The sequence below is a fragment of the Marmota monax genome, unplaced genomic scaffold (assembly GCF_021218885.2).
Source record: "Marmota monax isolate L192 unplaced genomic scaffold, Marmota_monax_Labrador192_F-V1.1 WCK01_AAM20220418_F8-fsc00052, whole genome shotgun sequence".
Lineage (NCBI taxonomy): Eukaryota > Metazoa > Chordata > Mammalia > Rodentia > Sciuridae > Marmota > Marmota monax.
In genome coordinates, this window is record NW_026693473.1 from 7,790,436 (window position 1) to 7,862,524 (window position 72,089).

The window sequence follows — 72,089 nt, forward strand, 5'->3', positions numbered from 1 at the left end:
TCTCTTATTGTCTAATTTTTTGAGTTCTTTGTATACTCTGGATATTAGGGCTCTATCTGAAGTGTGAGGAGTAAAGATTTGTTCCCAGGGTGTAGGCTCCCTATTTACCTCTCTTATTGTTTCTTTTGCTGAGAAAAAAACTTTTTAGTTTGAGTAAGTCCCATTTGTTGATTCTAGTTATTAACTTTTGTGCTATGGGTGTCCTATTGAGGAATTTGGAGCCCGACCCCACCGACTGTAGATCGTAGCCAACTTTTTCTTCTATCAGACGGTGCGTATCTGATTTGATATCAAGCTCCTTGATCCATTTTGAATTACCTTTTGTGCATGCCGAGAGAAAGGGATTCAGTTTCATTTTGTTGCATATGGATTTCCAGTTTTCCCAGCACCATTTGTTGAAGATGCTATCCTTCCTCCATTGCATGCTTTTAGCCCCTTTATCAAATATAAGATAGTTGTAGTTTTGTGGATTGGTTTCTGTGTCCTCTATTCTGTACCATTGGTCCACCCGCCTGTTTTGGTACCAGTACCATGCTGTTTTTGTTACTATTGCTCTGTAGTATAGTTTGAAGTCTGGTATCGCTATACCGCCTGATTCACACTTCCTGCTTAGCATTGTTTTTGCTATTCTGGGTCTTTTATTTTTCCATATGAATTTCATGATTGCTTTCTCTATTTCTACAAGAAATGCCGTTGGGATTTTGATTGGCATTGCATTAAACCTATAGAGAACTTTTGGTAATATCGCCATTTTGATGATGTTAGTTCTGCCTATCCATGAACAGGGTATATTTTTCCATCTTCTAAGATCTTCTTCTATTTCTCTCTTTAGGGTTCTGTAGTTTTCATTGTATAAGTCTTTCACCTCTTTTGTTAGGTTGATTCCCAAGTATTTTATTTTTTTTGAAGATATTTTGAATGGAGTGGTTGTCCTCACTTCCATGTCAGAGGATTTGTCGCTGATATACAGGAATGCCTTTGATTTATGCGTGTTGATTTTATATCCTGCCACTTTGCTGAATTCATTTATTAGCTCTAATAGTTTCTTTGTAGAGCCTTTTGGGTCTGCTAGGTATAGAATCATATCATCTCCAAATAGTGATAATTTAAGTTCTTCTTTTCCTATTTTTATGCCTTTAATTTCTTTCGTCTGTCTAATTGCTCTGGCCAGTGTTTCGAGAACTATGTTGAACAGAAGTGGAGAGAGAGGGCATCCCTGTCTTGTTCCAGATTTTAGAGGGAATGCCTTCAGTTTTTCTCCATTCAGAATGATGCTAGCCTGAGGCTTAGCATAGATTGCTTTTACAATATTGAGGTATGTTCCTGTTATCCCTAGTTTTTCTAGAGTTTTGAACATAAAGGGATGCTGTACTTTGTCGAATGCTTTTTCCGCATCTATCGAGATGATCATATGGTTCTTATTTTTAAGTCTATTGATGTGGTGAATAACATTTATTGATTTCCATATATTGAACCAGCCTTGCATCCCAGGGATGAATCCTACTTGATCATGGTGTACAATTTTTTTGATATGTTTTTGTATCCGATTCGCCAGAATTTTATTGAGGATTTTTGCATCTAGGTTCATTAGAGATATTGGTCTGTAGTTTTCTTTCTTTGAAGTGTCTTTGTCTGGTTTAGGTATCAGGGTGATGTTGGCCTCATAGAATGAATTTGGAAGTTCTCCCTCCTTTTCTATTTCCTGAAGTAGCTTGGAAAGTATTGGTATTAGTTCTTCTTTAAAGGTTTTGTAAAATTCTGCTGTATACCCATCCGGACCTGGGCTTTTCTTAGTTGGTAGTCTTTTTATGGTTTCTTCTATTTCCTCAATTGATATTGGTCTGTTTAGGTTTTCTATATCCTCCTGACTCAATCTGGGCAGATCTTATGACTTAAGAAATTTATCTATGCCTTCACTATCTTCTAATTTATTGGAGTATAAGGATTCAAAATAGTTTTTGATTATCTTCTGTATTTCTGAAGTGTCTGTTGTGATATTGCCTTTTTCATCCCGTATGCTAGTAATTTGAGTTCTCTCTCTTCTTCTCTTCGCTAGCATCGCTAAGGGTCTGTCGATTTTGTTTATTTTTTCAAAGAACCAACTTTTAGTTTTGTCAATTTTTTCAATTGTTTCTTTTGTTTCGATTTCATTAATTTCAGCTCTGATTTTCATTATTTCTTGCCTTCTACTTCTTTTGCCGTTGTTTTGCTCTTCTTTTTCAAGGATTTTGAGATGGAGTATGAGATCATTTATTTGTTGGTTTTTTCTTTTTTTAAGGAATGAACTCCAAGCAATGAATTTTCCTCTTAGAACTGCTTTCAATGTGTCACATAGATTCCGATATGTTGTGTCTGTGTTTTCATTTATCTCTAAGAATTTTTTAATTTCCTTCTTGTCTTCTATAACCCATTGATCATTCAGTAACCTATTGTTCATTCTCCAAGTGATGTATGCTTTTTCCTTCCTTCTTTTATCGTTGATTTTCAGTTTCATTCCATTATGATCAGATAAGATGCATGGTATTATCTCTACTCCTTTATATTGTCTAAGAGTTGCCCTGTGACATAATATATGATCTATTTTTGAGAAGGATCCATGTGCTGCTGAGAAAAAAGTGTAACTGCTTGATGTTGGGTGGTATACTCTATATATGTCAATTAGGTCTAGGTTATTAATAGTGTTATTGAGTTCTATAGTTTCCTTATTCAACTTTTGTTTGGAAGATCTGTCCAGTGGCGAGAGAGGTGTGTTGAAGTCTCCCATGATTATGGTGTGGTGGTCTATTAGACTCTTGAACTTGAGAAGAGTTTGTTTGACGAACATAGCTGCACCATTGTTTGGGGCATAAATATTTATGATTGTTATGTCTTGTTGGTGTATGGTTCCCTTAAGCAGTATGTAGTGTCCCTCTTTATCTCTTTTGATTAACTTTGGCTTGAAATCTATTTTATTTGATATGAGTATGGACACGCCTGCTTGTTTCCGAAGTCCATATGAGTGATATGATTTTTCCCAACCTTTCACCTTCAGCCTATGTATGTCTTTTCCTATCAAATGCGTCTCCTGTAGGCAGCATATTGTTGGGTCTTGTTTTGTGATCCATTCTACTAGCCTGTGTCTCTTAATTGGTGAGTTTAAGCCATTAACATTTAGGGTTATTATTGAGATATGGGTTGTTCTTCCAGCCATATTTGTTTATTTCTGTTACTAAACATGGTTTGTTTTCCTCTTTGATTATTTCCCCCCCCCCTTTAGTGTCCTACCTCCCACTGTTGGTTTTCATTGTTATTTTCCATTTCCTCTTCCTGTAATGCTTTGGCGAGGATGTTTTGAAGAGATGGTTTTCTAGCTGCGAATTCTTTAAACTTTTGTTTATCGTGGAAGGTTTTAATTTCATCCTCCATCCTGAAGCTTAATTTCGCTGGATACACAATTCTTGGTTGGAACCCATTTTCTTTCAGTGTTTGAAATATGTTATTCCAGGATCTTCTAGCTTTCAGAGTCTGTGTTGAAAGATCAGCTGTTATCCTGATTGGCTTACCCCTAAATGTAATCTGCTTCCTTTCTCTTGTAGCTTTTAAAATTCTCTCCTTATTCTGTATGTTGGGCATCTTCATTATAATGTGTCTAGGTGTGGATCTCTTATGATTTTGCACATTCGGGGTCCTGTAGGCTTCTAGGATTTGGGATTCTGTCTCATTCTTCAAGTCTGGGAAGTTTTCTTGTATTATTTCATTGAATAGACTGCTCATTCCTTTGGTTTGGAGCTCTGTACCTTCCTGTATCCCAGTGACTCTTAAGTTTGGTCTCTTAATGTTATCCCATATTTCTTGGATGTTCTGCTCATGGTTTCTTAACAGTCTTGCTGAGCTGTCTATGTTCTTTTCCAGTTGAAATACTTTGTCTTCATTGTCTGATGTTCTATCTTCTAAGTGTTCTACTCTGCTGGTAGTATTCTCCATTGAGTTTTTAAGTTGGTTTATTGCTTCCTGCATTTCTAGGATTTCTGATTGCTTGTTTTTTATAACCTCTATCTCTCTGTATAGTTGATCCTTTGCTTCCTGGATTTGTTTGCGTAATTCGTTGTCGAAGTGATCTTTCATTGTCTGATTTTGCTGTTTAATGTCTTCCTTGATACTCCAGATCATCTGAAGCATGTATATCCTGAATTCTTTATCTGACATTCCATCTGCTGCAGCTGTTACCTCTTCTAAAGTTGCGTTGACCTGCATTGCTTGTGGTCCTTTCTTTCCTTGTCTTCATACTGCTTGCGTATCTTTCCTGCAGGTGCGGGCGGCGGCTCTGCTCTCTCCTTATTCCAATTGGGGTGTCGTGGCTACCACGCCGGCAGGTCACTGGGCCTGTTCTGGGAGCTGGCAGCGGCTCTGTTCTGCCCCTACTCCAATTGGGGTGACGAGTGTACCACGCGGGCAGGCCACCGGGCCTGATCCGCCGGTCGGTTGCAGGTTTGCCTACCCTGCAGGCGCGGGCGGCAGCTCTATTCTGGCCCTACTCCAAATGGGGTGACGTGTCTGTCGTACCGGCAGGCCACTGGGCCTGTCCTGCTGGTCGGTCACAGATCTGCCCACCTTTCGGGCACGGGTGGAGGCTCTGCTCTGCCCGTACTCCAATTGGGGTATCGTGACTACCCCGCCTGCAGGACGCTGGGCCTGTTCCTGGCACAGGAGGCGACTCTGCTCTGTCACTACTCCAATTAGGGTGGTGTTTGTACCACGCCGGCAGGCTCCTGGGCCTGATCCGCCGGTCTGTTGTAGGTCTGCCTACCTTGGAGACGCGGGCGGCGGATCTGCCCTGCCCCTCCTACCACGCCTGCGGACCCCTGGGCCTGATCTGCAGGTTGATCACTGGTCTGCTCACCCTGCGGGCACGGGTGGCGGTTCCGCTCCGCCCCCACTCCAATTGGGGTCACGTGACCACTACACCGGCAGGGCCTGATCCGGGCGTGGGAGAAGGATCTGCTCTGCCCCTACTCCAGTTGGGGTGACGTGTGTACCACACTGGCAGGCCACTGGGCCTGACCCGCCAAGCTGTCACAGGTCTGTTTACCTTGCAAGCGCGAAGGGCGGCTCTGCCCTCCCCCTCCTACCACGCCCATGTACCACTGGGTCGCGGGTCTGCCCACCTGGCGGGTGTGGGTGGCAGCTCCGCTCCGCCCCCTCTCCAATTGGGGTCACACGGTCACTACGCTGGCGAGCCGCTGGGCCTGCTCCGGGCGCTGGTGGCGGCCCGGCTCCTCCCCTCTGGCTCGAGGACAAATTGAGGAGACTCGGGTGACTGTGCCTCACCCCCCCTACCAGGAGACCAACTGCTTATGTCACCACTGGTATTGATGAAGATCTCTCCTCCGCCGCTTTCTGATGACATCAGATCTCTGCCATGTTGGTATCCTATGCGAATGGCAGCATTTCGTTCCCCTTGCCGGGCAACCAAAGCAACGGGTGAGTCCTGACCGGCCCTCAGCAGGACCCGGACCGAGACGCAGTTTCCGCGGGCTCCTAGCCCCGGTCCAGGGAAGTTCCGGGAGCCGGAACTCGGCCGCTCCGTGCTCGGTGTAAGCTCCTATAAGTGTAAGCTCCAAGAAGCAGTCCCCGCGGGCTCAGTTCCGGGAGCCGGAATTCGGCTGCTTAGTGCTTGGTGTATGCTCTGATAGTAGCAGGGTCCAAGAAGCAGCCTCCGCAGGCTCCGCAGCCCTGAGCCAGGGCGGTTCCGGGACAGTTCCGGGAGCCAGAACTCGGCCACCCCGCGCTCGGTGTTCGCTCCGATAAGATCAGATTCTAAGAAGCACCCAGGCGCTGAACCCTAGCAATCTGTCTGCAAGCCGCAGGCGAATTGCAGCCTGAAATTACCTGTTCTATGGCTGAATGAGCTGCAGTCAGTAGAAAACAGGGAAGGTGACGTCAGTTTACCAACATGGTGGCTGCTGGCCTCCTCTGTGGTCTGACCGGTGTGGAGAACCGAGATGGACCACTTCCTTCCCCCATCTCGAACCCAGAATTCAGCCCTGAGTACGGTGCTTGCGCGGCTGGCAGAAACTGCAGCACTGTAACCCTGCGTCTCTATCCCAGCGCGCGCAGCAGACTCTAGCCGCGGGGCGATTTGCTGAATAAGCAGTGTTACCTTCCGTGCGACAAACCTCTCGCATTTGAGTCCCCGTAGCCGATCCTCATGCGATGGAAATCCTTCCTCCAGGTTCCGGAGCACCCCACTATTGCTGGAAATTCCTAACAAGATATCCTTTAGCCGTCCTGACTTGTCATACTCCCACACAGTGAAGCAGCACACGGGGGTAATGCACTCCCCTCGCCGCCATCTTCCTTCGGGACACTCTCGAAACTGCACTTTTAATGCAAGCAACCTTTTTACAAAATCATTTTGAGATATAATTTAAAAATAAAATTCAATAATTCAGTAATTTAAAAACTACAACTTGATGAGTTTTGGAAAATGTTTATAGTCACATAACTACCCACAATCATGATGATCACAGAACATCCCCATTTCCCTAAAAAATTCCCTTGTGCTTCCACCAGACTTGGTCACACATACCTGCAACATTTGGGAGGCTATATGATACTATTTATATGACATTCCAGAAAAGGCAAAGCAGAAAAAAGATGAGCAGATGAGTGCAGTGGGTGTAGCTCAGTATTGCTAAGTGCTCATCTAGTATGTGCAAGGCCCTAGGTTGGATCTGCAGCACGGCAAAAAGAAAAAATAAAAATAAAAAGAGATCAGTGGTCACTAGGAGGCAGAAGTGGGTTACAAGATTGATTTCCAAGAAGCACAAAGTTTTTTTTTTGGTGGAGGTGGCAGTACTAAGAATTAAACCCAGGGAATGGGAGGGTTACTTCTGATCTACATACCAGCCCTTATTTTTTCTTTTTTGGTATTAGGGATTGAACTCAGGGGGGCTTAACCCCTGAGCCACATCCCCAACCCTTTTTCATATTTTATTTAGAGATACGGTCTCACTGAATTGCTTAGGACCTCCATAAATTGCTGAGGCTGGCTTTGAATTGGCGATCCTCCTGCCTCAGCCTCCTGAGCTGCTGGGATTACAAGCGTGTGCCACAGCATCCAGCTTTTGTGAATATAATTTTTATTTCTCTTGAGGAAAATAAGTGGGAGTGAAATTGCTGGGTCATAGAGTAAGCATACATTTAACTATAGAAACTGCCAAACTATTTTCTAAAGTGGCTGTATCATTTTGCATTTGTACCAACAATGTGAGTTTCAGCACCACATCCTCATCAACATTGTCATACCTTTGTAATTTTAGCCATTTTAATGGAGAGGTGATTTTACATTGTGCTATTTATTTATTTATTTTAGTTATAGATGGACACAATATCTTTATTTTATTTATTTTTTTGTGTGGTGCTGTGGATCAAACCCAGTGTGTCATGCATGCTCAACCACTAAGCTACACCCCCAGCTCTACATTGTGTTTTTTTTTAATATTTTAAAATTATATATATATATATATATATATATATATATATATATATATATATTTTAGTTGTAGTTGGACACAATATCTTTATTCGTTTTACCTCAGAGCCTCAACCCCTGCCATACATTATGTTTTTAATTTGCATTTACCTAATGACTATTAATGTCAGGCACTTTTTCATGTACATTTTGGCCATTTACGAATCCACTTTGGTGAGTTTCTGTTTAAATCTCTTGCTCACTTTCATTTTATTTTTAATTTTTTTTCCATCTCCTCAGAGTTACTTTTCCTCACAGAGCTCAATATAGGTTTGTGAAAGGGTCTTAAAGTTTATGTTGGTTGTGGGGTGGACAAGTACCAGGACAAGCCACACCAATATACTCTTTTTTTTTTAAGGATTTTTTTTTTTAAGAGAGAGAGAGAGAGGGAGGAGAGAGAGAATTTTTAATATTTATTTTTTAATTTTCGGCTGACACAACATCTTTGTTTGTATGTGGTGCTAAGGATCGAACCTGGGCTGCACACATACCAGACGAGAGCGCTACTGCTTGAGCCACATCCCCAGCCCCACCAATATACTCTTAAGAGAAATAAGGCAGTCCTTACCCTTAAGCATCTTACACCCCAATAAAAAGAAAAATAGACAAACATGATTATAGTTTTTTTTTAGGGGGGTACCAGTGATGGAACTCAGCGGCACTTGACCACTGAGCTACATCCCCATCCCTGTTTGTTTGTTTTTTAATATTTTTATTAGTTTTTGATGGAACTTTTTTTTTAAAATATGCGGTTTTGCGATGCTGAGAATCAAATCCAGTGCCTCACACATGCTAGGCAAGCGCTTTACCACTCAGCCACAAACCCAGCCCCTCCCCATCCCTATTTTATTTAGACAGAGTCTCATTGAGTTGCTTAGTGCCTTGCTTTTTGCTGAGGCTGGCTGTGGGAGGCAATCCTCGGAGGTGATTTGAGTTACCTCCTTGTCTAGGTGAGAGGCACTTAGGCACATCCTGTGTCCAGAGTTTTCCCCACCCTTCTCAGGTCTGAGGGCTTGTCCGTGTGGAGGCGTGTCTGACCACTACCCCGAAGACCTTGGGATGCTGCCCCCCTTAATTTTCACTGGATGGGATTTTCCCCAGAATTTTTTGTTCTCCCATAAAAGTCCACTCCCTGGCATGTTCTCTCTCTCTTTCTCTCTCTCTCTCCCCTCAATAAACTTTGCTACCACAATAGGTGGCTGGAGGCTGGCACAAGGAGGAACCCTCCTGGAGCTGGTTTAAAGGTAATTAGAGTCTTGTCTCTTTAATTCAAAACTCCCTAGCGGTTTCTCATGTTTGGAACCTTGATTCATGAAGCCGGTGCTGGTCGCTGGCTTTGAACTTGCAATCCTTCTCCTGCCTCAGCCTCCCAAGCTGCTGGGATTACAGGTATGTGCCATCACACCTAGCTATGATTATAATTTTTTAACATAAGACTCATAACTTAATCACCTCTACAAATATCACCAAATAAGGTAATATTTAAAGGTTTCAGTGATTAGAACCTGATTATCTTTGGGGGCATATTTCTCAGCCTACTAAAAATGGTGGGGCCGGGGGCGGTTGTCACTGAAAGTCTACTTCTGAGGGAGCAATCACTGAAGTTCCTACTTGTTACCTGAGCGGTCAGCAGACTTACCAGAGATAAACCATAGTCAAAAATGATATTCTGGTTCTCTGTAAGCTCAGACAGAGATGCTTTCTTTTGCTTACTTTAGCTTCACATTTCTTCAAAGTCTCATTACTCAATCAAGACATCTCTCTTCCTTACACTCAAACTGTAGCAAAACCTTTGGCACTCATAATAGTTCATTTTGTTTATAATTTTCACAATGAATATTTACTACCAAAGTATCAATAGTTGGTTGTAAATCTTTGGGGTCAAGTTCCTATTTATCCTGAATGGTAGCTGACTCCCAGAGCTAAGCTTGTTTTGGAAATATCTCCTCATATGGGAGTGGGCCCCTTTGGCAATAATCATGTATGTGATATCACCTCTTAACCAGAGATGACTGGATCAGGGATAAGCACCTAAGAGGGACCAATCTGATTTTCTCAGGAAGTTGGAACTTGGACCTGGGACACTGTTCCACTTGGTTTCTGGCTTTGAAAGAGTTGCTGATGTAACCCCCAAAAGCCATCTTTTTTTTTTAAAGCCACTAGGTAGAAAGAAACAGAGCCAAGTGACTACAGGGACTCAAGAGACAGAAAGTACGGCGGTCTTCGTTCTTAATGGTTTCCCTGGAAAGAGACTGAAGAGAAGGGAAGGTCCATTTCACCTCTGGGTTAAGAGAGAATTTTACTCCCTCCTCCTCTCTTGTCCTGATGGTAAAAAGTAAAATTTCCCTTTTTGTTTGGGCAGTCTGAGTTGGTGTCTGATATTCAAAATCAGTAGCTAAAATGATGTTGTACTTGGGTAAATTTCAAAAGATCTTCCTATAATCTCCAGAAGTTATTCATGATTATTACTGCTTGCTGACATTTAACATAATGTTATAAACATTGGATAAGCATGTAAGCACAATATTATGATGGTGTTGTTTTTCACCCCATAAAATAGCACAGAAGACACCTTAGGGAAGTCTAAATCAACCCCTTCATATAAAAAATAAATAAATCAAATAAAAAAGGCTCCATGAACACATTTTGAAAATGGCTGGTTTCTGGCTCAAAATTGCTGAGGCTTCTCTTGCCATCTCTAGGAAAGGGCTTTCAAAAGGTGGGGTGCTTACAGACTCATGTCCCATCAGCATAACCCCAGCAGTACATACTTCACTGTTCTTGGCTTTCTCAATTATTTGAGTCAATAAATTGATTTTTATTCCCTTAAGTCAACATTTGTTTATTTATTCATGATGCTGGAGATTGAACCCAGGGCATTGCACGTTAGGCAAGTGCTCCACCCCTGAGCTATATCCCTAATTCCCTTAAGAGAATTAAAATTTGGTTTTCGTCCCTTACAACTAGAGTCCTGAGCAATGTAGTGAAACCCTGTCTCAAAATAAAAAACAAAAATGGCTGGGGATGTAGCTTGTGATAGAACACCCCTGGATTTAATCCCTAGTACTACTAACAACAAACAAAACAAACAAAAACACTCCAAGGGGTAGGCAGTGTGAGGAAAAGCTTAAAGAACATTTAGAAAAAGAAAGTGTCTTGCTAAATTGCTGAGGCTGGCTTTGAACTTGTGATCCTCTTGCCTCACCCTCTCAAGCCACTGGGATTACAGGCACTCACCACCACACCCAACTGAAATTCTCATTATTTATAACTTCAATATATTCTTGCTCCCTCCAGCATCATAGCCTGAATTGCTGTATAATATTTTAAACTGACTTGACCCTGGAATTCTTTTCTTATAAACACAGGATAGGTGATTGGTAAGGCCTCTGTGCCTTACCAAGAACAAAAGATTTTTTTCTTACAACCTGGTAAGGCTCCTCAAGACCTTTGAGATCAGGGCTGCAGTTATAGCTCAGTGGTAGCGCACTTGCCTAGCATGTGTGAGGCACTGGATTAGAACCTCAGCACTACATTAAAAAAATAAATAAAAGTATTGTGTCCATCTACAGAAAAAAAAATGTCTGGGATCAGAAATAACTAAGGTTGCTGGGCTTGGTGGTGCATGCCTATTATCCCAGTCACTCCAGAGGCTAAGACAGGTGGATCACAAGCAACTTAGTGAGGCCCTGAGCAATTTAGTGGGACCCTATCTCAAAATTAAAAATAAATTAATCAAAAAGGACTAAATATGTAATTGAGTGGTAAAGTGCCCCTGGGTTCAATCCCCAGTATCAAAAATAAAAAGGAAATAACGAATGTCACAACTAATGTGGTAACCACTTTTGGATAGGGATGTGGGCTTCCCTAAGTCAGAAGGCTTGACAAGACAACCAAAGGCCTTTCCATGCAACTAACTGTGCCCAAAATTTTCCTGGGTCCTCAAGTTACTTAACTTAGCTATTGATTCCTGTACCAGTAAAATGGGAGAAATCACTCATTTCATTGAGTTGAAATAAAATATATGTAATATATATAAGAAATGAAATATATGCAAAATGACTGGTACACAGTCAATACTCAATGAATATTAGTTCTCTTTCTCCAAATTTTAATGTCATTACTATATGAAATATTATCCAATTATCTTCTTCTGTTCAAATGACTTAAAAATTTATACAATGAGGGCTGGGGACGTGGCTCAAGCATTGCCTGGCATGCGCGTGGCGCTGGGTTCGATCCTCAGCACCACATACAAATAAAGATGTTGTGTCCGCGGAAAACTAAAAAATAAATTTAAAAAAAATTCTCTTTTAAAAAAAATTTATACAATGAAATGGTATGATTTTACATGATAAAGTGTAAGATTTACAGATTTACAGATAAGTGAAGCAGAATTTTTAAAAAATCTGAATCGGTTTTTCCACAGTTTTAAAAATAAAGTTCAAATAATGGTACAGCAGCAGTAGTTACCCCTGATCAAACTTTTACATTTTTAGTACCCAAACAATCAGCTCAAAAGGTAGAGCTTAATGCAGTTTTACAAGCTTTTGTGATGTTTAAAGATTCTGTATTTAATTTATTTTCTGATAGTCAGTATGTAGTTAATGCTATAGTATCTCTTGAAGATGCTGGTAGGATTTCCCCTTCTTCTACTGTTTTCTCTTTGCTTTCCACTATACAAAGTCTAATCTGGGACAGAAAAGATCCATTCTTTATAGGACATATCAGGGCACATACAGGATTGCCTGGAGCCCTTAGTTTGGGCAATGATTTAGCAGATAAAACTACACATGACATACATATTTTCTCTACACTAGAAGAAGCTATAAATTTTCATAAAAAGTTCCATGTCAATGCTAATACTTTACAAAAGCGTTTTAAAATAACTAAGGAACAAGCTAGACAAATAATAAAACAATGTCAAAATTGTGTGACCTTTTTACCACAAGTTAATCTTGGAGTCAATCCTAGAGGATTGATACCTAACCATATTTGGCAGATGGACGTCACACACTTGCCAGAATTTGGAAAATTAAAATATTTGCATGTTACAGTTGATACTTCTTCTGGATTTTTGATGGGCTCCCTTCATGCCGGAGAAAAAACTAAAGATGTTATAGCTCATTGCTTACAAAATTTTGCCACTGTGGGTGTTCCAAAACAGTTAAAAACAGATAATGCCCCTGGTTATACTTCTACCTCTTTTAAACAATTTTGCTCAACATTTGGCATTACTCATATAACAGGAATCCCATACAATCCACAGGGACAAGGCATAGTTGAAAGAGCTCATCAAACTATTAAAATGTACTTATTAAAGCAAAAAGAAGGAATTGGGAAGGGGTATATATTCCCCAAAGATAAACTTAAAATAACCCTTTTTACTCTAAACTTTTTAAATTTGGATTCATCAGGACTTAGTGCTGCGGAAAGGCATATGTGTCCAAAAAATGTACATAAGCCCAAGGTACTTTGGAAGGATATTGTAACAGGACAATGGAAAGGTCCTGACCCAGTAATTGTCTGGAGTCGAGGGTCTGTTTGTGTGTTTCCACAGGGAGAACAGCAGCCGATTTGGATTCCAGAGAGATTAACCAAGGTCCTGACCCAGTGATTGTCTGGAGTCGGGGGTCTGTTTATGTGTTTCCACAGGGAGAACAGCAGCCGATTTGGATTCCAGAAAGATTAACTAAAGCGATTTCTACAGACCAAAAAGAAGATGATTTGGCTCAAATCCATAACAACTGATATCCAAAACTCCAGTTTGGCTATTCTTACATCTGCAACAGAACCAGGATGCTTTTTTCAATATCTATTTTATTATTGCCCTTTGCCATATCATGAAGTTCTATTTTGTTTTTTGAGCTCATACAGACCTAGGTTAATGTTTTGCTGATCAGTTCTATTTTTTGACTATAGAGTTTTTAAACATTGCAATGGAGATTTCACCTGTAAAAAGTTATAAGGCCTTTACTATATTGTTATGTGTTGTATGTATTATATTATGTGTGCACACTTGTGTTTTGTGTTATATGTTTGAATGTACGTATGTCCATATATCATATATGATGAGCGCTCATGATAAAATGGATCCAAATATTTTTTTTTTCACGTGATTTATATGGTTTAATTTAAATTGGGTAAACAACTGTTGAGGATTGTTTTAATATGTAAACAAAAAAGAAGGTTAACAGATCTGTTTGTTTACTTTCACCTTTCCTTTTCATTATATTTAATAATTCTCTTAAAGATAATGTAAATTGTTAAGAAAATTGTTTTCTTTTAGTGCCTTCTGTAATGTTACATAATTTTTTCTTTAGCCATTATTGCCAGAATTCCTATCTTCATCCCAGTGCCGGTGAAGACAATGTAAATTGTTAAGAAAATTGTTTTCTTTTAGTGCCTTCTGGAATGTTACATAATTTTTTCTTTAGCCATTATTGCCAGAATTCCTATCTTCATCCCAGTGCTGGTGAAGTCAAAGATAAAACCAATCTACAGCTTCTACAATAGCCATCACTGAACTGCTTGCAGAACTTGCCTGGACACATTGTGAGCTCACCTGTATGCATTGTGAACTATCTGTTGGTGCAGGGACTTATGGTAGTGTTGGGGTATTTTTGCTGATGATGTCACCGGTGGTACAATTTTTCAAAGGAGCCCTCAATTGGCTTAATGTCATGGCATTTTGCATCCTCCTCTACTAGTGATGGTCTAAAATTTGGGGGCCAACAGAGGTGAGGCAAAGAACCTCACCCCCCCACAGGTGCAAAGGCCTATCCACAAGTATGGCTGTATGCTGGACCGGTAGTCAGTGACGGGTATGATCCAATTGCAGTGGTACCAACCTAAGACAGGAGGCTGACGCCTAGAGGTCAGTTCATCCGATGACGGGTAAGGACCATATGTTGAATTGGACTGCCTAACAGACACGGTCCCTAAGCCACATGCTTGTTGTTTAAACAGAGAGGGGGAGATGTTGAGAGCCACAGCCAAAGGGGCCCCAGCAAACTTCCAGCTGCCAGCAGGTTTTTCCACAGTTTTTATTGGATTTAAAATTCATTTAAGGGATAGACAGATATACAACTAGTTTGATCAGCTACTAATATATTTTGACGTCCCTTTATTTTTGTACCTAAGAGCCAATTCACTTTTTCTCCATGTTCAATATTTAGCTTTGGTGAGATTTTGCCATGTTCTTCCTCATCTGTTACTGAAGCATTAGTGTTTCCACCCTGCTTGGTGTAAGTTGCTCGTTTAGTTTTCTTTCTGTGGGTATGTTTTGCAGGACTCTTCTGTTTTTTCTCAACTTCTCTGCTCACATCCCATAACATTATCTTCCCATCATTCCCTCCAGTAAGCAGCAAATAGGATTCCGACAGAAAGCAGACCTGGGACACCCCCAAGGTGTGGCCCTTAAATCCCAGTTCTTGTTCACACTTGACTCCCATCACCCTAAAGATTCGAACCTTACCATCTTCAGCACCACAACTAAAAATATTGCCACATGATGCCACAGAGACAGAGTGGGCTAGAGCAGGATTTAAGAGTTGACCAGGTGATTGTAGGCTTTCCATTTCTTCTGTTTCATCCTCCTGTAAATTTGTAATCCAGAGTGGCCGGGCTTTCTGAAGATTCCATAGCATCACCTTTAAATAAGATGAAATTACAGTCATACAAAGTACTAGCCATTTTGCTCAACCACAGTATTTGTCCAGCTTCTAATAAAATCATCAAAGTAGTCTGAGAATGATCAGTTGGATACATCCCAGCAATATTTAAAAAACCAAATCAGACTCTACCACAACATGCCAGTAGAATGCCACCTAAAACTGGACTTAAAGCTAGAATGCAGAAGGGATGGTAGAATTTACAAAACAAGATCCTAAATAATGATATGAATAGAACTCATTAAAGTGTAATTATTAAGCAGCTACCAGTTTCCATATCTTTCTACCTCATCATTTCAAGTAAACTGAAGATTATGCTGAGCAGGGTGGCACTGCCTGTAGTCCCAGCTCCTTAGGAGGCAGAAGGATCACGCAAGTCTAGAAATTCAAGGCTAGCTTGAACAAAATAGTGAGACCCTGTCTAAAAAACAAAACAACAAGGGGAAAAAAAAAACCCTGCTGATTATGAAATTTGTTAATTTTCATCTATGCTTGTTATAAAAAGTCCTAAATAAACTAAATCTAGATTATTGTTGAAATTATTTCTGACTGGAATGGCTTTTCTTTTCTTTCCCATTACTCAAATTACCAACCCTAGGAGCTTACATATCCCATTCTCTCTCTATCCCATATTTAGTTCCAAATCTTTTTTTTTTATTTTTCAGTACTGGGGATTCTACCCATGTCCTCACACATACTAGGAAAGCACTCCACCACTGACCTATATACTTACAGCCCATTTTTATTTTATTTTGAGACAGGGTCTCTCTAATTTTCCAAGGCTGGCCTCAAATTTTAGATCCTCCTGCCTCAGCCTCCTAAGTAGCTGGGATTATAGGTGTGCACTACTGCATTTCTTTTTTTTGGAACCATTTATATTTATCTTTTTAAATTTTAATTTTGTTATATATGACAACAGGATGCATTACAATTCATATTATACATATAAAGCACAATTTTTCATATCTCTGGTTGTACACAAAGTAGAGTCACATCCTAGGGTAATGATGACCATCACATTTCACCGTCTTTCCTATACATACTGCATTTCTAATCTACTAATTGACATATAATGCTGGATTTTCTGCTTCCAGGGATTTAATTCATCTTTGCTTCTGCCTAATATAACAGCTGGGAAAGAGGAGAAATCCCAAATGTATCTGCTAATTAATTTGACATCCTGGTTTTATATTTGGCTTTTTTGTTGTTGTTCCCTACCATGATCTTAGATCTACTAGACTGACTTAAACAAAATGCTAAATAAAACAACAAAAAAAGCTTTGAGAACTAATTTTACACTATAATATTCAGATTCATTCCCCCCATGTCAATCTATGCTAATCACTAAACCACACCCCTAGTCCTTCCCCCCCACCACCACTAATATGCTTATGAGAATTTTTCGCTATTTATTTACTTGTTCTAATTAGTTACACATGTCAGCAGAATGCTCTTTGATTCATTGAACACAAATGGAGCACAGATTTTCACTTCTCTGGTTGTACACCCTAGTCCTTTTTAATATTTTATTTAGAGACAGGGTCTTGCTGAGTTGCTTAGGGCCTTGCTAAATTGCTGAGGCTAGCTTTGAACTCTCTATTCTCCTACCTCAGCCTCCTGAGCTGCTGGGATTACAGGCCTGTGCCACTGCGCCCAAGAAGGAAAACATTCTTAATCCTTTCAAGAACAGACATTTTATAACTCACATTTTTAATGGACAGTAGGATAAACACAGCCTTGTTTAGATAGTCAAATGAACAGATCTAAACTGATAAGATCATCAGTTATGCTATTAAAAAACCTGAATACAAGGAAACTGACATTACAGAAATCTGCTAGCTTAAGTGGATTGGCAGGTACCCCAGTTCTCATACAGCCCTAGAATGTCAGGACTGTATTTTCTGTCCTCCTAAGACATTAAAACAAACTGCACCAAATGTGTTTTCAGCAGATGAACATTTTTGTATTTGATTTAAATTATCTAAATGTGCTAAATAATTTTAGAGTCTACCAATTTTATAGTTATTTCCAAGTACTAATAATTTGGACAGTACCTGCTTAGATATTCCTTTTATGGTTTTTGACCCTCAATCCCTGATGCTGGGGATCAACGCAGGGCCTTATACATGCCAGGCAAGTACTCTACCAATGAGCTACATCCCCAACTCACTCTTTATGTTTATTTGTCTTAACTGCCAAAGACTCCAAAGCATTTCACGCTCATTTCTCAACCACCTGTTTGAGCAGTTAACACCCTAAGCAGGAGAGCTAGAGATAGTGAAAGAAAAGAATAAAAGTTTGAGGCTTATAGGTCTGTAAAAAGTCAAAAGGAGGGCTGGGGCTGGGGCTGGGGCCAGCAGCCGAGCATTTGCCTTACACCTGTGAGGCACTGGGTTCGATTCTTGGCATCACATGAAAAAAATTAATAAAATAAAGATATTTAAAAAAAAGTCAAAGGGAGTGAAAGTAGACAACTGGCAAACTGTCAGAAGTGAATGCAAACATATCAAAATGACCCTGCTCAAAAATTTCTCCCTACTTTGTAGTACTGGAGACTGAACCCAGGGGTGCTCTACCACTAAGCTACATCCCCAATCCTTTTACAATTTATTTTCAGATTGGGTGTCACATTACTGATGCTTGCCTCAAATTTGAGATCCTCCTCCCTCAGCCTCCCAAATTGCTGGAATTAAAGGCATGTGCCACTGTGTCTGGCAGGTCTCTACCTCTTTGAATGCAATTTGCCTAATTATTTAAACCGTCTAAATAAAAACAAAGACTTTTATAACTTTTATGCCCTTTTACTATCATGTCTATGTTCTTGGGCTCCCCAAAAGACAGGCTATTCTTAAAGTTTAGAATAATACTGGACAACCAGGTTTTTAAAAGAAAACTATAGAAAAAGTTTCAACTTTGGTGAAGGAAGGAATTGCTTGAAAACATGGCAGTGGGGCTGCAGCTCAATGGTAGAGAGTACTTGTCTAGCATGTGCCAGGCATTAGATTTGATCCCCAGAATTAAAAAAAAAAAAAAAAAAAGTTGATTTTAGCTGCAATTGCTATAACACAGACCACTACAAAAGTTAATCTGTAGTGAACTTTTAACATTTTTGCCAGGCAAATCAAAATAGGTTACTACCTAAACCCAACTTTCACAGAATATTTGTTTCCTAGGCTGTTAACTAGCAGCTGCCTTACCACTAAAATGTCTTACCTAGAAGTAGAGGCAAAATGATAAAATTCTGGATGTTCATTCCTCATCTAATCTGAAGAGAACAGGTCACCTCTGCATATTTAACTACCATGCCTAGTGAATAATGAATGAGCCAGTGATGAAAAATGGAATAGCTGGAAGATGAAAGAATGACTAGTCAAAAACACACTAAAACTGTTCTCCTTAAAAAAAACAAAACAGGTATCAACCTGGCTGTGCAGTGCTTCTTCACAACCACACAGGCAGATTATCACCCCAAGGATAGAGAATGTAGGTTTATAAAGGGTTTTGTCAAAGATCTAGGAGTGGAAAGGAATTTAGAGGTTGTAAAGTAACTGTGCCTCATATAGAATGATCCTCAACAGAGTCACTAGGACACTTCCGGTGGGGCAATTCTTCATTGATTGGGAGTAATCCCAGCACTGCAGGGCATCCACTGACCCCACCGCTAGACTCTCCAACTACCGCCCCCCCCTCCAACTAAATGCTGGTAGCTTAATGAAGCCAGAGATGGTCATTGAAACCAACACCAAATCAGCCTCATGGATTCCTAAGAGATGTACAAGGAGGAGGAGGGATGGGCAAAGACCACCGACCAGGAAGGTGAAAAGAAAAAAACCTTTACTGGTTAATAGGAACAAAGAGTCTTAGCATTAAAAATTGTATATTGGGCTAGGGATGTGGCTAAAGTGGTAACGTGCTCGCCTGGCCATGCGCGGGGTGCTGAGTTCGATCCTCAGCACCACATTAAAAAAATAAAGATGTTGTGTCCACCGAAAATTAAAATAAATATTAAAAAAATTTCTCTCTCTCTCTCTAAAAAAAAAACAACTGTATATTATTGAGAATACAGCTTCAATGCCTAGAATAGTGTTGGGCATATAGGCCATTTTTAAATAATGACTTTCTAGAGGTCATCTGTTCCTTAAGAATTAACACACACACACATATTAGTCGTAGGGGGACACACTACCTTTATTTATTTATTTAATGTAGTGCTAAGGATCAAATTCAGTGCCTCACATGTGTTAGGTGAACACTCTACCACTGAGCTACATCCGCAGCCCTTTTTATTTTTCATTTTGCTAAGTTACCAGCCTGGCCTCGACTCTGAGAGTCTTTCAAGTAGCTGGGATTACAGTGTATGCCATTGCACCCAGCTCCTATCACATTCCTGATGATATTCTGTTTAAATACCTCAAGTGTCACAGAGAAAAAAAACAGGCTTTGGAGCCAGAGAGACTAAGGTTTGAATTCTGGTCAGGCAGTAGTGTAGATATGAGATGTATTCTCTCAAAGAGAAGTGCATCCCAACAAGGGAAAAGTTCAAGGTATACAAAAACTGTTCTATTAATCCAAAATCTGTTTCCCTATGACTTCTGTCATTTAAATTAGCATATTCCGAGGCTGAGTCTGTGGTTCAGTGGTAGAGCACTCGCCTGGTATGTGTGAGGCACTGGGTTTGATTCTCAGCACCGCATATAAATAAATAAAAGTATAAAAAAATAAATTATCATATTCCATTTTCAACCCTCAAGAAAACTAAGCACCTCCAGCTCCCATGTATAATGTGTTTTCTAGATATATCTACTTTCATGGTGGTCTTCCTCTGAATTTGGGCTAACTTGTGATGTTGCTTTCAAAACCCAGCACTGAATACAATGCTCTGATTGTCATCATCAATGCACACTATTTCATTTAATGTACTCCAGAATTTTTAAGTAAAAACAGAGTCAGGACCTCCAACTTTCCTTTCCTTTCTTTAAAGTGTAACACAGAGTTTGTAGAGAATGTGTGGATCTATTCTATCTTCTGCACTTCCCTTTGTTTGTTTAGAATCAAATATTTGAATCCTGAGGTTTTAGAAATGTTTTAAAGCATACATAAAGGAAAACTAAAGGATTAATGATTACTTTGTGAATAAAATCTACTAGGTTTTGTCAGTTTAGCATTCAACTTAGAAATAAAGCTTAAGGTTCATAAATGGAGAAGACATGTTAGTACAGAATAGAAAAGGCAACATATTTAGCATGATCAATAACTTGATTCTGGGGCCTGAGTATATAGCTCAGAGCATATGCTTAGTATGTGCAAGGATCTGGGTTCAGTTCACAGCAGTGCTAAAACAAAACAAAACAACAAAACAACCAACCCAAAACCATCATTTTGCTAGCAAATCACATTTAGAAATTACTCAAGTATTCTTTGCAAAATCATCACCTGCATATCCAGGCCACATGAAACCAGACTCTGAGGCCTGTGAGGTCGAAAAGCTACAGAAGAACAGATATTGGAATGTCTCTTCAGGGATCTGCTAACTTTCTTATTTTCCAAGTCTAGAATTTTGATTGCCCCGGAGTCATCAGCAGAAGCCAGCAGGTTTTCAGTTTCATTCAGTGAAAGACAATTGATTTCTTCTTCATTCACATGAAAATGGTCCAAGGAATCTTTGAGAGATCGGACATCCAGTATGCTAATGGTTTCTCCATGTGATGCATAGAGCTTGGTGGGGCAGGAGGGAGAAAATAAGACACTGGTAACATCATCAGTCCCTTGGAACTGCATGTGTCCTAAAAGAGTCCCATCTTCACCCCAAATCACAAGATCTCCACCCTCTGCTCCAGAAGCCACTAGCCCGTCTTTACTTGCATTCATGCAGAGAATAGGAGAAGAATGTCCACCAGTCCACTTCACTGCCATAATGACCCCGAAGACTCTGTGAAAGGGGAAAAAAACTATAATATCATGTTTTATACGAGAACTTGATGGTAGGATACAAATATAATAAGCAGCATTTCATTTAAATTATTTAAAAAAGACAGCTTAAAGACAATTTAAAAAACATTAAAAATCAAGTTTATCAAAACCTAGTTGAATGCAGGGCATAATAGTTGAAAGCAGAGGTATACTAGTAGGCATATGCTTAAGAGGGCTTCCCTTACCATCAGGAACCCAAGTAAACTTGATCCTCTATAGTTTTTGTCGTGAGACATAAGAATAAACACTAAATATAACTTATTTTAAACTAGGAAAACTTTTTTAAAAAGAGGGCTGCACAATCATCACATTATACTTTTCATCTGGGTAATGTTTTTCATTTTTTTGACATTGGGGATTGATCTAAAGGAATGTTTTAGAGTGTGAAATCTGTGGCCAGTTTCTCCAGGTATGTATTAGCTGGGTGCCTGGGCAAGTTACTGAACCTCTCTGTGACTAATTTTCCATCTCTATAAAGTGAGTATAATAATAACACCCACTTATTTCATAGGGTCATTGAGAAAATGAAATGTTAATATATATAAAACACATATAATATTACCCTGAGCACATATAATGAGTACTCAAAAACAAATTCCTATTATTACTTTTTCCATCTTTATTAGGCTGGTCAAAATGGCATCAAATATACTACACCAGTGGTCTTGAAGTGTGTTTCCTATAGCACTTTGTGGTCTAGCAGCATCAGTATCATTTAAGGAACTTGTTAGAATAGAAATCATTGGACCTTACCCTAGGCATATACATCTGCACTTCTGGGGATAGGGCCTAGCAATGTGTTTGACAAGTCTTCCAAGTAATTCTGATGTATGTTAGAATTTTAGAACATGTATTATACTATTAATCATCTGGAGAACTGGTTAAAAATGTGGGCCACTGGGAGACACTGGAGACTTATTAAATAGGCTATTATCAATTTATTCTCAAAATATTCTTCTGATTAGTTTTGTTTTTTTTACAGATAATAAAACTGAGTCACTGAGCTGGGGTGTAGGTCAGTGGTAGAACTTTTGCCTACCATGCACAAGGCCCTGGGTTCAATTTTTGGCACCACAAAAACAAATAAACAAAAACTCTGAATCTCAGAAATGTTAAGTAATTTGTCAAGGACACCTGTCTCTTAGGATTTATACATGAAAACCAATATAAAGGGATTCCAAATATTTAAATAATGAAGAGCCTTTTCTAACAATTCCACTTAACAATAGTTTTGCACTTAACAATAGTTTTGTTAGTGTTCTTTGAAAGTACAGAAAATGACCAAATGCTATTAATAGTTTAGTACAGCTTTTAAATGTATTCACAGATTCTAAAACTATATTAGTATCTATCTGCACTTATACAATAATAGTATGAGCATATAAAATTTAGATTTATCCTACTCTAGAAATCCCAGACATACAGACTGGAATTGACACATAATACTGCCCTGTCTCAGCTGTCTACTGGTAAGGGATAAAAAAGGAAATCAGGACAATTTATACAACTTTAATGGTCAGATGAAAAAAAGAAAACAAATCTATCGGGACAAATTTACTTTTTCATTTCACAGTCCAAGAGAGAAGTTACCAAAGAAAAACTCCCTGAATTGCTTTACTACTCTCAGATAAGATACTTGAATTTAGCCCAATGGTACAGAGATAATTTCCTAATAATGTTTCAAAAAAAAATCATATGAGGGCTGGGGTTTGCCCAGTGGTAGAGCACTCGCCTAGTATGTGTGAAGCACTGGGTTCGGTTCTTAGCACTACATAAAAATAAACAAAATAAAGGTATTGTGCCCAACTACATCTAAAAATAAATTAAAAAAAAATCATTTAAAACAACCTGGTGCCTAAAGTTTGCATTCTCAATACAAAACTGCTTATTTCCTCCTACTTGTAGCCACACTCCTTTATCTCTTTCACATGCACAATCACTAATTAGACTGCAAAAAAAAAAAAAAAAAATTCAGACATATTAGTAATCAAGGTAACAGAAACATGGTCATAAAATCACATACAGTAATATTCATAAAGAGGATAAAATGGGAGAAAGACAAAACCAAAACTTTTTTTTCAGCAAAAGCATTAAATTAGTATATAGAGGAAACTAATTAAATAGACACTGAAACAAAGATCTAAAGGAGACTCTTAGAGAGGAAATGACTCAGAGGGAGGTAAAGAAGCCCTGGTGGTTTGATTTTTGCTGAGAAGTACTTAAATGGTAGTTAAATAATCTTCTGCCATAACAAAGATTCTTGCCAAAAGCTCCATATAAATCAAGAGAAAGGACAAATGACTTTATTTTTTTTGTGTGCCGAGGATGGAATCCAGGGCCCTGTGCATGCTAAGCACACCACTTACCACTAAGCTACATCCTCAGCCCCTTTATGATTTTATTTATTTATTTATTTTGAGAGAGAGAGAGAGAGAGAGAGAGAGAGAGAGAGAGAGGGAATTTTTTTAAATATTTATTTTTTAGTTTTCGGCGGACACAACATCTTTGTTTGTATGTGGTGCTGAGGATCGAACCCAGGCCGCATGCATGCCAGGCGAGCGCACTACCTCTTGAGCCACGTCCCCAGCCCCCCTTTATGATTTTAAATAAAGGCAGGAACTGTCATACTGACACTTCATCTGGCAAAGATGCCTTCCTAACTTAAAATATGAAATTTAAATTAACTACTGAAAAGACTATTTAAGTCACCAATAATTTTAACTATTAATTCTTAAGAGTGTTGATCACTTCTGTACTAAATTAGGGCCTCAATTTTGTGATGGTGAATCAACTTTAATATCAAGAAGTCTGGCTGGGAGTGGTGATGCATGCATGTAATCCCAGCAATTTGGAAGCGTGAGGCAGGAGGATCAGAAATTAGAGGTCAGCCTGCTCCATACCTTAATGACCCTGTTTCAAAATAAAAAAGGGCTGGAGAATGTGATTCAGTGGCAGAGCACCCTGGTTTCAATACCGTGTCTTCCCCATCCCCCAAAAAACTTCAGGAAGTCTGTACTCTGATTCTATCATATGCATTTTTTTGTGTATGCATACAGGTTTGGCATCCCTACTGGGATTTCAGGTTTTAGGTAAGACAAGAATGAGACAGGATTCTAGTACTTTTATTTCCTCTAATACAATTCTATTCACAGTAGCTCCAAATAAAAAATGTTGATTGGCAGACAAAGTTTAGCAGATTTTCTTCCTAATATAATTCTTTTCTGAAATAAATTAATTCAATTTTAAAGTACATTTGGTAACTACATTTGGTAACTCAAATTGTGAGAAGTTAGGCAATAAGTGGACATTATGCTTAAAGGCACTATTATAACCAACAATGATGTTTTCTATAAATTTTTCCATAGGAACAAATTGTAACTCTTGTATTAAACCCACAATATCTAAGAACAGTTCTATCTTAAACTCTAAAATTACTTAAATTTCTAATCTTGAAATCACATGGGTAATATTTACTGGTCACTTGCTTGGTCAGGAAAAAAAAAAGATGTATTACTGGAAATGCTAAAAGAAAAAAAAAAGCTAAGAAAAACTTAAAAAAATCTATACATTCAAGTGAGGCTTTTAATTTTAGTCAATCAGCATTTGTCATATAGAATATTGATCAGGGATTCAACAAGAGCCTCCAAAACCATCTGATTACTTAGTTTATAAAACTGTTGTTATTTGGAACTTACCCAAAGACCACTATCGAGAAGTGTTAAAACAGACCTCTATGGTAGAAGGATAGTAAGGAAAATGAGTTAAATTTGGGTTCAATTAAATAATCCTTCAGGAATGAGTTGTTAGCAAGCTACTGTTTCTTATTTTTCTGACTGGGACTAGAAAGCTTAGTGGAAATAGATTAAGTACCAGTATCCCCACATTCATGTACCAAATCTATAAGCTTCTCTTTTCCTATGCAGTTGCCTAAAGGATCAAGCATGGCAGTTAATATCCTCCTATAAATTACTTTAGATGATAGAGTCCTCCCTTCTAACACTTAATGAGATCATGAAGTGGGTGAGGACAAGGTGTGGTATCTTGAGAGCAACTTGAGGGTGGAGTGCCGGAGTGCCACAGGTGACAGTTCTGAATAGCTAGAGGACAGAATGAGGGCAATAAACAGGAGGGGAAGGGTAAGGGTGATGAGCAGGTAAAAGATTTGTAAAAAGGAGGAACCTTTTTCTCCCTTGAAATTCTACCTGGGCCACTTGGGGGATGGTCTGCCACTGAAAGTCACCTAAATGATGGACTAGAAAAACACCAAAATTATCTCATGGGATCCTTCAAAGGCTCTACCTCACCTGTACTTTCAGACAAAATAAAGTTCAAAGTATAATAAATGAGTAATCTTGATTAGCAACACTTTTCTCCAGCCATACGTCCATTAGTCCACTTCTTCAAATGTCCATGCCTCCCCCCCTTTTTAAGAGAAAGGGTTTTGCCATGTGTGGTGGCTCAGGCCTGTAATCCCAGTTATTCAGGAGGCTGAGGAAAAGGGCCACAAGTTCAAGGATGGCCTCTACAACTTTTTCACACCTTGTCTGAAAATAAAAAATTAAGAAGGGCTAGGATGTAATGTAGCTCAGGGGGTTCAATCGCCAGTCTCTCCCTCTCTCTCTCTCTCTCTCACACACACACACACACCCAAAGAAAGAAAAAAGAGATAGGGTTTTGTTACGTTGCCTAGGCTGATCTCAAACTCTTGGGCTCAAGTGGTCCTCCTATCTCAGCCTCTAAAGTAGCTGGGACTACATTTGCAGTGCACCACACCTTGTCAGTGCCTTATATCTGTTGATTCTGCACAATTCTTTATCCCCTTCTCTGAGGCATCAACTTTACCTCATTCTTGCAAATTTAAAATAAACATAATTGGCTTTTCAGACAAAAGTTGTTATTTGGAACTCAGGAAATACCTTAGCATCACCATTACTATAATCAGTAGTCACTGTTCCTTCACAGGTTTGTTTCCTAAAGTTGGTCATGATGTGGAGAAATGGGATAGTGGTCAAAATGACTGAAAGGCTGTAACATTGGTATTAGTAAAAACAAAAGCTCAGGGTTACTGAGCTTGGTGAAAAAGATATCTGGAAGAAGGAACCGGAAATAAACAAGTTATTACATAACAGAAGGGATGGAGGTTGCAGTTCTTGTTTTCATTAGAGAACAAGAAATTATACACAGGAAGTTTCAGACAAGATTTCTTACTACATAAAGATTGCAAGACACTGAAGGTGACACTAAGGGAATCTGTGAACCCTACTATTAAAATAATTACCAGCTTTGAATTGTCTTGAGGATTATATAAAAACCAGAGTAGAGGGCTAAGGATGTAGCTCAGTAGTAGAGTACTTGCATAAGTGCCACCAAGGCCTTGAATTCGATCCCTGGTACGGCACAACAAAAAACAAAAACGATGTAAAAGAACTAGTATGGAGCCAGGCTCACGCTGTGACTATTGTTCTTTTCCTATGTGTTCTTTAAAGGCTGTCAGAAAACGGTTGGGGTCCTCTAGGAAAACGTACTATGACCAAATAATGCTGAAATTCTTTTCCTTCCACGAAACCATCTGTAATATGGTCTCCATGTCATTCTCTCTATTGTAATGTTTAATTAAAAATTAATGCCTTGAAGGAGACCCTCAGAGTTATACAAAAGTACATACAAGAGGAAGTGAGGGGAAAGGGAAAAATAATACAAGGGGGACAAATGAATGTCAGTAGAGGGGGCAGAGAGAGAAGAGGGGAGGGGAGGGCGGATAGTAGAGGATAGGAAAGGCAGCAGAACACAACAGACACTAGTATGGCAATATGTAAATCAATGGATGTGTAACTGATGTGATTCTGCAATCTGTATATGGGGTAAAAATGGGAGCTCATAACCCACTTGAATCAAAGTGTGAAATATGATATATCAAGAACTATGTAATGTTTTGAACAGCCAACAATAAAAAATTTAAAAAAAATAAAATAAAATAAATATCACCACCTAGCATTAAAAAAAAAAATTAATGCCTTAAGGGCTGGGGTTATAGCTCAGTGATAGAGCGCTTGCCTCCCACCTGTGAGGCACTGGGTTCAGTCCTCAGAACCACATAAAAATAAAGTAAGTAATAAAGTAACAAAACAACCCCAACACATTGCCTTAATCTACGAAGCGGTGGATCTGGGAATACTACATTTTGTCCAAAAAATACGGCACTTATTTAGTTCGCAAACGGCACTTTGAAGTTATCCAAATTTTCGGGGGGCGGTGTCAGGAGGGTATTCAAATGTAGCCAGGTATTCCAACGTAGAGGGTATTCAAATGTACTTTTGGAGCGCACGGTGGGTCAGAAATTCTGGTAAGTACCGATATTTAAGAAGAACAAGCGGGTCTGACCAGGAAAGGACCGCCTCAGCCTCCGAAGGTATAGAAACGGATCAAATCAGACCAGGAAAAGACGGCTCCAGATACCCAAGGTAAAGAAAAAGGATCCAACTCAAACCGAACGTGCATCGCTAGGAACTGGCTGGCAGGAAAAGAGAAGTTTCATACGTTAATTTGGAGATTTAACAGGAACCAAATGCTACGGGAAAACTTCGCAAGCAAAGGGGCCCAAGAGAGCGGACTCGCAGCCACTAGAGCAAAAAGAGCTTGAAAAGGTATCGGAGCGCAACCCAGAACCCACCCGCACCAGCCTCATACCTGCGTTTCCCTTCTCCTCCTGGGCTCCTAGTGATGACCTCATCAGCCGCGTCCAATCCCACCAAGCGTAGAACGCGAGGCGCCTCAGCCGAACAGTCACATCCGGGGCCGAGAGGAACAGCCAGCGAGCTGGGCGTGCGCCCCTGCTTCGTGCCCTCAACCCGCATGGCGGAGCCACCGGCTCGCCTCGAGGAGGCTGGGCGAGTCGGGCGGTTTCGGCGCCCGCACTGAGCCGCGGGGGAGGGGCAGGGGACGCCCGTGCAGCCGGTGCTTCTGCCCTCAGTGAGGCGGGGCGCGCAGCGGACGCCCCCGGGCAGGGGCGGGAGTGGTGGAGGCGCCGGCGGTTGGCCCTGAAAGGGGCGGTGAGCGAGCTGCTCCGGTCTCAAGGCGAGGCTTGGCCTCCCGCGCCGAGACGGGGGGAAGCGGCGGAGGCGGCGGCCCTCGGGCCGGCTGGTGAGGTGATGGCGGCGCCGGGCTCGGGGGCTGGGGCAGCCTCGGGCGGCGCTGGCTGTAGCGGTGGCGGCGCGGGCGCGGGCGCGGGCGCGGGCTCCGGGTCCGCGGGGCTCGGGGGCCGGCTGCCCAGCCGGGTGCTGGAGTTGGTGTTCTCCTACCTGGAGCTGTCGGAGCTGCGGAGCTGCGCCCTGGTGTGCAAGCACTGGTACCGTTGCCTACACGGCGATGAGAACAGCGAGGTGTGGCGGAGCCTGTGCGCCCGCAGCTTGGCAGAAGAGGCTCTGCGCACGGACATCCTCTGCAACCTGCCCAGCTACAAGGCCAAGGTGAGGGAACCCCGGGTCACACTACTGCCCTTAGTCCAGTCTTGCGCGCTGCTCTCTGTGCTACCTTTAAGCTTCTGAGTCAGACGCCTTGTCTCACCATCCCGCCTTTCCACCGCTCCTTCCTCACATTCCCCCTCCATAAAGATCCTCTTTTCTTTTGGATTGAAGTTGTGCTTCTTAACCCACCCGACTTTCGTGTCCACTTTTAAAAAAGAGTGGATGGTTTCCCACCACTTGTATCAATCACTCGTTCTACTTTCAACCCTCTTTCCTCTTAAGGACGGACCGCCAACTATTGTACCTTAAAATACTCTGATCTTAATTTTCTCCTTGGTCTCCATATAGACTTTTATAAGATAATTTTGCTTTAATATGGGCTTAGTGTCTGAGATCTTTGCATTCATTTAATCTCTTCCAAGCTCTGATTTATAATCACATTTTCTTTATCCTTCTTCCGTTGAATTTCCAGCTTACAAGTGTGGTCCTAGGTACACTGCTAACTAAAGACACAGAACATCCTTCCTTCCGCACCAGATAATTGTCCTAATACTGCCTTGTGCTACTGTTATTGACTTCTTCCTTGCTAACTTTTTCATAGTTCTACCTTGATGTTTCTCATCTGTTCCATTTGTCATCTAACATGCCGGTTCCAGTTTTTGCTGCTTCCTTTTCTTCCCCCTAGATTCTTGTCTATATTCCTGTCACCTTCATAATAGAAAATAAAAATGCCAAGTAACAGGTTGTGGTAGGGCCCCGAGGTTTCTACAGGACTTATAAACAAGGGATCCAGAGATGGATAGCAGCTTTTTCTTTTCATTTTCTTTCTTCTTATTATTTTTTCTTCCTGATACTGGAGATTGAACCCAGGGGTGCACCACTTCCAACCTACATTTTCTAGCCCTTTTAATTTTTTTGTATTTTGGGACAGAGTCTTGTTAAGTTGCTGAGGCTGGTCTCATACCGTAATTCTCCTGTGTCAGCCTCCGGAGTAGCTGGAATTATAGGCAAATAAGAGAGTGCAGAAGATTGCAATTCTGTTATACTTTGCCTGATAAATGTATGAGTTTCATGAGTGGTTTTTTGTTTTTAATTTTTAAAGTTTTTCTCATAGAGTTTATTTTTGCTTATATTAAATTAAGATTTTTTGATAATTTACTTCTAATAGATATGTATCTTACAAATATTAGATAATGTGTTCATGTGAGTCAAGCTTCAATGAAAGCACAATGATATAAAGCTAGGTCTTCCCTTGGGCCCTTTCTTGAAGCCACCCAGTTCCCCTCCTTGGAGACAACCTGTGTTACTATTTGGTTTGTATTCTTCATGCATTTAGGTATTCCAGGCTTGTACTACTAATCATAGGTTCTTTTAGATGTTACGGGACCATTTTTAATGTCTTAAGGATGAAAGATTAGTTCAGAAGAAGTCAGATATGTCTACTAGGGAAGTCATTGAGTAGAAAATTGGAGGTTTGAAGTTGAGGTTTGATTGAGCCGAATTTTAAAGATGAGATGGATTTGGATATCCTATGAGGAGGAATTATTTTTAACAGAAGGTAAACAAGAGGAAATCAGAGGTACCATGTTTAATTTTGCAGATGTAATGGTGAATAAAAATACCCCACAAACTCAGAAAGGGGGGAATCTCATGAAAATCAAAAGGAGATCAGTTTAATAGAGGAAAGGGAGCAGGCAGTGGGGAGGGGAGGAAAGGAGAAGTACAAGGGAGTGATACTGGCTAAATTATATTGCTGTATTGTGTCCATGTATAAATAATGTAACAATAAATCCTACCATTATGTATAAATATAATTTACCAATAAAAAATGTGGAGGGAAAGAAGTTATGATAAAATTAGGGGAGGGGGGAATAAAAACAGAATCTTTAAAAAAAAAAAAAAGCAAACTCTTATGAATGCCTTGTCTTATGGGGGAATGAATATAAACTGCATTTGATAAGTACCATGAAGGAGAGACACATGGAGTTCTGAGATTCAGTTATGGGAGAATTTGACATAGGTCGGAGGTCAGGGAATGCTTTCTTCATAGGAAGTGATGCATGAACTGAGATCTGAAGGATAAAGATAAATAGGCCAAGGGGAGAGAGAAGAGCCATTTAAGAGAATCTGATGAGTATAAGGGACAGAAAATATATGTCTATGTGGCTGGAGCATAGAGAGCAAGCTGGTTTGAGATAAGATGGAAGAAGTGGACTGGGGCCAGACTATAGGGAAGCCATTTCAAATTGTAATCAGGAGGAATTTAGGGATATGGGGGTTAGTGTTATGATTATTTTGCATTTTTAGGAGATATTTCTGACATTACTGTGTAGGAGAGGTAGGTGGGGGGACCTTAGAGATATGGTAGACAAAAAATTAGAAAGTAGATAGTGAAGGAGATGGAGTGAAATTAATAGGTTTAGGAAGGTAAATCTGCAGAATTTGGCAATAGATTTGAAACGGATGAGAAAGAGGGAGGTGCCAAGGATGACTCTTAGGTATCTGGCTTACATAATATGGGAATAACTTTGGCTAGGTTTAGAGGACTGGAAACAAACAAGTTCATTTGGGGTAGATTAGAATTTATGGTGTTTTTGAGAAATCAGCAATAACAGATAGGTAGCTGTTAAAGACTCGAGCCTAGAGTAAATGTCTAGGTTAAAAATATAAAACAGTTCAGTTATATTGAATGAATGAATGAAGAGGAATATGATTATAAACATAAGCTGGACTGGGTATATCATGAAATGAGCCTTTTGAAATATAGCTTTCAGTATATTGTTTGAACTTTGTTCTATAGTTGGAAAACCCATAGAAGTTTGACTGGAAGAGTGACAAAATAAAAGCTGTGCTTTAAAGAGACTAGGCCATGGGCACAATGTCACATGCCTATACTCAGGAGGCTGAGGCAGGAGGATTACAAGTTCAAGATGAGCCTGGGCAACTTAGACCCTGTCTCAAAATAAAAAGGGCTGGGGTATAACTTAGTGGTAGAGTGTCACTGGGTTCAATCCCCAGTACCACAAAAATAAAGACAGGGGGCCATAAGATGAACTGAAGAGGGCAGAGGTTAATGATATACCAGAAATACAGTAAGAGGAAAGAAGTAGATGACTGGGAGAGCTATCATAAACAACAAATCCATGTAGATGGGCAGCTAACTGGGTGAGTGGGGTAAGGAGCAGAGTCAAATAGAATTTCTGAGGAGCCTGAATAACTCGGAAAGGATTGAAACAGATTTGGGATAACGTACAATTGAAAAGTATTAAAAGTTTGTCGGTCTATTTGGTTTTCTCTTTCTTTTGTTTTTTTTCTTTTCCTTTTTTAAATTTGCTTGTTTGTTTGCTGTGAATCAAACTCAGGCCTCATGCATGCTTGGCACATGGTCTGCCAACACATCTAATCCCAGCAGTTTTCTTTCTTTTTTAAATTTTGTTCTTTTTAGATAGGAGTTTTCTTTTTAAAAATTCATGTTTTACATGTCACCAAATAGCATTAGTTAGTCCCATAATACTTGTCATCTGATTGTCTAGATTTCAGATTTAAACTAGGTCTTAAAGCTATTTACTATAATGTAAAATCCAAGTTGTTATGAGACTGAGACAGAAGTTATGGATTGTTTTATTTGGTATTTTTCCATTTCATCTGGATTTTTTCAGTATCCATTTCTGTTAGACACAATATAATGATACCGTTAATCACTTCTAAAAAGAAAATAATTTTCTTAATATAAAATATGCAGTGTTCTAATTTCTGATTCTCAAATTTTATTATTATGGTTTATTTAATTTATATAAGGCTATCATGGCAAACTCTTAATTGTGTCTCTTTAGGCTGTTTTAGTATACAGATAGACTCTGCATCTTTTCTTTTTTTTTAATATATATATATTTTTTAGTTGTAGTTGGGCACAATACCTTTATTCCATTCATTTATTTTTATGTAGTGCTGAGGATCGAACCCAGGGCCCCTGTGCATGCTAGGCGACTGCTCTACCGCTGAGCCGCAATCCCAGCCCCATGCATCTTAACATCTCATCCCTGCAACTTCTTTGTCATGAGACTGGATTTTGCTGATTTCATGGTGTTGTTTAGCGTGTTCTTCTGTCCCCCATATTTACTACAGAAATTTGATAAATTTAGATTAGATTTTTTTGGCAAGATACTTTTACTAGAATCAAGTGGTTAGAGGTATGTTAGAAAGTAAAATCTATATAATTAAGTGTTGTATGATATAGACAATGGTGGATAGGAATTCAGAAGAGAAATAAAGAGGTTGGATGGCCTCGGTTAAGAATAGCTTCATGGAGGTGGTGTTAGAGAATATGTAGGAGGAGGCAAGCAGAAAGGATACAAGGAAAGTAGAAAAGGAAATAAGAATCTAATCTGGAGATCTTCAAAAGCTAGGCAGAGGAGCTGTACACCTATAATCCCAGCAACTTGGAATGCTATGGCAGGAAGATCACAAGTTCAAAGTCAGCCTCAGCAATTAAGCAGGGCCCTAAGCAACTTAGTGAGACCTTGTCTCAAAATAAAAAATAAAAAGGCCCTGGGTGTGGCTCAGTGGTTAAGCGCCCCTGGGTTCAATCCCTGGTACCCCACTCCCCTGTGGGAAAAAAAAAAAAAAAGCCAGGCAGAAGAATTTGCAATTGATATGGAACTGTTAAAGGTTATTAACTGGGATGAGATGCAATAAAGATGCTGTTTTAGAAAGACAGGCCTGGAAGAATTCATGGTGAAGGACTGGAGAATTTAAGGGGGCAGAGGAATGGTGGCCAATAAAAAGAATATAGTTGGGGGTCACTACAGTAAAATAGGAAGATGTCACAGAAGTTAGAGGAAGAAGTTATTAATTGATCAGTATGACAAAGAGAATAAAGATAGAAAAAAAGCAGCTGGAATTTGTGAGACTTGAAGAATAAGCATAGGGAAATATTAATTTAAAAAAATTTTTTTTTGGTTGTGGGGATTGAACCCAGGGGTACTTAACCACTGAACCACATCCCCAGTCCTTTTAATTATTATTATTATTATTATTATTTATTTATTTTTTTTTTTTTTTGAGACAAGGTCTTCCTAAGTTGCCGAGAGCCTCTATAAATTGCTGAGGCTGGCTTTGAACTTGCAGTCCTCTGGCTTCAACCTCCCAAGTCACTGGGATTACAAGCGTGTGCCACTGAGCCCTGCTAAATATTTTATAATGAGGAATTATTTTGCTTGATGTTATTCTCTTGAGTGATTGAGATAATGCTTGTGAGGGGACATTTTCTTTCCTTATTTACTTTTACTTCTGATCTTTTAGGTGCTCACAAGTATATAATAATGGTCAAGATAGGGAAAACATTAAGACTACATCTGTTTTACAGCCTCCTTATGAAAACATGGGGTACCTAAAAGAAGCAGTTTAAAACTGCTGAACAGTGCAACAATGAAACAGTAAAGTACTAGCTAATGGAATTGAACATTTACTGAGGGGACTAGATACCTGATTTCTCTTGGGGGCTCCTGCATTACCTAGCTTTTGACAGGTTTGTGTTTTTAACCCCTGAGTTTGGAGTAAATGACCTTTAAGGTCTTTCATAATGCTGACTGTGACTCTGGTATAGATTTCTCTGGTTAACAAGAACAATAGGTCTATCTTCCATTGCTTTGGGGTAGTTTGAATAAAGAAAGGATTGTAATATTATTTTTATTTTATTTATTGCTGTGCTGAGATTGAACTTAGGGCCTCCCTCATGCTAAATATGTGCTCTAGCACCGAACTACATCCTCATCCAAGAAGGAAAATTTTAAAATAATATAGAAGGCAACTTTTTAAAATTATTAAAATAGGAGGGTTTTTTTTTTTTTTTTTTTTGTAGAGGGGAACTATTTAGAAGAAATTATTTATTTAGAAAAATTTGTAATTACTGAAGGATCCTATTGGTAACTGCTCTTAATGACCATCTCTTTATGAAAAAGTCTACTGTTTTAGATGTTATCTAGGAGATTATTTGATTTGGAAAAATCAGAGTGGTGATGTCTTAGTGTATGAGTAATACCTAGAAAATAAACTGAGGACTTAAGGTAGTTTGTGGCTAGTAAAGTTTTTATAAGTTATAGAGCTGCTATAACTAAGGTCTTTATTTTGTATATTATTTATACATATACACACATGTGTTGACATGCAAATATATGTGTACATGTATTTATGCATAAATATATTTTTACACATTTATATAGACACATATGTTTTATACAAATATGTGTGTGTGGTGCTGGGTATTGAACCCACAGCTTTGCACATGCTAGGCAAATGTTCTATCACTGATCTATATCCCCAGCCCTAAAATATAATTGTTTTCCATGGCATCATTGCTAATATCAAAAAATTTAAAAAAATATTTTTTAGTTGTAGATGGACATAATACCTTTATTTTATTTGTTTATTTTTATGTGGTGCTGGGGATTCAACCCATTGCTTCACGCATGCTAAGCAATTGCTCTACCACTGAGCCACAACCCTAGCCCCTGAAAAAAAATTTTTAAAAATATTTATTTATTTATTTGTGTATGTTTAGTTTTAGGTGGACACATTACTTTGTTTTTATGTGGTGGGGAGGATCGAACCTGGTGCCTCACGCATACTAGGCGAGCGCTCTACCACTGAGCCACAGCCACAGCCCCCCTGAAAAATTTTTTATATAAAAAGATCAAATATAGGCAAAAGCAGAGAAAATAGTTTGAGCTTCCCTATACCATCACCAGGCTTTACCGGTGACCAGTGACAAATCTATGGTCATGTTTACCTCATGCACTCTCCCATTCCTGAGTATTTTAAAGCAACTCTTAGATATCATTTCATCCATAAACATTTCGGTATTATCTCTAATGATATAAGGATTCTTGTAATTTTTTTTAATGTTTCAAGAAGTCCATTTGGAGAAATACTGTAATTTGAAATTTGGTCAGTGATGAAACATTTTGCAGTAATTCTGTTTATGTATTTATGTATAGGTATGTACATATTTATTTTAAGAGACAGGGTTACTGTGGTTCGGTTGCTATATTGCCCATACTGGTCCTGAATTCTTGGGCTCAGTTGATTCTCCCACTGCCTCCCAAGTAGCTGGGACTGTAGGCATGCTCCAGTGTCTGGCTCCAGTTGGTGGGGGAGGTGAATGTATGTTATTAGAGATGGAACCCAGGGTTTCTGTACCACTGAGCTATGTCCCAGCCCTTTTTATTTTTTATTTTAAGAAAGGGTCTTGCTAAATTGCAGAGACTGGCTTCAGACTTGCAATCTCCTGCTTCAGCCTTCAGAGTTGCTGGAATTACAAGCATGTGCTACTATACCACCACACTTTGCATTTGGCAGTTATCTTAATGTTATGCAATGTTTTATATTAGTATCCCATCCTGAAACTTTAGCCATTATTTGGAAATACTTATTATGTTATTTAAAAATATATAAACTTATTTTTTAGAAACATATAGTCTGAAGTTTGGGTACTTCTCAGTGTTTAAGAAAAAACAAATTTCTTTTTCTTTGGTCTATTTCTCATCTTTTTAGGTACGTGCTTTCCAACATGCCTTCAGCACTAATGACTGCTCCAGGAATGTCTATATTAAGAAGAATGGCTTTACTTTGCATCGAAACCCTATCGCTCAGAGCACTGATGGTGCAAGGACCAAGATCGGTTTCAGTGAGGGCCGCCATGCATGGGAAGTGTGGTGGGAGGGCCCTCTGGGCACTGTGGCAGTGATTGGAATTGCTACAAAACGGGCCCCCATGCAGTGCCAAGGTTATGTGGCATTGCTGGGAAGTGACGACCAGAGCTGGGGCTGGAATCTGGTGGACAATAATCTACTACATAATGGGGAAGTCAATGGCAGTTTTCCACAATGCAACAATGCACCAAAATACCAGGTGAGAAACTGTTTTCAGTTGTGGGCCTTTGTCCAGTCACACCTTAATTTGTTTTAGGCTTATAAATTTTTATATAGCAGCTATGTCTTTTCTGGTAATTTTAAAGTAAATGGTATATATGATGTATTTCAATATCTGTTAGTGCATATTCCACCATAAACAACTCATCTTTGTTCTAGATTGAGGATTGGGAAACATTTTCTGTACAAAGTCATAAAGTAAGTATTTTAGGCTTTGCAATCAATACAATCTCTATCACAGCTTTCAACAGTTGTTATAGCACAAATGAGCTGTAGATAATATATGAACAAATGAACATGACTGTGTTCTAATAAGATTTTATTTATGGGCTGCAGGACAGATTTGGCCCAGGGATTATAGTTTGTGAGTTCTTGATCAAGATTTCATCTTTCCTATATCATGGCATATCCAAATTATTGTTTTCTACGTACCTCAGCTCAACAAATGCACCTATATACATACACATGCAAACTCACCCTCTGCTAGCTACTTATTAATCTGTGGATTCAAAGTCCTTGGAGGTGTCAATAATTTCTAGAGACAGACAAGTTCAGACAAACTGCTAGATTTTTTAATTCTTTTCACCTTAGCCTTAAGGCATACTCATTTTATTCTGGAGTCAAAATTATAATTACTATTTCTAAAAGCCTTATTACTATAGATGTGATAGAGTATAAAACACAGTAATCTGATAAGAAATTAGAAGTCTTATGGAACTATAGATTCCATATTTCAGAGCCATGGGTAGCTTGAAATCTGTAGTCTCATTTATGACCTATCAGGCATACTAAAGTAGAAAAACTAAAAATGTATTCCATTTCCTGAGTTATAAAACCTGGAAGTATTTTATTTTATTTTATAGAATTCTTTCCTCATTGTCTTTTTATGTTCTGCAAATACCCTACATAGAAGGGTGTCTGGATTTCATAATCACCAAAGATAAACTCCTGTCACTACCTTTGCAGTAATTTTGTAATGACAGTTCTTCAAGTGTTTTTCAGAGAACATATTCTGTTTGATTTAAATCTTTTTCAATTTACTAACTTGTTTAATTCCCATGTATGACCTATTTTGAGGAATGTTCCATGTGTGCCTAGAAAGAATATAAACTGATGGAATACTCTGTGATAGGTCAGGTTGGTCAATAGGGTTCAAGTCTTCTGTATTGTTACTGATTTTTCTTTTTTTCTGTTCTTATACTGAGAGAAGTACTTAAGTCCTAAACTACACTTGCTACCTTGTTTATTCTTTCCTTTCTGTCAGCTTTACTTCATAGATTTATGGGCTCTGTTATTGGATAAATGTACATTTTTAAATGTTATATCTTTCTGTCTAATTAGTTCTTTTGTAGTCATGAAATGACCTTTGACTTTTCAGATTCCTTTAAATTTGTTTTATCTGGTTTTAATGTAACCTGTCCAGTTTTCTCATGTTTACTATTTTGCAAAGGGCTCCCTGGTGCCCTTTTCTCTCTTGTATTAAAAGTGGGTCTCCTATGTAGCATGTGGTATTGATTTTTATCTAACCCAGTCTCATAATCTCTGCTTTCTAGTGTTTAGTTCATTTATATTTAATGTAATTAATTATTGGACTGCTTGATATTGTCCATGTCTCTGTGTCTGTGAAGTTATGTACACACACATACAGATACACACACACACACACACACGGGCTTGTTTCTCTATGTTCTTTGGATATGCAACATCTTCAAGTTCGTTGCTTCTTTTTTCTGCCATCTCAACTGCTATTGAACGAGGCTACGAGTTTGGGTTATATTATACTCTTTAACTCTAGACTTTTCATTGAATTTCTTTCTTATTTATTTATTTTTGTAACTGGGGATTGAACCCAGGGTTGTTTTTACTAAATTGCTGAGGCTGGCCTCAAGTTTGCTATCCTTCTGTCTCAGAAACCTCCTAAACCGCTGGAATTACAGGAGTGTGTCACCATGCCAAGCTGGTTTCTTTATTTAGAGTTTGTTTTTCTCTTTGAGATTTTCTGCTTATTCACTACTAAGTACTATTTTATTCTTTGGACACATTTAGACTCATTGTTGCTGAGAGACACATTAGAATAGCTACTTTGAAGTCTTTGCCAAATGTAACACATAGGCCTACTTGGAGTCAGTTTCTGCTGACAAACCCCCTACCCTCAACCTCCTTTTCTTTTCCTACAAAGTCTTTTTGTTGTTGTTGTTGAAACTGGAATGTAGATAATATGTTTTATTATTTATAAAACTCTGGAATGTTTTGTTTTTCTAGAAACTTGTTTTATTCTCTGAAGAGTGTAGGTTTTCTTATAATGGTAAGTATTTAATTTACCTGGACTCAAACCATAAACTTGATCTCCCACGTGGTATGAAGTAGCTAATGCTTATTGCCCAGTTTTTTCAAGTTCTAATGTTGTCACCTTTGCTGCTTTTCAGTCTGGTTTCCTGGGGGTTTCCCTGGCTTCTGTAATCCTTGTAGTCTCAAAGGATTTGGGCAGACTTTATTATCAGACCTATGGGCTCACCCTCTCTGTGGTTTTTTTTTTTTTTTTTTGCTTCTGGAGTTCCTTCTTGCAGTTTCCAGTTGCTATGCCATCCTCAAGTTTTATTCACTTCCCTCTGTAGCTAGTAAGACTTACTTTTTGCTTCCTACTCTGTATGCATGGTGTAGCTCAAAGTTGAAGCAAACTTAAAAATTTTAGCAGGATTAATCCTGTCTTCTTAGTCATGTCTTTTGTGAAATATGAGTAACTCTTCGGATTTACATGAGGATTAAATGGCACAATGCAAATGAAATACACAATTACTCAACAAAATATTATTTCCATTTTGTTGTTGTTGGTGTTGTTTTTGTTAGTAACATTGATGGTGATGATTTGGAGGTTCTTAGGTCCACAGAGTAAGATATGAGTTTATTTTATGTTGGGCAAAGGAAAGGAAAAAGCAGACGTTGGTAACTATTGGTGACAGGAAAATGCAGCAAAGGAAAGTAAATGACAATGATAGGAATTATAATCAGGAATTATTAAATTTTGATTTTTTTATTGTAAATATTTGAACTTTCTACCTCTGAATATATAAATGCAACTCTCTTATAGATGCAAACTGTAAAGATGAAATATTCTTCTTTGCTTTTCAAAATGGAGAAAGAAATGAACATATTGAGCTTCCAATTTAGTTAAATAGTCTGAACTCTTATAACTGGACCACAAATTGACTATTCAGTAAAGCCAATTCTAAATTTTTAGAATAATATAGACAGGTTTAATTTTCCATGATTATATAAATTCCACATTGGAACTGATTTGTAAACTTAAGCCTATTGAGTGTTTTACTATAGTGATTTTTTTTTTAAATCATGGTAAAACATACATAGCACATTTATTATTTTAACACTTTGTAAGCAAACAACAATGCAATGTTGTGTAACCACCACTGCTATTTATACCCAAAACATTTTTTGTGATCCCCAACATAAACTCCAAATTCACTAAACAATAACTCCCTATTTTCCCTGCTCCTTAGCCCTTGGTAACCTCCATTCTACCTTCTGTCTCTATTTAATTATTTTAGATATTTTATATAAATGGAATCATATAATATTTATTTTTTTGATGTCTAGCTTATTTAGCATAATGTTTTCATGTTAATCCATGTTGTAGCTGAATAACGTTCTATGTGTGTATATTCAATAGTGATTTGAGAAGGTTATTTATATAGCTTTTGGCAAAATATACCAAGTTACAGATGTTAGTGTTAACTTGCTTAAGAAGCATCTTTAAGCAAAGAATATATAAAATCTGGGGACAGTTCAGGGGGAACATTTAAATTGTTAGTAATTAAATGTGGATCCCATGTTGTCTCAAAAAAGTGATCAGAATAAGCACTTTTGATGAGAATATTGTTCTTCTAGATGTTTCTCTCTGACCAAAAGGTTTCCCTTCTTATTTTTCTAGATAACATTAAAAATATTTTTTTCTTAGTAATATTTTAACTTCTTAATTTGTGTCATGTTTCTTCTGGCTATGCCTTTGGTGTATTTTCTTCTAACCTTTTTAAAAAAATTATTTGATTAATTATTTATTTTTATGTGGTGCTGAGGATTGAACCCAGTGCATTGCACTTGCTAGGCAAGCGCTCTACTCTACCACTGAGCCACAACCCCAGCCCTTCTGACCGTCTTTTGATGTCTTTTTGCAGATAGGAGAAAGAATTCGAGTCATCTTGGACATGGAAGATAAGACTTTAGCTTTTGAACGTGGATATGAGTTCCTGGGGGTTGCCTTTAGAGGACTTCCAAAGGCCTGTTTATATCCAGCAGTTTCTGCTGTATATGGCAACACAGAAGTGACTTTGGTTTACCTTGGAAAACCCTTGGATGGATGACAGTGGCTTTCTTGGGATGAAAGACAGACTGGAGAAGAGATCTACTTGTGGAAAGTAGAATCATGAAGTGACAGTGTCATATGTGCATGTCCAAGAAACATCCTGAAAAACACATGAAATTGTAAACTGGAGAAGCAACTCTATTAACAGATTATCTTAGTGTTTCCTCTTTCCACTGGGCCAGAAAAATCCTCAGGGTTGCAGTTGGTTGAGTGGGCAGTTGACATATGCATGTTGCAACAGATTTTGTCTCTATGTTAGCAATGTGTTATTTCCAACTTTAAAGGTGAGATTTTAGGGACATCCGTAAAAGGGATAAGGATTTTTAAATAATGCGTTTGTGAAAAAGATTGATCCCATCTTACAACTGCCTGTTTTTTCTCCAGTCCCTTTTTTTCCAGCCAGCTTGACTATTAGAAAAGTATGAAACTGGTTGGGTTTTATTTAATATTTTTAATATATTGAGAAGCATGGTCTGCTTGGACTGCACTTCTCTAACAATGAGAAATAAAATTGTGCAGCTATTTTAAGAGTTGTATATACAATATGTGTGTAAAAAAGAACTGTAAAAAAAAAAAAAAGGACAAAGGGTTGCTTTGTTCTATTTCAGTTTCTTAAAAACCACTACATGGTACAAAATCAAAATAACATTTAGGGACAATTGGGTAACTTCAAAGAGGAGGATTTTAAGAGGAGATGTATTGTATTGGCTCATTTGGTCTTACTTTTGATTCAGTTCCCATAACTGTTATAGTCTGTTGTCTGTTGTTGGCTTGTTTTGATTTTTGTTTAGTTAAACCATCAAAATTATAGTTAAGACTCCTCAATCTCCTGGCTAAAGATTGAGGGAAGACAAGTCTATTTCTAATTATTCATATATCAGTAAACATGATCTAAACATAATAATAATATACGTATTTTGGTATCTTTTTTTTTTTTTTTGGCTTTCTGAGAAAGTGTCTCATAACAGAAAACAATGCCATGTGCTCTTACAGTCCTCAAATATGAACGCTATTAGTCATACAACCTAGGAAAAGAATTAATCAGTGATTCTTTTATTTTTAACTTTATAATGCTGTAGATATTAAAGTTTTTTAATTTCATATTGTTTACATCATGTAACAGTCCAAGCCTCAAACTCTTCATTGGGGCTATCAAAAATGTTTACCTACCCATCTGAAACAGTGCCAACCTGAACCCAGGTTAATTTTATTAATCTCATTATAGATAATTGCCCCCATGGGACTTGAAATATAACACCTTGTGCTGAGAACTTCAGGTTGGCAATGTTTTGAAATTTTCATTGGAGGAGAGCTTAACATCCTATTTTGATAAATCTTTTTTTTTTCCTCATTAACACTCTTTTGAATTAACAATCCAACACACATGAGCTGAGATTTTTCTTTTGTTAGAAGAGAAACAAACATCTTTCTGTATGAAAGTATAAATTGTATGGTTTCAGATACATAACAATTAAGGCAAGTGAAATATTTGTACTTTTTAAATTATTGCCGTATGTATAATTTTAAATCTAATAAAACTAGGGACAGCAAGCAGCTTGCTGGGGTTCTTGGGTTGCTCCTTGAGAGTTAAAATTATCAAAATCCCTATGAAGCAGGAGATGTCAGCCATAGAACAAAGATTTGTTATTGTTACCTGAAAGGTTTACAAGTATTAATTGTGCATTTGGTATGTTGTTTGAAACAAAAAAAAAAGATTGTTAAAGATTCTTTTTGATATCCATGTCAAGAAAAAGCTGCCTTGTACAGAGTGAAAGTATATGTTAAATGTATTAGAGAATACAGCTGACACAGGAATTGGTTTTTCTTGGTGTAGAACAACTCAATTGGCTAAGTCTAAATGATTAAAGAGAACTGGTTCAGGATGCAGATTGACTAGCTAGAAAGTGATAAAGACCTTTAAGTACTTGTTGCATTTTCAGGTTGTGATATGGTCAATTCCAAGAGCATCTGCTAAGAATTTTGTTTATAACTTCTATTTTGTCTTGTTAGTAAATGTTCATTTACAACAAAGTTTTGAAGGTGCTTACTGGAAAACAAAAACATGGTTATTCATTCCATATTGAACCTAGAGTCCAATAATTGCCTAAATATTTAACAACAAGCCATTCTTATATCAAAGATTTGAATTCCCAAATATCCCCTTTGCAAGTTTTGTAAAATGGAGTTTCGTAGTTAGCATGAGCATCAGGAGAATAAAGAATCATCATTTATATCCTGATGGATCAATTTGTTACTAGAGACCAGCAGTGACTGTCCAGATGATTAAAACAAACTGCTACCATATTCAAGGAGATCTCTTTTTCATTGTTGCTGAGAGAGCATTTAGGTAGAAGATAGTTGCACCTGAAGATTGAGTATAAATCACTTAAACCAATAGTTCTCAACCTTGCCTGTATTTGGAATCACTTAGGAGTTTGTTTTAAAATATTTATGTTTACCAGGCTCAGGGGCCAAACACCTGTAATCTTGGCAAATTGGGAGAAGGATTGAAAGTGGGAGGCCAGACTCAGCGATTTAGGGTGATTCTGTCTCAAAAAAAAAAAAAAAAAAGGCTGGGAATGTAGCTCAGTGGTAGAGTGCCCTGGGTTCAATCCTCAATACCATAGGAAAATAAAAAATTTATGCTTGGGTCCCATATCCTAAGACACTGATGTTGGTCCAGAATGTGATCTGGCCTAAAGGATATTTTAAAACTTCCTGGTGATTCCAAAAAGCCACCAAGGTTGAGAACCATTATTCTAAAACTCACCTACTTTTCTCATCTGCAAAATAGAAAATTCTTGCTCCCTCCCTTCACTACCTCACAAGGATATTGAGGGTAAAGGAAAAAATAAGGGGAAAGTGCTTGTGCTAAGGATGAAAAGCAAAGTAATATTTGTTCTATTTCAACTGCAACCATGATCAGGAAAAAATGTGTAATTAAATTTACTGTGTTGCCTTGGGTAACTGGGAGCTCACTCTTTGGTTCTTTTAATGAAGTATGCAGATGTGGAAGCAAACATTACCATTACCCATATTCAGACAATGGTCTTCTGTCATACTTGAGATAGACTGTTTTTATTTATCTGATTTTACATAGGAAAGAAAGGACTATCAATAGGTTTAAAGTCTGTAATAATGTTCATTGACTTATAACTCATTAAAATTTTTTATACAAGGAATTTTGTGGTTAATAGATATCATTTCATAGTTGCCATTTACTTTTTCATTATTTTGACTTTTAAATATCAAGCTATTTATTTCATCTTTCATTCTTATTCATATAAGGTAAGGCACCTAAAGCCAAGTAGGTCTTGCCCAGTTGAATATATGAAATCATGGCTTAATGATTAGGCCTCTTCTGCCTTTCACATATGATTTGACTGGGGAGTTTAAAAAATAACAAAACCCTAAACTTTATAGAAATGATTATTAACTTTTAACTTAAGTCCCCAAACTACTGTTTATGTAAACTCTAACTAGTATTTTTTGGCTAATTTTAAGAAATAAACTGTTTGAAGAGATAGAAGCTTAAGGAGTTTTAAATCTTAGTGTTTAAAAGATTACTTTCCAGAAATCAAGACCACCATAGTTGGGACTGTGGTAGATAGGCCCACTTTGAAGCCTTTATTAGGAAGGAAGAGTCCATACCCAAGCCAAATGCAATCCTTATAAAACATTCCTCATTCCCTTTAGCTGAATGTAATCTCTCCTTCCTTGAAATTTTCTTAGTTTTATATGTATCTATACTTAACTCATGCTGTATGACTTTATACTTTGCATAAAATTATTTATATTTATTGATTATTTATTGGTGTCTTAACTCCCTAAACTAGGACAGGGTCTCTGATGGACTCATCTTTGTGTTCACATCTTTAAGCTCAGTAGGCTTACATATATGTTGAGGAACAGAGAAAACTACATAGAAAGACAAAAATTCCTCTACAGTTATAGGATATTTAACAAAAGATAGATGAGAAATTCTTTGTCTTAGTCCAAGTGAAGCAGAAAGGAAAGAGATGCAAATCCAAGGCTAATGAAGAAAAAATAATTATTGTGAATGCATTTTAGCCATTCCCCTTTATTTGTAAATATTGGTAAACTGATTTTTAGTTCTTGGTGTAGATTTCGTATTTGTTCAGAATTGAAACTAGAATTCTGTATTTTAATTTTTTGGAATTATGTTGTTTTGCTTTAGTTTCCTAATAAAAAGTTAAAACAAAGCTTAACCACCTGTGATTGCTTACATTTTGGAAAAGAAAAATTTTATACATTGTTCAGAAAAATTGGGGTGCCTTGTAGCCAAAGGTAGTGAAGAAATTAACCTATAAATTCCATGACTTTTAAAAATAGAATGTTTAGAAGGGAATGTAGACAGGGAACAGTAATTCTGTAGATCTTGTTCCTTGTTGGCACAACCCCAGCTAACAGTTGATTATGTAGGTTGTTTGCCAAGAGTTAGAAGAGGCAGCATACTAGTCTAGGACTGGCTTAACAAGTGGCCTCCAAGATACAAAGCTTAGAAGAGAATCAGTGCATGTTGCTAAAAGTTTCTTAATATATTAATGTTAAAATTAATTTCCTAATAGAAAATTAAGGAGGTGTGAAATTTCTGTATCTTTTTGTTTAATGGAAAGAGACGATAGGGACAGCTTCACCAGTCTGTTGTCCTAGTTTCATTTTTAGATCCTCCCCCAAACCAATTGCTGTTTATTTAATGTAGTCATTAGAATATTGTTGACAGCATCATGTTCTCTAATCTTAATATAGTTTCCTGAAAGCAGTCCTGCAGGATTTGAAGTTGTCATGCATTATTCAGCCTTTGTACATAGGATTTCATAATGATTGACTCAAGAATCTTTAGGGAGTTTCCTTAGGTCACCCTATTGATGGTGTTTAATTTGTTTCTTTTAAACAGGAAAGCATAAGAAAAAGATAAGGGAAGTCAAGCCCTATCCTATGGTGTGATACTTAATATGATATACTGTATTCTGTTCCTTTCCTCTACAAATAAATTGGGAGAGGTGAAATAAAATAATGGGAATGGTTTTAAGTTCCTATCTCCCTTAAGAAAGACTCCTTGAAATAATTTTTTAACATAGTATCCTAAATTTGATTAATTAAAGGTGCATTATAATGAGAATAGATGATGTACCTGTTAATTTTAATGTAGCTATTTTGTTTTCTTTTCCCTGCCGGTTTATTCATCTATGCCCTTTGTTGACCACCTCCAACTTTGAAGGAAAGCAGGCTTAAGGTTAGGATGAGTTGTCAGTAACATCTATCCCCACCCCCCCAATAGGCCAAAGAATGATATTGTTCATGGCCAAATTTTCCAGAGCAGTAGAGGACAGATGGCTATTTGCTGAAAGGCATAGTGGTAGCAAAGACTGCATCAAATTTTTGGAAGCAGCTAAATGCATCCATGCTTTCAAATACAGCCTATTGGAATAGTGAACTTAATTACCTATGGAATCATATGGAACTGTTACTGACTCCCTAGGCCATGCCGGGTTTTTATGTAGCTGTAACTGCACCATAGCTTCTGAAATTATGAAGGATCTCCTTGCCCACCTACAGTAACTCAGTAATTTAGAAAGAATGAAAAAAAAATAAGAATTCATTAAATGGGGGTCTGGGATCATGGCACAGTGGTAGAGTGCTCATCTAGCACATGTGAGGCACTGGGTTCTATCCTTGGTACCGCATAAAAATAAATAAAACAAAGGTATTGGGTCCATCTATGACTAAAAATAATATTTAAAAGAAAAGAATTCATTAAATAGATTCTTGTGCCTATTATGTACCAGGCTCTTGTCAGTTACTAGGGATGTGCTAGTAGGATATAATAGGGATATGGAGGGGGCAGAGAAAGGTCTATTCTGAAGTTGCTTATGAGTTAGCATGAAAACAAATGTGGAAATAGACTACCATGAAACAGTGGAAAAGTTGCTTTAGTGAAATTATGTATGAGGTCCAGGGTGGCATAGGAGACTGAATATTCAACTTAACCTGGGGTGAGATAGCTAAGTGGTGTCTTAGAAGTTGATTAAGATTTATATTAACGAAGATTGTAAGAAGAGGGAATAGTATGTGCTGTGATACAAAGGCATAAGGAGGTCCAGTATATCTGAAAATGATGCATACTGGAGAAATGGGACAGGTCATGGATCAAGGAAACTGAGGCCAGGTCATAATAGCCAATCTAAGGAGTCAAGAGTGAGGCACCCAGTTTAGTGTGGACATGGAGAATAATGGTATTCTTTTTATTAGGGAATCAAAAAGAAGAAATAGATTGGGTGGTGGTGTCAATATATTAACTTGCAAACATGTTGAATCTAAGTTAGATTCAAAAGGCAGTTGGAAGCCAGGTGCCAGGCAACCTCTATAATGAAAACTACAGAACACTAAAGAAAGAAATTGAAGAAGACCTCAGAAAATGGAAAGATCTACCATGTTCCTGGATGGCAGAATTTATATTATCAAAGTGGCCATATTATCGCTGGGTGCAGTGGTGTATACCTATAAATCCCACAGCTCGGGAGGCTGAGGCAGGAGGATCGTGAGTTCAAAGTCAGCCTCAGCCAAAGGTAGGTGCTAAGCAACTCGGTGAGACACTGTCTATAAATAAAAATACAAAATAGGGTTGGAGATGTGGCTCGGTGGTTGTTAATTTATAATAACCATAATAACTCGGTAGTTGAGTGCCCTTGAGTTCAATTCCCAGTACCCACCCACTGAAAAAAAGGCAGTTAGAACTAATAAGATTATAGTTGAGATAGTGAACAGTCAACTAAAACAAATGCTGATGAGAAGCTGGGTGCAATGACACATGCCCATAATCCTAGTGACTCAGGAGGCTGAGGCAGAAAGCTAACAAATTGAAGGTCAGCTTCAGCAAGACCCTGTCTCAACATAAAAATTATAAAGGAGATGTAGCTCAGTAGTAGAGTGCCCTGGGAAGGAAGGGGTGGGGGGATGCTAATGAGTTGCTTTCCTCTGATTCTACCAGCTCCACCATTCAGTAGGACCAGTGAAGGGAGGTGTACCTAGTATAGACATTGAAAGGACAGCCTACAATTAAATGTTGGTGATTTAGATATTCCTCTCCCATGCCCCACATCTCTGAGTTACAATTCTAATACTTAAAACTTTTCAACTCTGAGTTACAATTCTAATGCTTAAAACTTTTCAAATGCCTCTTTTTAATTTTTTGAGGAGCTCAGTAATTTTCTATCATTTGGTTTTTAGGCAAGACCACTGGATTAGTAGTTCAGAAGCTACCAGTTCCAAATCCTGGAGGTGCTGTAAGCCATGACAGTTTCCTGAGCAGACTTCTTCCTTTCTGGGTCTGTTTCCTCATCTGCTAAAAGGAGGTTGACCTAGCTCAATGGTTCTCATTTTGGCATGCCCACTAGAATCACCTGGAAAGCTCGTTTTATTTATTTATTTATTTATATGCTCGCACTTATTTTTTATTTTATTTTATTTTTGTTGTTGTAGTTGGACACAATACCTTTATTTTGTTTATTTTTATGTGGTGCTGAGGATCACCCAGCGCCTCCCACAGGCTAAGCCAGTGGGCTAGCTACCCCTGAGCCCCTTGTTTTGTTTTTTACATCAGCTTTACTGAGAATTGACATACAATAAGCTATCTACATTTAAATTGTTCAATTTGTTCAGTTTTGACATGCACATTTTCCATCACAATCAAGTTACTATATAACTGGGAAGCTTTTAAAAGATAAGATGCCCAGGATGGATAAAGTCTATTGCTGAGAGCCACGGCCGAGTCTGTATGGCCCCTGGCATTTTGCCAACAGTATTGATTGACAGGCGAGGCATTACTATCCGCCTCTGCCGCAACTTTTGAGTTCTCGCACTATTTTGGAGTTCTCATGGGGATTTCCAGGGATTCCCCGAGAGTTCCCATTGGTTGGGGAAGTGCAGGAGGAGGGATTTCCGGGAGAGATATTTCCGGCTGGGGGTTCCTGGACAAGCCTCCTGGCGCGTTCGGGAGGATTCCCGGGAGCTGTGTGAAGTGTTTTCCTGCAGTTTAAAAATAAAGTTTGTTCCTGCTTCAGTGGCTCGTGATTTGTGCCCAGCCAGACTGCGGCATTTGGCGGCCCGTTCCGGGAACGTCTGAAGCTTCGGGGTAAGTGAAATTGCTTGCCCCTAAGGGAAGGCGAGAGAATGGGCGACCATTTTAAAAAACAATGTGTTCTTGTTTTGATTTGTTTTGTGTTTGTTTCAAGCTGCCTATCCCTAGAATTTTCTCAGGCAGATTGGGAAAAATGGTTGGCTCAAGGTTTGAAGTTGTTCGCCCCTGAGGAAGAGATAGAAATAGACCACAAATGCACATGTCAAGAAAATAGGAAAATTGATACAACGATTTTTTGTTCCGTTTTTGTTTCATCCTGTTTCGGTTTTGTTTTGTGTTATCTTACTGGGTTGCGTTATCTTTATAACAGATTAGAAATTAGTAAAAAACAAACTGAAAGAGTGTTAAGTAAATTGTTAGAGGTTCAGACCATGGAGAAAGACATTTTAGATCAAGCAAAAGAGAAGGTCTCTCAAGCTAGTCAGACAGAGGAAGAAAATTTAAAGGAAGAAAGCTTAGAGGAGAAACAGCTATTAGGGAAAAAGCTACAACAGGAGGCTGCTACTAACACCGTTCTATCACCAGAGGGCGTAATTCAACCAACAGCTCCCCCTATGGAGATAGCTGAGTGGCCCTCAAACCCTGTAGTTGATAGATGGGATCCTGAGACAGGACCTCAAAGATTAGCATGCCCTGTACTTGAGCAGGCAGGAGGGCAGCGAATTCACCGTGCTTTAGATTTCAAAACAGTGAAGCAGTTAAAGGAGGCTGTAACAACCTATGGTCCTCAAGCACCGTTCACTGTAAGCATGGTCGAATCCATTACCAACTTGGACATGACGCCAGCAGATTGGGCTAGTATGTGTAAATCTGTGCTAAATGGAGGACAATATTTGTTATGGAAGGTTGCCAATGAGGAATTTTGCAGGGAGACAGCTAGACGAAATGCAGCAGCCGGTTACCCTCAAAGAAATCTAGATATGTTGTTAGGAAAAGGACCTTATGAGGGTCAACGGCAACAAATTGAATATGATCCTGGCGTATACGCACAAATTGCTGTAGATGCGGTTAGGGCATGGAAAACTTTACAGGGGCATGGAGGTTTACAAGGTCAATTATCTAAGGTAATACAAGGAACTAATGAACCTTACGCTGAATTTGTAGATAGGCTTATTCAAGCAGCTTCCAGAATTTTTGGGGATACAGAACAGGCAATGCCATTTATAAAACAACTGGCTTATGACCAAGCAAATCGTTGTTGCAGAGAGGTCATTAGACCATGGAGACATGAAGATTTAAACACATATATTAAATTATGTAGAGACATTAATGAACAAGGGCAAGTCTTAGCAGCAGTACAACAGGCTTTAGATGCCAGGCCAAAAACATGCTATAATTGTGATCAAACAGGACATTTTAAAAGGAGTTGCCCCATAGGAGGAGGGTTTAACAAAGCTAGATATCAAACGAATAGAATACCGGGTATTTGCCCACGATGCCGTAGAGGGAAACATTGGGCTAATGAATGCCGTTCTCAAACCACCATAGAGGGTATTCCGTTATCAAAAAACAGACAAGGACCAAGTGTTTACCCACGATATCGTGGAGAAAGGCATCGAGCTCCATTGCCAAAAAACGGACAGGGGGGCCCAATGCTCCGGGGCCCACGACCACAAATGTACGGGGCACTGGAGGAACCCAGAAACACCATGGAGGAACCCAGCAACACCATCAGGGTAGTGCCCAGGACACATTATCCATCAGATCTCTCATCAGACGAACCAGAGGAAGCGCAGGGTTGGACATCTGCGCCTCCGCCAGAGCAGTACTAACTCCAGAGATGGGAGTTCAAATCATTCCCACAGGAGTAAAAGGACCTCTTCCCCAAGGAACAGTAGGCTTATTGTTAGGACGCAGTTCTTCTACGCTAAAAGGACTTATGATAAGTCCCGGGGTAATTGATCCCGATTATGAAGGTGAAATAAAAATTATAGCTAGCTCTCCAAAGGGTATATCAGTAATTTCACCAGGAGATAGAATAGCACAGTTATTAATAATACCCAGCCTACATGATAAATTTTCCAGTAGTACTATAGAAAGAGGTTCCAGGGGATTAGGCTCCACAGGTGTAGATTGGGCTATGCTGTCTTTAAATTTAGATTCTCGTCCCATGCTAAAACTAAATATTCAAGGACATGAATTTAATGGACTACTGGATACAGGTGCAGACCTTAGCATCATATCTCGTCAAGAATGGCCAAAACATTGGCCGTTACAACAAGCCACTCAAACGCTTCGAGGCCTAGGAGTGGCGACTAATCCCCATAGAAGTGCAATGGTATTAGATTGGAAGGATCCTGAAGGATGTGAAGGAACTATACAGCCATATGTATTGGATCATCTTCCTATAAATTTATGGGGACGAGATGTCCTAGATCAATTAGGTTTGACATTAACAAATAACATCAATCCAAATGCGCCCACTATTAGGGCTAGACAAGGTTTCAGGAAAGAAAAAAGATTAGGAGAACAAGGCATAGCAGCACCAATTCAAATAGATCAGGGAATAAATAGACATGGACTGGGTTTTCAGAAGGGGTCACTGAGGCAATAAAAATTACTTGGAAATCAGATAGACCAGTATGGGTTCCTCAGTGGCCCCTGACTAAAGAAAAGATACAAGCAGCCCATGACCTGGTCAAACAACAATTAGCGGAGGGACATATACAACCTTCCGTATCTCCTTACAATACTCCCATTTTTGTCATTAAAAAGAAATCTGGTAAATGGAGATTATTGCAAGATTTAAGAGCCATTAATAATGAGATGGTTATTATGGGACCTGCTCAATCAGGGATTCCTCAATTGTCTGCTTTGCCAAAAACCTGGTACGTTTTAGCTATAGATATTAAAGATTGTTTTTTTTCAATTCCAATTCATCCTGAGGATAGTCCACATTTTGCATTTACTATCCCTGCACTGAATCATGAAGGTCCTGATCAGAGATATGAATGGAAAGTACTCCCTCAAGGGATGGCTAACAGCCCAACTATGTGTCAAATTTATGTTAACAAAGCAATCCAGCCACTTAGAAATCAAAATCCTAAACTACAAATATTTCACTATATGGATGATGTATTGTTAGCACACAAAGATAAAAACACATTGCTAGAATGTTATGCCACACTTACAAATTTATTAAAAAATTATAATCTAGAGATAGCAATAGATAAAGTACAATTAAATTTTCCAATTAATTATTTAGGAGTTCTATTATCCTCAACCATGGTCCGTCCACCAAAAATTCAAATACGAGTAGATCAACTCAAATCACTTAACGACTTTCAAAAGTTATTAGGAGACATAAATTGGATAAGGCCTTATCTAGGCATACCAACAGGAGAGTTGGGACCTTTATTTGATATCCTAAAAGGTCCATCAGATCCAAATTCACCCCGCATGTTAACGCCTGAAGCAAGAAAGGCATTAAAAATTATTGAAACATATATGGAAAATATGCATTTGGATAGAATTGATATAACTTTGCCTTTATTATTTATTGTAATACCAACAAAAAATATTCCTACAGGAGTATTTTGGCAAGAAGGTCCATTATTGTGGATACATTTATCTTATTCTCCTAACACTATTCTTACTAGGTATCCTGAGGCTGTAGGACAATTAATACTCAAAGGAATAAAAGCAGCAAAGGGAGTGTTTGGAATTTCTCCCAATAAAATTATTACTCCATATACTATGGATCAAATTGATGAGTTAGCTAATGAGTTAAATACTTGGGCAATAATCATGTGTAAATCTAATGTTTCATTTGATAATCACTTACCATCTAATCCTTTGTTGTCTTTTTGGTCTTCGCATCCTGTAGTTTTTCCAAAAATGACAAGAAAAACCCCTATCATGAATGCTCCAAATGTATTCACTGATGGGTCAAATAATGGTACAGCAGCAGTAGTTACCCCTGATCAAACTTTTACATTTTTAGTACCCAAACAATCAGCTCAAAAGGTAGAGCTTAATGCAGTTTTACAAGCTTTTGTGATGTTTAAAGATTCTGTATTTAATTTATTCTCTGATAGTCAGTATGTAGTTAATGCTATAGTATCCCTTGAAGATGCTGGCAGGATTTCCCCTTCCTCTACTGTTTTCTCTTTGTTTTCTGCTATACAAAGTCTAATCTGGGACAGAAAAGATCCATTCTTTATAGGACATATCAGAGCACATACAGGATTGCCTGGAGCCCTTAGTTTGGGCAACGATTTAGCAGATAAAACTACACATGACATACATATTTTCTCTACACTAGAAGAAGCTACACATTTTCATAAAAGGTTCCATGTCAATGCTAATACTTTACAAAAGCGTTTTAAAATAACTAAGGAACAAGCTAGACAAATAATAAAACAATGTCAAAATTGTGTGACCTTTTTACCACAAGTTAATCTTGGAGTCAATCCTAGAGGACTGATACCTAACCATATTTGGCAGATGGACGTCACACACTTGCCACAATTTGGAAAATTAAAATATTTGCATGTTACAGTTGATACTTCTTCCGGATTTTTGATGGGCTCCCTTCATTCCGGAGAAAAAACTAAAGATGTTATAGCTCATTGCTTACAAAATTTTGCCACTGTGGGCGTTCCAAAACAGTTAAAAACAGATAATGGTCCTGGTTATATTTCTACCTCTTTTAAACAATTTTGCTCATCATTTGGCATTACTCATATAACAGGAATTCCATACAATCCACAGGGACAAGGCATAGTTGAAAGAGCTCATCAAACTATTAAAATGTACTTACTAAAGCAAAAAGAGGGAATTGGAAAGGGGTATATGTCACCCAAAGATAAACTTAAAATAACCCTTTTTACTCTAAACTTTTTAAATTTGGATTCCTCAGGGCTTAGTGCTGCGGAAAGGCATATGTGTCCAAAAAATGTACATAAGCCTAAGGTACTTTGGAAGGATATTCTAACAGGACAATGGAAAGGTCCTGACCCAGTGATTGTCTGGAGTCGGGGTTCTGTTTGTGTTTTTCCACAGGGAGAACAGCAGCCGATTTGGATTCCAGAGAGATTAACTAAAACAATTTCTACAGGCCAAAAGGAAGATGATTTGACTCAAATCCATAACAGCTGATATCCAGAACTCCAGTTTGGCTATTCTTACATCTGCGACAGTGATTAACCAGGATGCTTTTTTCAATATTTATTTTATTATTTGCCTTTTCCCACATCATAAAGTTCTATTTTATTTTTGAGCTCATACAGACCTAGGTTAATGTTTTTCTGATCAGTTTTATTTTTGACTGTGGAGTTTTTAAGCATTGCAATGGAGATTTCACCTAGGTAAAGCTACAAGGCCTTTACTATTGTCTTATGTGTTGTATGTTATGTGTGCACACTTCTGTTTTGTGTTGTATGTCTGTATGTGCGTATGTCCATATATCATATATGAGGAGCGCTCATGAATAAATGGATCCGAATTTTTTTATTCACGTGATTTTAATGGTTTAATTTAGATTGGGTAAACAGCTGTTGAAAATTGTTTTAATATGTGAACAAATAAGGAGGTTAACAGATCTGTTTGTTTACTTTCACCTTTCCTTCTCATTATATTTAATAATTCTGTTCAGGATAATGTAAATTGTTCAAAAAATTGTTTTCTTAGTGCCTGTTGGAATGTTACATAATTTTTTTCTTAGCATCATTGCCAGAATTCCTATCTTCATCCCAGTGCCGGTGAAGACAAAGATAAAACCAAACTACAGCTTCTTCGATAGTTATCACAACAAACTGTAAAAACTGATGCATCAATGAATAATAACTCAACAAGTAATGCTCAATTAAGGAGTTGATTTACTTTGGGAGGAAATGGACATATTGACAGATTCCTCTGCTTTGAATTGCTTGCAGACCTTGCCTGGACTATGTATCACTTGTATGCATTGTGAACTATCTGTTGGTACAGCGAATTGTGGTAGTGCTGGAGTATTTTTGCTGATGGTGTCACCGGTGGTACAATTTTTCAAAGGAGCCCTCAATTGGCTTAGTGTCATGGCATTTTGCATCCTCCTCCCTTCTACTAGTGATGGTCTAAAATTTGGGGGCCAACAGAGGTGAGGCAAAGAACCTCACCCCCCACTGGTGCAAAGGCCTATCCACAAGTATGGCTGTATGCTGGACCGGTAGTCAGTGACGGGTATGATCCAATTGCAGTGGTACCAACCTAAGACAGGAGGCTGACGCCTAGAGGTCAGTTCATCCGATGACGGGTAAGGACCATATGTTGAATTGGACTGCCTAACAGGCACGGTCCCTAAGCCACATTGCTTGTTGTTTAATTAAACAAAAAGGGGGAGATGCTGAGAGCCACGGCCGAGTCTGTATGGCCCCTGGCATTTTGCCAACAGTATTGATTGACAGGCGAGGCATTACTATCCGCCTCTGCCGCAACTTTTGAGTTCTCGCACTATTTTGGAGTTCTCATGGGGATTTCCAGGGATTCCCCGAGAGTTCCCATTGGTTGGGGAAGTGCAGGAGGAGGGATTTCCGGGAGAGATATTTCCGGCTGGGGGTTCCTGGACAAGCCTCCTGGCGCGTTCGGGAGGATTCCCCGGGAGCTGTGTGAAGTGTTTTCCTGCAGTTTAAAAATAAAGTTTGTTCCTGCTTCAGTGGCTCGTGATTTGTGCCCAGCCAGACTGCGGCAGTCTATGTGGAATAAGGCATTAGTATCAGTATTTTTTCAAAAAAACATTTCCAGGTAATTCTCCCCCTGAACTTGAAGATCACCATTCAGGAGTAACATTTGAGGAGCCTGAGAGTGGTAGAAAAATATCTGTTTGGGGGCTGGGGTTGTGGCTCAGTGGTAGAGGTAAAAATATATATATATAAATATATATTTTTAAATTTTATTTTTAATTATAGGTGGACACAATACCTTTATTTTATTTTATGTGGTGCTGAGGATCGAACCCAGTGCCTCACGCATGCCAGGCGAGTGCTCTGCCTCTGAGCCCCAGCCCCAGCCCCAAAATATATATATTTTAAAAATATATATATCTGTTTTGTGACCAGGAAAAAGAAAAAAAGAGCTCTTGTCTTATACTGAGAGCAAGTCATTGGCAGAGCAACAGCCAAGAAACTTCTTATCTCTTTTATTATTCTTTCAATGGACCTTAGAAAGCTAAATTTAAAAAATAAAAATAAAAAGATGCTAGTATACTTGTTAGGATTTGGTCCTCCCTGAATCAGGGTAGCAATGAAATTTGGATGCTAAGCCCAAGCTGAGAAGCTGCATCTGTGATTTGTTGTCTCCAAGAATCAAACTTCGACAAGAGGAGAAATAACTATTGAAAATTTCTGCAGGAATAAAAATAATGAAACCTAGTATTATAGATTGAATTGTATCATCCTAAAACTCATTTTATTTTATTTTTTAGAGAGAATATTTTAATATTTATTTTTTAGTTTTTTTCGGCGGACACAACATCTTTGTTTTGTATGTGGTGCTGAGGATCCAAGCCGGCATGCCAGGCGAGCGCGCTACCACTTGAGCCACATCCCCAGCCCCCTAAAACTCATTTTAAAATCCCGTCCTCTGGGTACCTCAGACCTTGTGAAAATAGGATCATTTAAGATGTAAATAGTGGGGTTGGGGTTGTGGCTCAGCAATAGAGCGCTGGCCTCGAACGTGCAAGGCCCACATAAAAATAAATAAAATAAAGTTATTGTGTCCAACTACAACTACAAAAAATAAATATTAAAAAAAGATGTAAATAGTTCAGATGAAGTCATACTGGAGTGAAATGAGCCCCCCACTCCTATTGTTGTCCTTATAAAAAGGAAAGATTCAGATATGCACACAGAAGAAATGTCATGTAAAAATGAAGGCAAAGATCTGGGTGATCCAGCAGAAACCAAGAAGTACCAGATTGCCAGGGAACCCTCAGAAGCTAGGAGAGAGTTGTGGAACAAATTCTTTTTCAAAGTAGTCAGGAAGTAACCATGATGACAAGATCAAGTAACCTTGATCTTGGACTAAGAGCTTCCAGAGGAGTGAGATAATAAATTTTTGTTTTTTGATTCCATCAGTTCGTGGTGCCCGCCCCCCCTCCCCCCCGCATGTGGCAGCCCTAAAAAACTAATGCACATGTTAAAATTTTTTTTCCTCTATCAATTCTGCTATTTCTCTCTAGAGGTAAATTCAATGCTGTGTTTGGTTGTTCACTGGAATGAAGGGTAAGGTCAACAACAATTTTAGGGGTGTTGCATATTTGTCAAAGGTATTTTGTCAGGTTGTATTGGTCACCCAGTGTTTGTAAAGCACACAGTGCCGTGGTTAAAGGCATGGATAGAGTCAAGATCGCCAGAATTCAAATCCCAGTTCTTCACTTTCTACCTGCCTGACTTTAAGCAAGACATCTCTCTCTGCTTGGGTTTCCTGATATGTTAAATGGAGAGAGAGAGAGTTCAAAACAAATGCATGTTGAGCTGTTTAGAATAGTGGGTAGCGAGGAAACAGAGTAAGCATTCACTGCATTTCTTGTTTCTTCTAGGTAAATATCATTAGGAGCCAATCATGAGAGAGAAGCAATTTTATTGAATTTTTTTTTTAATTCAAAATTTTTTGTGTGTGAAATATAAAATGTTCAACTCATCTAGTCCTAAAGTTCAGACAAGGATGCTGGGGATATAGGTAAGCGATAGAGCACCGGCCTAACATGTGTGAGGCCCCGGGTATTAGGCAAAAATGCTGACAAACATGCTTCCCCTCCCACTCACCCCAACATTTAGCCATATAAATAATAGCATATTTAGGCAATCTGAACTTGAGATCCTCCTGCCTCAGCCTCCTGAATAGTTGGGATTACAGGTGTTCATCACCATGCCTGGCTCACATAGTACTTATCAATAGGTATTTAGTTTATTCCAGTCTTTTCTTATTATGGATACAGTGCAATGAAAAACCTTATACAAAGGTCATTGCAAGCACATGTAGGATAAATTTGTAGTACAACAAGTTGTCCTAGATTGACCTCACACTTTTCTTGCTGCAGACCTGGTATCAGTTGTTTTACCAAGGAGCCCGCATGTCAGAGAGAACATTCAGCCTTTGTTTTTTGGTGATTGGCTTATTTCATTTAGCATGATAATCTCTGGTTCCATCTGTGCAAATGCTGTAGTTTCATTCTTCTTTTTGGCTGAATAATATTCCATTGAAGGACACCTTGGTTGTTTTCATATCTTGGCTATTGTGAATTGAGCTGCTGTAAACATTAATGTGGCTGAGTCACTGTAATTATGCTAATTTTAAGTCCTTTGGGTATATACCAAGGAATGAGATAACTGAGTCAAATGGTAGTTTCATTCCAGGTTTTCTAAGGAATCTTACTGCTTTCCATAGTGGTTGCACCAACAATGTATGAGAGTACCTTTCTCCCTACATCCTTGCTGACATTTATTGTTACTGTGTTCTTTATAATTTCCATTCAAACTGGAGTGAGATGAAATCTTATTGTCGTATCAATTTGCATTTCTCTAATTGCTAGTAATGTTGAACACTTTTTCATATATTTTTATTTATTTTTTCTGGTGTTAAGTTTTTTGTGTTCTTTGTATATCCTGGAAATCAATGCCTTATGTGAGGTTTAGGTGGTAAAGATTTTCTCCCATTTTGTAGAATCTCTGTTCACATTCTTGATTGTTTCCGTTGCTGTGAAGAAACTTTTCAGTTTGATCCCATCCCACTTACTGATTCTTGATTTTACCTCTTGCACTTTAGGAGTCTTATTGAGGAAGTCGGTTCCCAAGCTGAACTGATGGAGAGTTGGGCCTACTTTTTCTTCTAGTAAAACAGGGTCTCTGGTCTAATGCCTAGTTCTTTGGTCCATTTAGAGTTGAGTTTTGTGCACGGTGAGAGATAGGGGTTCAATTTCAATCTATTACATATGGATTTTCAGTTTGCTCAGCACCATTTTTTGAAGAGGCTATCTTTTCTCCAATGTATGTTTATGGTGCTTTGTCTAGGATGAGATAGTTGTATTTATGTGGGGGTATCTCTTTGTCTTCTATTCTCTTCCATTGGTCTTCATGTCTGTTTTGGTGCCAATACAATGCTGTTTTTGTTACTATAGCTCTAGTGTAATTTGTGGTATGATAAATGGCTTACTTCATTTAACATGATATTCTCCAACTTCATCCATTTACCTGCAAATGCCATAATTTTATTCTCTTTTAAAGCTGACTAATATTCCATTGTGTATACTTTTTTTTTTTGTATTTTATTTAGAGACAGAGTGTCACTGAGTTATTGAGGGCCTTGCTAAGTTGCTGAGGCTGGTTTTGAACTCATGATCCTTCTGCCTCAACCTCCTGAGCCACTGGGATTACAGGCATGCGCCACTGCACCCAGCGATAGTATGGCAATTTTGATAATATAAATTCTGCCTATCCAGGAACATGGGAGATCTTTCCATTTTCTGAGGTCTTCTTCAATTTCTTTAGTGTTCTGTAGTTTTCATTATAGAGATCTTTCACTTCTTTTGTTAGGTTGAGTCCCAAATATTTTATTTTTTGAGGCTATTGTAAAGGGTATAATTTTTCTGATTTCTCTTTCAGCTGATATATCCTTGACATATTCCAATTTATTTCTTATTTTGTCAGTTGTACTTCTGCTATCATCTCAAAGAAATGATTATCTAGTTCAAACTCACAAAGACTTGTGTCTTTGTTTTCTTCTAATGGATCTATAGTTTTAGCTCTTATATTTAGGTCTGTGATCATTTAGAATTAATTTTTGCTTATGGTGTAAAGTAGGAGTTCAACTTCATTCTCCTGAATGTGGATATCCAGGAAACAATTATCTTTTCAATCATTCCTATTTCACCTTTCTCACCATTCTTATCTTCTGAGACTTAAAAAAGAAAATGGATTATTGATTTTTTATTTAGTCCATGTCACTTAGCTACTATTACATATTTTTTACTTTAAAAATTTCTTCATTTGGCTGGGGTTGTGGGTCAGTGGTAGAGTGCTTACCTCGCAAGCATGAGGCCCTGGGTTCGATCCTCAGCACCACATAAAAATAAATAAATAAAGATATTGTGTCCATCTACAACTAAAAAAAATGTAAAAAATAAAAAATAAAAATTTCTTCATATTTTAATTCACAATCTCTCTCTCTCTCTCTCTCTCTCTCTCTCTCTCCCCTCTCTCTCTCTCTCTCTCGTTACCAGGGAATGAACCCAGGGGCAGTTAACCAGTGAGCCACGTTTCCAGCCCTTTTTGTATTTTATTTGGAGATAGGGTCTCACTAAGTTGCTTAGGACCTCACTAAATTGCTGAGGCTGGCTTTGAACTTGTGATCCTCCTGCCTCTGCCTTCTGAGCCCCTGGGATAACAGGCTTGCACCACCATGCCGGCCACAAATTTTCTGAATTTTTAAAAATCATTAAATATATACTATGTTTCCATGATTTCTAGTCTACTTCTTCTGGATAAAAATAAGCTATTTAATGAATTTATTATTTTAAATATGAAATATAGGCACATAGTACAAGATTCAAAAATACACTAAGAGGTTATTGGCTTAAAAATATTCACCTGTTCTTGTATGATTTTTGTTTCATAATTTTATATCTGCATAATGTATGTTTTTCAGAGAGCTGTGTTTGCAAGGTAGATAGGAGAGAATATTGGCACTGAAAGAACAGGGAAAAGAGAGGAGAGAGAGTCGGGGAGAATGAAGAATCCAGTTTGACAGGAGCATAACCTGTGCAAGAAAGAAGGGTGGAGGCTGGGCATATAGTTCAGCTGGTAGAGTGCTTCCTTGCATCCACAAGGCCCTGGGTTCAATCCCCAGCACCTTAAAAAAAAAAAAAAAAAAAAAAGGAAGGGTGGGAGGTAGGACTAAAGGGTTAGGTTGGGGCTTAGGAAGGTTAATAAGGTTCAGATGAGCCAGAGTATACCGATGGGCAGTCTAGGCCTCATTAAAAGTCTACCTCTGGTGGTTACCCTTCCCCTTGGTGTTCCTGGACCCCTTTAACAGGCCTGTATGCTGATTGTAAATCAGACATTTCCCACACAGTGTTACTTTGGTGTCTGGCTGTACCTGAATCCTGTTTTATTGCCTACCTCCTAAAGTCCTCTCTTCTGCCTTGTTGTGGAGAGTAGCCACCCTTCAGCAGAGTCCCTGTCCCTGGGGGTCCAACAGTGTTTCTTCCAGCAGGCGGCAGCAGCAGCCCACTTCAGGTGCTGGGTAGGGTGGGGAGCTGTGGGGTGCCCTGAGGGGAGGAGCTTGCAGGAGGAAACCCATTAGGTGGAAAAAGTTAACTAGTTCCTCAACCCCATTTCAGAGGCAAACCCACACCCTGTGGTGAGTTGAGCCACAAATACCATGTTTTCTGTAAAGCTGACAGTCTTTTCTTTTGGAAGGAGTTGGTCAAGTCAATAATTTTGAGAACCTGGCTTTTTATTCTTTTGCTGTTCCCCTAATTCATTACCCTCTGCTTTGGCCATGAAATTTCTAGTTCCTTTCACCCTCCTCTTCCCTTCTTCCATTTCCAACATTTTCCTGTTTTCCCCCCACTGTCAGGATTATAGATCAAGCCCCAGAGCTACCTTCCAGTTACTCTGGAAGCCCGAGGCAAGGCCAAAGCTGGCAGGCCCCCTACTTCCTCATCTATCCAGTCTCATCATGGGTATCTTCTACCACAACCACTAGAAGACAGAGGCCTTTCTCAGTTTCTTGCACATCTCCCTGTTCCCCACTTTCTTGCTGGACCCACTCACTTGCTGAGTCCTCTGACAGAACAGGAGAGAGTCTAGACACCTGCCTGCAATCTGTCTGGCAGCTTTGTCCACACCTGCACGCCTGGGGGCAGTTCGCCAGTGACTGGGGATATCCAAGCACAGTGGTGAAGAATAAGGCTGCTGGGATCCCCCAGGAATGTAAGCTTAGGACCTTCTCACTGCTTGGCTCTGAAATCCACTATTACGGTGTGCTCATATAGAAGCAGTGTGGTAGAATAGAGAGCACCAGGGAGAGTAGCATCTCATCCTGGGACTAGGTCATAGGTCATATGCTTGATTTTACATACTTGATTTTGGGCAAGTCACTTGCCTTTTCTGAGTATGTGTTCATATTTATAAATGGGTATTAATAATGCTTTCCAAGCTGGGTACAGTGGTGCATGCCTGTATTCTCAGCACTCAGGAGGCTGAGGCAGGAAGATCTCAATTTCAAAGCCAGCCTCAGCAATTTAGCAAGGACCTAAGCAACTTAGTGAGGCCCTGTCTTGAAATAAAAAAATAAAAAGGGCTAGGGAATGTAGCTCAGTGGTTACATGGTTCTGGGTTCAATCCTTGATGTCTAATAATAATAATAATAATATGCCTTCCATAATTACACAGAATTGAGGTACTAAGGTAAAAAATTATATGGAAAGATTTTTATATGTGACAGAGTTCTGCTTTTATTTTTTAAAGTTTTTTTTTTAATTAAAAACTGTTTTATTTGTATTTTTTTCTTATGGTACTGGGGATTGAACCCAGGGTCTCATGCATGGTAGGCAAGCACTCTACCACTGAGCTACATCCCCAGCTGGCCGAGGACTTTTAAAACACTGTTTATCCTTATTAGTTCCTTTTTACCAGCATTTTGGCCTTTGTTTCATGGGCATGTGGAATTAGATGTTGGAAAAAAGTGATTCTTGAGGGTTTGAGGCCTATTGAGAGACAAGACAGGAGAGTAGGATTATTTCTAGGGACTTGAATTCTAGCCCTTTGTGAGGAAAAGGGGTTCTTTCTTTCCGTGGGACCAAGAGCCTAACAGGGAGATCTACTTCTAGAATTCTAATCTAGAAGATCATTGGTTTAAGGCCACTTCCCTGCTCCTCACCTAAAGCTGCATCTAAACCACCAGAAAGAACATGGGATAAATAATTTGTTATATTGTTATATATCCGGGGAGAGTTCATATTCTTTCCTGGTAATTCGGGACTAAATATGTTTATAGTGAGTTTTTCTTTGTGTTTAATTTTTAAAAATAATTTACTTGTAGATGGACACCATACCTTTATTTTAATTAATTTATTTTTATGTGGTGCAGAGGATCAAACCCAGTGCCTCACACGTGCTAGGTGAGCTACAACCCCAGCCCCTGTAGCTAATTTTTAGCTCTCCAGATGCAGTTGAAGGTTGCGAATGCTTTGAGGGCAAGGAAAGCATATATTCATCTTTATATCCCTTCCAGGCTCAGCACAAAGTGGCCCTAGGGTCCAGTTTGTTGACCTGAACTGAATTGTTCTTTCCTCTCTGGAGCTGGGAAATATGCTGGCCACTGTTCTTTGTTGGCTTTAAATGCGGTCCTTGTAAAGTTCAAAACAAACCTTGCAAGAATTTGGCTGGCAGCTTCTCTCCTAAATCTCCCTGCTTTCGGGATGGATTGAAATGGGGCAGGAAATGTCACGACCGAGCTCCCCTTTCGGCTGGCGCTTTGGCTCCAGCTCCCCTCCCTTTCCTTATCAAATGAAATCAGCCACTGCAGGAAATTGGTTTCTCCAGATTGTAAGAGACAGGAAGCAGCCAGAGAAGCTCTGGAGGGGAAAAGGGAGGCACTGGGAAACTAGAGATCAGAGAATTAGCTCAAGGCCCCTCCCAGCCTGTGCCTGGTCCCTGATTCCTGGCCTCCTTTCCTGCACCTTTGCTTTTCCTGGGTCCTGGTGGCTGAGGCTTCCAGGGACTGGGCAAGTCCTCAAGGCCTGCTTACCGCTCCCCTACTCACTCCTGTCAAGACTTCCCGCCTGTGATGGACGCGTGGAGCCATGGGAATCCTGCTGTTTCTCCTAACAGATCTGCTCCATTTGGCTTTTTATCCATCTGAAATCCACCTTCAGTGTTCCCATTGGTCCACCTGGGTCTTTCTTCTCTGAAGTGACATCAAGCACTTCAGGTACCTTGTCTCCAGGTTAACCCCCTAGGGGTGGTCCCTTGAAGACAGGAGTTTCTCAGAAACTTAAAAAGGGAGTCAGGAAGGGAGCCTATGCAGGAAGGAAATGCTGAGAACAATGCAGTCTATCCATGGCCTTTCCTTGCCAAGGAGGCATGTGTGGTGGCTTCACCTGGGTGTTCAGGGTGACCTCAGCATGCTGCTCTCCCCTCCTGTGTGTCCAGACCTCTGGGGAAGAAAGCTCATTCTTGCTTTATTAGCTTTTAATGACATATTTAAAAGCATATTTAAAGGCCTTATGACATTGACATTCCACTCAAATATTTAGTGTACATATTTATTTATTTTAATTGATTTTATTTTTGAACTACATGACAGCAGAATGCATTACAATTCTTTTTTTAACCATACGATTTATTTTAATTTTAATTTTATTTTATTTTACAATTCTTATTACACATATACAGCACAATTTTTCATATCTCTGTTTGTATATAAAGTATGTTCACACCAATTCATGTCTTCATACGTGTACTTTGGATAATGATTTAGTGTACATATTTAAAACATATTTTCCTGAACATTCAAACTACAGTGGCCAACAAATTAGCTGTTTTCCTAACACTAATACTGAATCCATGTTTGAAATTTCTGCAGTTGTCCCTAAAATGTTCTTTACCACTGTTTTGTCCCAAACTAGGTTCTTTTTACTTCTTTTTATTTGTTCTTTTTAATTATATGTGACAGTAGAATGTATTTTGGCATATTATGCAAACATGGAGTATAACTTCCCATTTTTGTGGTTGTACAAGATGTGGAATTATACTGGTTGTGTATTCATATATGAACATACGAAAGTTTTGTCCGATCATTCTACTATCTTTCCTATTCCTATACCCTCTTGCTTCCCTTCTTTCTCTTTAGTCTAAGCAAGTGAATTTCTATTCTTCCCTCCCCCACCTGTTATGTGTGTTAGCATCCACATATTAGAGAGAACATTCAGCCTTTGGTTCTTTCGGACTGGCTTATTTCACTTAGCCTGATAGTTTCCAGTTCCATCTATTACCAGCAAATACCACAATTTCATTCTTTTTTATGGCTGAGTAATATTCTATTGTGTATATATACCACATTTTATTTATCCATTCATCTATTGAAGGTCACCTAGGTTTGTTCCATAGCTTAGCTATTGTGAATTGAGCTGCTATAAACATTGTGAATGTATCTTTGTAGTATGCTATTTTTAAGTCCTTTGGGTATATACCAAAGAGTGGGTTAACTGAGTTAAATGGTGGTTCCATTCCAAGTTCTCTGAAGAATCTCCATGCTGCTTTTCAGAGTGGTTGCACCAATTTGCAGTCCCACCAGCAATGTATGAATGGACCTTTTCCCCCACATCCTTGCCAACATTTATTGTTACTTATATTTATAATTTCCATTCTGACTGAAGTGAGATGAAATCTTAGTGTAGTATCAATTTGCATTTCTCTAATTGCTAGTGATATTGAACATTTTTTCACTTATTTGTTGACCAATCATATTTATTTTTCTGTGAAGTGTCTGTTCAGTTCCTTTGCCCATTTATATTGATTGGGTTATTTGTTTTTTTGGTGTTAAGTTTCAAACTAGGTCCTAATCTGGGACTATCTTTGCATCTGCTTGTTACAGTAAGTAAGGCCCTTTTATTTATGATGTTGACAAGTGGAAGGGAACATCCCGTCTTATGGATTGATCTGAATGATTTCTTGTCGTAATGATCTTAGTTGACTCTTCTATGCCCTTTATTTCCTAAAGTGATAAATTAGATTTTAAGATCTGATTCAATTCAAGTTAGACATTTAAAAAAAATATTTAGTTTTAGATGGACACAATACCTTTATTTTTATGTGGTGCTGAGGATTAAACCCAGTGCCTCACATGTGCTAGGCAAGTGCTCTACCACTGAGCTACAACTCCAGCCCTCAATTTAAATATTTTTAGCAAAGTTATACCCTAGGTGATACTGGGTACTTCATGAACCAGGGGACGTATCTGATTATTCTACCATTAGTCATGCTAAGATTAACTTCTGGATTAGGTGTTGACAGTTTGACACTTTCATGTGATTTTTTCTTTTTCCTGTTGTAATCAGAAAAAAAAAAAAATCTATGTGGTTGTTGTAGTATCATGCAAATTTCAAGAGATACATATTATCAGTCCATTTTTTAACAAAATATTAACAAAATATCTGAGGACAAATAGCATACAAAGAAAAGAGGTTTATTTATCTCACAGCTTTGAAAGCCAAAAGTTTAAGATTGAGTGGTCCCATCAGGTTGGCCTCCAGTAAGTGTCTTCTGGGGGTTGGCATCACAATGGTGGAAATATGTGCAGGAGAGATCACATAGTGAGAGAGGAAGCCAGAGAACAGGGAGGGACCAGTTTTGCTCTTTTATAATAACCCAACTCTCAAGGCCCAAGGCTCAAGGCCCCACCCAGTTAGTGAACTCACTCCAAAAGACTAGCATTAATTCCTTCTAAGGATAATGTCCCAAGGGAGTTAACTCCCACTAGACCACTAGATTCCACCTCTTAAAAGTTTCTACCATCTTGTGTGCCCATTGGTGCTGGGGATTAAACCCAGGAGCTCCTGCATGCTAGGCAAGCACTTTACCACTGAGTTACCACCTCTTAATGCCACCACACTGGTGACCAAGCTTCCAACATAGGAACTTTTGGGAAACACACCCAGACAGTATTAGTATTTTAAAGACACAATTGATCAAAAGAAGAAAAGGGGGCTGGGATTGTGGCTCAGAGGAAGAGTGCTTGCCTCACCTGTATGAGGCACTGGGTTCGATCCTCAACACCACATAAAAATAAAATAGATATTGTATCCACCTATAACTAAAAAATAAATATTTTTAAAAAAGGAAGAAGAAAAAGCAGGTATATTATTCAAGATTCTCCAAAGAAACAGGATGTGTATATTTACCAAGAGATTTATTCTGAGGAATTTGCTCACATGATTATGGAAGCTAGCAAGCCCAAAATCTGCAATGTGTGCCAGCAGGATGGAGATTTCCCTCTTGGTGTGTGTGTGAGGAACATTAGTCTTTTTTGTCTTGTGCAGCCTTTCAACTGATTGGATAAGGTCCACCCACATTAGGGAGAGTAATCTGCTTTGCTCAAAGTCCATGACTTAAATGTTAATCTTAAATGTTAATGTCTCCAAAAACATTCTCAAGGAAATACTCAAAATAATGTTTGACCACACATCTGGGCACTGTGGCCCAGCCAAACTGACATATAAAATGAACACTCACAGTACAACTAGAGAAATAAAAAGTTGTGTTCCATTTGTGTACAATGAATCAAAATGCATTTTGTTGTCATGTATAACTAATTAGAACAAATTTAAAAAATGAAAAAAATTAACAATCACAGTAAGGCTGAGATAGAACTATGCTCTGTTCTTACACAAATAATTAATGCTCAGGGACTCCATTTTTCTCTCTGTGGGAAAAGAAATGTGGGGGAACATCTCTAAGGTTTCTTCCTGCTCTAATCTTTTTCAAATTTTTTGCAGCAAAATACACATAACAGCTGGGCACGGTGGCACATGCCAGTAACCCAGTGGCTCCGGATGCTGAGGCAGGAGGATCACGAGTTCAAAGCCATCTTCAGCAAAAGAGAGGCACACTAAGTAACTCAGTGAGACCCTGTCTCTAAATAAAAAATATAAAATAGGGCTGGAGATGTGGCTCAGAGTGCCCCTGAGTTCAATCCCCAGTACCAAAACAAAAACAACAACAACCAAAAACCCCACATAACATAAAATTTGCCATCTCAACCTTCTTCTTCTTCTTCTTCTTCTTCTTCTTTTTTGCAGGGGCAGGGAAGTGGGGGTGGTAGTGGGGATTGCTGAAGTCTTCTTTAAATTGCTGAGACTGGCCTTGACTTTGTAATCCTCCTGCTTCAGCCACCCAAATTGCTGAGATTATAGTGTGTGCCTCCATACTTGGCCATCTGAATCATTTTTAAGTGTTCAGTTCCGTAGTATTAAATACATTCATGTTGTTTCAACCAATCTCCAGAATTGTTTCATCTTGCAAAAAACCTCTATAGCCATTAAACAAATTCCCCATCATGCCCTCTCCATAGCCCCTGGCTGCCTTCAGGTCTTTTGGATATACACTCATAAGTAGAATTTTTGGATTATATGGTAATTCTATTTTACATTTCTTGAGGAATCTCCATACTGTTTTCCATGGTGGCTGCACCATTTGATATTTTCTCCAACAGTTCACAAATGTTCCAATTTCTCCACATTTTTGTTATTTTCTGCTTTTGTTTTGGTTTGTGTGTATGTATTTATAGCAGTCATCTTACTGGGTATGAAATGATATTCCATTGCGATTTTTATTTGCATTTCCCTAGTGAATAATTATGTTAATCAACTTCTCATATGCTTGTTGGTCATTTGTATACATTAAAGAGATGTCTATTCAAGTTCTTTGCCAATTTTTAAGTCAAGAAATTTTTGTTATTGTTGAGTTATTGGAATTCTTTATTTATTTTGGATATTAACCATTTTCAAATATATGAGTTAAAAATATTGTATCCTATTCCATGATTTGCCTTTCACTCTGCTGATCATGTGCTTTGATGGACATAAACTTCTCTCAAACTGTGAAATTTGGAACTGCAATTCTTTCTCTCTTCTGTGGTCCATGGCTACAGCCTGAGGACCCTGTCTTTTCTCCCTTAAATAAATGGTATTCCCATTTTACTACCTCTTTGATGATACTTCCTTCAGAATTTTAAGTTCTTATAACTAGAATAGACCTTAGAGGGCTTGTATGACCCCATTTTACCCATGGAGAACCATGCCCATTGTTAGAACCGAGCTGGGCCTGCCTCTGAATCTTCTCCCTGTCCATCCAGTGCTCTTTCTGTCCTACCAGCACAGCCATTCTGCTCTGAAAGTCTCCTGGTTGCTCTAATGACCTTGTTAGGAAACATAATCAATTACAGAAAAAGACAATCAGGCTGTTAAAAGGGAATTTTACTCTATTGAAACTCTGTTATGGAAATATGCATGTGTTTATCATGGGTCATCTACTGACATATTTATAAAAACTCTTTGTCTTCTTAAAGAGGTACAGACAGGATGGTCATCACTTTTATCTGCCAGCCTTTGTCCCTCTTCTTCTGATTAAAGCACACACTGTTTTTCTTCTGAGAACCACTCCTTCCTCTAAATTTAGTTCATGTAGTTTGGGTGGAGTTTCAGGAGTGGGAAGATGACTCAGTCCAGAAAAATCAGGGCATTCCTTCCCCAGCCACAGGGACTGATTAGGAGAGAGGTACTTGACCCCAGGTCACACAGGAGAACCAGTCCTAGGTCTTTTACTAGACTATTTTCTAAAGAGGACTTCTTTCCCTGGATATTGCTAAACTGGTAGGTCATTGACCTGAAACTGCCACCTGGGAGGAGGCGGCTACTGTTGGAGCGTCACGGGAGGGTCAGGCTGAGAGGTGGACACACTGGTTCCTGAAAACATTGTTCGATCTCGCCTTAAACCAGATTTTTTAGTTATATGAGCCAATACATCTTTCTTTTGTTTATGCCACTTTGAATTGGCTTTCCATCACTAATCACTAAATGAGAGCTAATTATTCCAAGTTGTGTTTTATGATATTCATATAAGTTATCTGGAAGATAGTATAATTGGCAAACAAAGGGTCGAAAGGGCAAATAGTGAGATGATATTAAATTATTTTAGTTAATAAAAAGTTGCCAGTTGTGGTAGCACATGCCTGTAATCCCAGTAACCCAGGAGGCTGAGGCAGGAGAATCACACATTCCATCCTAAGCAACTTCATGAGACCCTGTCTCAAGAGAAAAAAAGGTGTGTGCGTGTGCCGGGGTGGGGTGGTGGGGTGGTGGTGGTGCTGGAATGTGACTCAATGGTTAAGTGCCCCTGGGTTCAAACCTCAGTATCAAATAAACAAAAACAAAATAAAGTGAAATGGATAGGAATAATTCTGCTGGGAAATTCTCTTTCATTTTTTTTTTCCTTTTTGGAGCTGGGGAGCAATCCCACAGGTTCATACATACCAGGCAAACACTTTACTACCGAGCTACGTCCCCAGCCAGTTCTCTACTGGAAAATTATGTAAAACTATACTACCTAAGAAAAGTGACTGTGGTCAATTTTCAGTGTAAGCAAGCAATTGGTAACTCAGGAAATAATTTATATTGTTTATAGTATGACAAATTGTAAGGCTAAGAATGAGAGTCATTAAAGATTCTTCAAGAACACATTGTACAAAGATGCTACTGTTGCCCAAACATATTACAAAAGCATAATAGAAATAAAACAGGTAACATGATGTCTCCTGCCATTGCATAGAACCACAGTGGTCCAGCTCTATTTGATCTTCCAAATCAATTCTCCACCTTCTCTCAAAGGATGCACAGAACAGTTGACCTGACTATATCAGCCATTCTGTGTCTGTTGACTTCTAGTGATGCCTAATGAAGACCCCTAGCAAGAAATGAGAGGCAGGCATTTATTCCCCTGGCTCCCTTCTATTGGGGTTTCTTCAGAATGGCTGCTTCCCTCAACCAGAAGTCACAGAACTGGGACCCTCTGTATGTCACTTTTGAACTCTCATTTTCTGGCTCTGGTCATTGCTGCCTGTCTTCAGATCTAGAGATATTAGTGGCCCTGTGTATCAGTACTTTTATTAATCCTTCCTCAAATTGCCTAATTTGCATGTGCTGATGTGATGTGATGTAATATATCATTATTCACATCCTAGGTCCACAGTCAGAAAAATCGCACTGGATTGTGGCCACTGAGCCTCATGAAGAATACAAGCAAAGTAGGGCAAGTCTGAAGGAGACTGAAGTCTGAAATGATCAAGAGGCCAGGGGTGAGAGTAAGAATAGCCATGCAGCACAACCAGAATGTGGTGCCTGAGAATGAAATCTGCAAATGAATAAACTTATAGATTCAACTACATAATAGAAAATCAGTAGTGGGAACACATCTTGAATCTAGAGATACACTTGAAGCAAATAAGATGAAGTATTGGGCTGAAGGTGTAGCTTAGTAGTAAAGCAAGTACTTAACATGCAAAAGGTCCTGGGTTCCCCAGCACCAAAAATAAATAAATATATAATTATTATTTCATGCAGAGGATTGGATTGTATCCTCATGAAAGAGTGGTATGATTTGAAAGTCAAAAATCAGTTCCAAAATGGTTTAAATATACCAATGAAAGAGTTTTAAGACACCAAGGGAAATGTGAATTTTGAGGCTAATATCAAGATGTGAGAGAAGTCACTGAGCTGGCTAACATAAAACTGGCTAGACAAGTCTTATATTTAATAATCAAATAAAATCTTGAACATAAACTGCACACAGTGGAGCACACTTGTAATTCCAGCGACTCAGGAGGTTGAGGTAGGAGGACTACAGTTCAAGGCCAGCCTCAGCAACTTAACAACACCATCAATAGTTAAGCGAGACCCTGTCTCAAAATAAAAAATGAAAAGGGCTACGGATGTGTAGCTCAGCGGTTAAGTGTCCTTGGGTTAAATCCCAGTACCGAAAAAATAAATAAATAAATAAATAAATAAAAGAAACAAAGAAAAAAGAATCTCGAACACAATAAAACTTAGAATAGCTTCACATTTTTCTACTTCACTTGACCCTTCTGAAAACACATACCTTATAAAATGCTTTTGCCTCTTTCATTTGAATTGCAGATTCCAAACTACCATCTATTTGGGGCTTCATAACCTGGGTTCATGGACCCAAGGTATCTGTAGATAAAATTCTTTTTAAACACAGTTTATTTGTTCTGTGACCCAATGAGACTTATTTTCTTCTACAATTAATAATCATGATTCTGAGGAGTCCACAGGCTTTGCCAGACTACCAGAAGAGGGGAGTGACACAGATAAGGTGAGATTTCCCTACGGGCCAATCCAGCAGCCTGGGCTGGAGTGTAACAAAGAAGTGCAAGTCTGCTGCACATCTCTTATGAGGATCCTGGCTACCAGTGCACTTCTCACTCCTTGGAGAGGCTGGGGTCCT

General features: G+C 38.7%; 2 protein-coding genes and 1 non-coding gene across 5 annotated transcripts; 1 reads left to right on the top strand and 2 right to left on the bottom strand.

The window, feature by feature from the left end:
* Positions 1 to 11,673: 11,673 nt before the first annotated feature.
* Wdr53 (WD repeat domain 53) lies at positions 11,674 to 27,945 on the bottom strand. 3 transcript variants are annotated; one of them, XM_046457947.2, is made up of 5 exons: positions 27,844 to 27,867; positions 21,045 to 21,115; positions 20,620 to 20,901; positions 14,545 to 15,165; positions 11,674 to 11,930 (listed from the first exon to the last, which is right to left on the bottom strand). In XM_046457947.2, the coding sequence occupies exons 2-4, from the start codon at positions 21,048 to 21,050 to the stop codon at positions 14,569 to 14,571; spliced, it is 885 nt and encodes a 294-aa protein (XP_046313903.1). In that variant the 5' UTR covers positions 21,051 to 21,115; positions 27,844 to 27,867; the 3' UTR covers positions 11,674 to 11,930; positions 14,545 to 14,568. The 3 variants fall into 3 exon arrangements, with proteins under 3 accessions (XP_046313903.1, XP_058439527.1, XP_046313901.1); XM_058583544.1 differs by having other exon boundaries at positions 11,676 to 11,930; positions 20,620 to 21,115; positions 27,844 to 27,945; XM_046457945.2 differs by lacking the exon at positions 11,674 to 11,930 and having other exon boundaries at positions 14,544 to 15,165; positions 20,620 to 21,115; positions 27,844 to 27,945.
* Positions 27,946 to 27,978: 33 nt separating this feature from the next.
* Positions 27,979 to 44,107, top strand: Fbxo45 (F-box protein 45). The gene is made up of 3 exons (XM_046457948.2): positions 27,979 to 28,622; positions 36,171 to 36,527; positions 40,738 to 44,107. The coding sequence occupies exons 1-3, from the start codon at positions 28,305 to 28,307 to the stop codon at positions 40,921 to 40,923; spliced, it is 861 nt and encodes a 286-aa protein (XP_046313904.1). The 5' UTR covers positions 27,979 to 28,304; the 3' UTR covers positions 40,924 to 44,107.
* An 18,468-nt stretch (positions 44,108 to 62,575) lies between these two features.
* On the bottom strand, positions 62,576 to 62,648 carry Trnag-acc (transfer RNA glycine (anticodon ACC)). Its single transcript has one exon. It is a non-coding gene; the product is annotated as a tRNA-Gly (tRNA).
* Positions 62,649 to 72,089: the final 9,441 nt, after the last annotated feature.

Bases quoted from the DNA above. Each gene is read 5' to 3' on its own strand.
- Wdr53 (XM_058583544.1), bottom strand. From the start codon at position 21,099: ATGGCAGTGAAGTGGACTGGTGGACATTCTTCTCCTATTCTCTGCATG. The intron at 15,166-20,619 runs GTGATGATTTTG...TCTTATTTAAAG, and splicing joins CATGTGGCCTGGATATGCAG to GTGATGCTATGGAATCTTCA.
- Fbxo45 (XM_046457948.2), top strand. From the start codon at position 28,305: ATGGCGGCGCCGGGCTCGGGGGCTGGGGCAGCCTCGGGCGGCGCTGGC. The intron at 28,623-36,170 runs GTGAGGGAACCC...TCATCTTTTTAG, and splicing joins TGCCCAGCTACAAGGCCAAG to GTACGTGCTTTCCAACATGC. The intron at 36,528-40,737 runs GTGAGAAACTGT...GTCTTTTTGCAG, and splicing joins ACAATGCACCAAAATACCAG to ATAGGAGAAAGAATTCGAGT.